Here is a 67,756-nt window from a genome sequence, read left to right as displayed (position 1 = left end):
AGAGCGCTTGCCTTGAGCTAAAGAGCTGAAGGACAGCACCCAGGCCCAGAGTTCAAGCCCCATGACCGACAAAAAAATAAATAAATAATGTTTTAGAAATGAAGCAAAAGTTAATAATTTGCAAACTGTATCATTCCATGACCTGCAACAAAAATTACCAAAGCTCTTATTAAGACTAACTTATTTAGACTCAGTAACTACAAAATAAATGACAGGTATATTAATTCAACTGCAACTTTGTACACTCATATGTTCTAGAAATTTATCTAGTTTCCAAATATAACCAATCAATCCTTGCCTAAGATATATCCACCACAGACCTACCCTATGATTAATACCAGGCCCCTCCTAAATCCTGTAAATGTCTTTTCTTAACTCTTTCCTTTTGAGACTTTAAGACTCAGTGAATGTGATATCAAGAACTTAAAAAAAAAATCTTGACTTTTTTCTTCTTTGGGGGGGGGGGGGGTGGGGAGGCAGTCCTGGGACTTGAACTCAAGGCCTGAGCACTGTCCCTGAGCATCTCTGTGCTCAAGGCTAGCACTTTACCACTTGAGCCTCAGTGCCACTTCTGGCTTTTTCTGTTTATGTGGTACTGAGGAATCAAACCCAGGGCTTCATGCATGCTAGCCAAGCTCTCTACCACTAATTACATTCCAAGCCCTTGACTTTTTTTTTTTCTTTTATGAAACAAGTTCTCTCATTATCTCACTAGGTTGTTCAGGCACTCTTCAAACTGGTAATCCTCCTACGTCTGCCTCACAAGTGCTGGGTTACAGGTGTGAAACACCACACTTGCTGTAACAAATTCAGGTTTTTATGTTCAACAGATTTTTCTCGTCATTCTTTTTTGGGGGGTCCGGGCGTGGGGCCTGAACTCTGGGCCTGGGCGCTGTCCCTCAGCTCTTCAGCTCAAGGCTAGCGTTCTACCACTCAAGCCACAGCACCACTTCTGGCTTTTTTCTTTTTGCTTATGTGGTGCTGAGGAATCGAACCCAGGGCCTCAGGCATGCAAGGCAAGCGCTCTACCACTGAGCCACCTTCCCATCCCCTCTCATCATTTTTTATATGGAGTAGAAAGGCTAAATCATGCCCCCTTCTCTCTCAAAGATAACAGTGTCATCATCCCCAGACTCTGGATTTCTTACCCAATAAGGTTCTTATCCTATAAGGATGTTACAGGTGTGATTAAGCTAAGGCTGAGGCAGTTGTCCTGGGTTATCTGAAAGAATCTAATATACTCAGAGTGTCCTTATAAGAGGACAGGTGGTCAGAGAGAAGATAAGGCAATTGAAGGTAAAAGTTATTGGCTGTAAGCCAAGGTTAGCCAACCACCTGTAGAAGCTGGAAGAAATAAACTAATTCATCTCTAAAGTCTCTGGAGGAACCAGCTCTGTCAGCACCTTGGTTTTAGTCCCATTCTATCTGTTTTAGATTTCAAACCTATAAAGGAAGGTAGGTTCTAGAAACTATAGTTCCAAAACCTGACAGTTGTGCTATGTTAGTTTAATCACTACATTTTGTTACAGAAGAAATAGCAAAGGGTTTGGAAAGGTTTGGCTGATTATTTTTTTTGATACTGGGGTTTGAACTGGGAGATTTCTCTTCCTAAGTAGGCAGTTTTACCACTAAGGCACACTTCCAGCCCTGAGTTTTGGAAGTTATTTTTGAGATTGAATCTTGGTTCCTACCTGGAAGTAGACTCTGGTAGCCAGGAGAATAGACACAAGCCACAATATTTAGCTCTTCCTTGAGAAGAGATCTTGAAAACTTTTCTGGTAGGCTGGTCTCACACTGTAATCCTCCCAATCTCAGCCTCCCAAGTAGCTAGGATTATAGGAGTAAGCCATCAATACCCAACTCTAGGAATTTAGATTTTATTCAGAGTGAGATGAGAATTTACTAAAATTTAACAAAGGAATGGTATGATTTCTTAAAAAATAAAAAATAAAACTTTTGTTTTTCTCAGTATCAGTACTTAGGCTTGAACTCAGGGACTTGCTCTCTCGTTCAGTTATCTTGCTTATTTGTGGGTACTCTACCACTTGAGCCCTGCCTGCACTCCAACATTCAACATTTGGCTGGTAATTGGAGATGAATCTCTAAGATTGTTCTGACCCAGATAGCTTCAAACTGTGATCCTCTAGGACTCAGCCTCCTAAATAGCTACTGTTACAGGCATAAGCCATTACTGGTGCCTGGCCAAAACAAAACAACAACAAAAAACCCCAACAAGTTTTAAAAGTAAGTATTTGTTGCTATGTGGAGAAAGAAATGTGAAGCAAGAGCAGGATGGAAAACAGGAAGAGCAATGATATAACTTAAATTAGAGTGGAAGTCATGGATATTAAAATCCAAAGATTTTTGGACATAGTTTGAGCACATTATCAACCAAATTCACTGGGTGAGTCAGTGACAGTGCAAGGAAGATGCAAATAGTTGCTCAAGTAAAGAGACTGTACAAGAATGACTCCTGTCTAGGGGGCTGGACTGAACAACTGGGTGGATGAAGAAAAGGGGCAGATAAAGTTGGAAAGAAGATGGCATTCAGGCCATGAAGGACCTTGTATTACAGACTATGGATATAGTCTGGAAGGCAATGGAGAGACACTGAAAGGTTCTAAGTACAGAAATGGCATGAAAATCAACCTAATCCTTGTGGTATCTTTCATTTGTTAAAATTATTTTAATTATTAAATAATGATGCTTGAGCCAGGCACTCATGATTCACACTTAAAATCCTAGCTACTCAGGAGACTGAGATCTGAGGACCACAGCTCCAAGCTAGCCCAAGCGGGAAAGTCTGTGAGACTATTATCCCCATTTACAAAAGCCAGAAGTCAAGCTGTGGCTGAAGTAATAGAAAGCCAACCTTGAGTGAAAAAACTAAAGGACCAGCACTCAGGCCCTGGGTTCAAACCCCAAAACACACACAAGCTTCACTGAGCTAGAAACCGTTACTCATCTCTTTCCTAATTTTTCTACCTTTCTACTGCTTTGGTTTCAGTTTAATCAGAGCATTGCTATGAGATAAGGTATCAAGAAAGTTCTACACAGCCTAGATTTATGTTTAATAGTTAACTGTTAGGGTTGATTCACAGTAAATGGATAGAAGATTAGGGAAACTAAATGCCATAAAAGTAGCTCTACCTGTTCATAACAGCCCAAGGGCAAGATCAAAAGAAAAATTAGCTGATAGATAGAGGACATTGTGACAAACGCCACTAGAGATGGAAAAATGTTGATTCCTAGGTTTCTGACTTAGGTCCCTGAATATATGTCATGATTTTCTTTTGCCAAAAGAGCATCCTAAAGAAAGAGGAAGTTGGGAAAATGTATTCCTTTTGGATATATTGGTTTAAAAAAAAAAAATCAAGGCTCAAACTCAGGGCCTTATGGTCTCTCAGCTAAGGCTCTGCCATTTGAGTCACACCTCCAGCCTGACTTTTTGTTGGTTAATTAGAGATAGAATCTCACAGACTTTCCTGCCTGGGCTTGCTTTGAACCGCTATCTTTCAGGTCTCAGCCTCCTAAGTAGCTAGTTATAGGCATCAGCCATATACTGAATTTTTTTTTAAGCAACAGGCTATATTTTTAGAATAATCTTAGCTCACAGCAAAAATGAGAATAAAAATACAAACGCTTCCCATATTCTTGTTTCAACACATGCACAGTCTTCCCTATTGTGGACATCACGGGCTGCAGTTACAATCAGTGACACCCCATTAACATGTTATTGTTACCCAAAGTGTGTATGTTCTGTAAGTTTTGACAAATCTATGAAGACATGTATTTGCTATTAGAATGTATAGAACAGTTTCATTGCTCCCAAATTCTCCTTGTTCTATCTATTCATCCCTTCCTTCCCCTCTTGACAACTACTGATTCCTTTTTTTAAATTTTACCATTTCTATGTTTTTTTCCTTTTCCAGAATATAGTATATGTGAGCTATATAGTAGGTAGCCCTTTTCAAATTGGCTTCTTTCACTTAATATGCATTGAAGACTTCTCCATGTAAGCCAGGTGTGATGCTCCATGTCTATTATCCCTGCACTCAGGAGGCTGCAGCAGGAAAGTTGTGAGTTTGAGATCAGCCTGGGCTACAAGACCTTGTCTCAAAAAAACAAAAACAGGTCTTGGAATGTGGCTTAGTGGTAGAGTGCTTGCCTAGCATGCATGGAGCCCATGATTTGATTCCTCAGTACCACATAAACAGAAAAAGCTGGAAGTGGTGCTGTGATTCAAGTGGTAGAGTGCTAGCCTTAAGCACAGAGAGAGGCTCAGTGCCCAGGCCCTGAGTTCAAGCCCAAGGATTGAAAAAAAATTAAATTAAAAATAAAATCTTCTAAAAGATCATGGGCCGGGCCGGGGAGGGGGTGGGGAAGGGGGATGTAGTTGTGGAGATGGGAGGGAAGGGATGGTAGGGGGAAAACAAAAGAGGAGGCAACAATGCTTGATAAGAAATGTACTCATTACCTTGCTCATGTGATTGTAACCCCTCTGTACAGTATTTTCACAATAAAAAACTTATTTAAAAAAATAAAAAGAAAAAAAAAGATCATTCTGTGCTCCAAGTCTTTTCATGGCTTGATAGCTCTATTTTCTTTAAAGATCAAATAATAGTCTTTTATTTGGACATATCACAGTTTATGTATCCACTCACCTACCGAAAAGTATTTTAATTATGCCTAGTTTTTTTGAGAACTTATGAATAGAACTGCTATAATATTTGAATATATTTTATGTGTTGATATACACTTTTTCAACTCATTTGATAAATACCAAGGAGCACAAATGATAGAGCATGTGTTAACAATGTGTTTACTTTTCTCAGAAACTGCCAAAACTCTTAAAGGAAATGTTCCACTTTGCACTTCTGCCAATAATGAATGGGACTTTTTGTTACTCCCCACCCTTACCAGCCTTTAATGTTGCCGGTATTTTCAATAGTAGGTATATAGTTAAATTTTAGTAGGTGTATAGTTAAATCTCACTGTTGTTTGAGTTTGTAAGGCACACCAAACATAATGCTAAATATATTTTCAAAACGTTACTTACTACCACTATATATTCTTTGGCAAAGCATCTGTTCACATCTTTTTCCTATTTTTCTTAAACCATGGATGTTTACTTTCATATTAAGAACTTTGTGTATATATATATATATATTATTTATTTATTTATGTCAGTCATGAACTCTGGGCCTGGGCACTGTCCCTAAGCTCTTCTGCTCAAGGCTAGTGCTCTACCACTTAGGCACTTCTGGTTTTCTGGTGGTTATTTGGAGATAAGACTATCATGAACTTTCCTGTTCCAGCTAGCTTTGAACCGTGATCCTCAGATCTCAGCGTTCTACATCATCGGCACCTGGCTTCTCTTTAGTTTTAAAGGTGTTCAGATGATTAATCCTTCAGTTTTCCAATTTCCACAAATAAACAGTCATGCCTATTTTATTTTTTAGTACTAGGACCTTTTACACATTAATCCATTTTTAATTCTCAGTTTAATTCTAACATCCTGCCACCCCTGACTCTAGTTCAGCTACATTTTTTTCATTTCTTCAAACTGTTTTTCTCTGTGCAGTATGTTTTATAAACTACGATTGTGTTGAAATTCAGACATGTTGGACTAACAAAAAGAAATCCCAGTAAACAGATAAGGTTTAAGCAATAGTGTAGAATGGTCTAAGGAAATGCAAAACGTTCAGTAGTCTGAAGACTACAGAAAATTAGTTTGCAGTGTTTTGGTGAGCCTGTCCCTGGAGAGTGAGCTTCATTAATGCTTCCTGGTTTTTCCCCCACCTTAGGAGTGTCCGTTTATCTACAGGCAGCTGAACTTGGGTATTTTCTTTTTCCTGAATAGATTACTCTGGTAATACCCTATCAGGTTAGGTTTGTATGGTATAATACCAGAATCGTTTGAATTGGGTTCGTATCTCCTGGCACAGAGCTCCTATAGCCCTTGGAATTTCCTGAATGATAGGAGTGGGTTTAAAAATTTTTATAATGAGCCCCTTGCAATCACACTTGAGTTTATACTAATGAAGTGGCAGAGTGGAGCCCTAAATGGTACAGAGCCTTGGAATGAGCCTGGGCTCAGGACTAAATAATTGAAGAGTAGAACTTTCAGTCCTACCCATCAACCTCTAAGAAGAATATAGGTAACCTGGAGATTAAGCTCAACAATGAAATTCAGAGAATTGCCAAGGTGCTAAATAGATCTAGGTACCAATAGTTCATGCCTATAATCCTAGCTACTCAAGAGGCTGAGGTCTGAAGGACATCAGTTTGAAGCCAATCATGGTAGAAGAGTCAGTGAAACTATCTCCAATTAACCAGGGAAAATGTTGGAGATGTGGCTCAAGTGATAGAGCATCATCTGTGAGTGAAAAAGTTGAGAACAGGAAGCCCTGGGTTCAAGCCTCATACCAGCACACACACACACACACACACACAGCTGTGCTGGAAAAGTGTTACACTTAACTCCATGTGGACAGAAGCTTCTGAGTCAAAATCTTCCAGGCCTTCCTCTTGTACTTCATTAAGTTGATCACTTTCATTATAACTAGCAAGGATATATAAATAAAGTTTATCTCAGAATTGTGTGAGCTGTTCTAGCAAATATTTGAACATGAGGTGGGGGTTATGGGAACATCAGACTTAGAGTCAGTAAGCCGTATGAATGGCTGAGAATGTGCAGCTGTTATGTTAAATGGAGGCAATCTTGTGGGAGTAAACCCTTGAAAGTGTAGAATCTAACATTAACTCCAGGTTGTTAGTGTCAAAATTGAATTGCATTACTGGACACCTAGTTGGTGTTCACAGACTGAGAGAGTAGATTGTCGGTGTCTGAAAGCTCCCTACTCTTATGAAATAGTTTCTCCAAAGGGAAGAGCTGGCTAACAACAGAATTGTCTGACATATTTTTAAAATGCTTCATTTCTCCTTCCCTTGAAAGATGCAAGAAAGCATTTTTCCTCCAATATTCACTTGAAACAACCTGACAGAGCACTCAGAGGTGAGCTGAAATGCTGGGGCACTGATGGCACTAGATTCCCTGGAACTTTGAGCTCCTGGCAATTCATCAACTATAGTATCTTAGGCCATTTTTTTCTATAACAGAATACCAAAGATTGAATGATTACTTACAGGAAAAAAAGTTTTATTTATTTTACAATTCTGATTGGGTAATTCTATCTAGCAAGTTCTTTGTGCCACTTTGCCCTGCTTTAGCACATGACATCAAACAGAAGGGCAGTACATAGGAGAGATGGAGCTGGAGGGAAGTATGGTTGTGCTGAGGGCCCGTGGCAGGTGAATCAATGAGGAAGGTTGGCACAGATGATTTTTATGTGACTAGTGTTGCGCCAGGACGACGAGGAGACATCATGACATGGTTTGTAGGAAGATATTTGGTTTGCCTCAGTTTGCCACAGTTTGAGGATGGTCCACGTGGTTTGACCTGAGGGTCTTGCTGTGTCAGTAATACTTGTCTCAGACCTTCCCAACCTTCCTGCCAACACATCCTGAGTGAAGGGATTTCAAGTGGGTGACCAGAGCCTGCTGGAGGCCCACAGGAGGCAGAAGGTGTTGTAGACCTTATACAGATGACTCATACTGCACCACCACTCTAGGAGGTGCAGATTCTTGTGGAGGCACAAGGTCGTCTTGGCTAGCTGGTAAAGCAGCTGATTCCAGTACCACATCTGCGGACATCATGGACACATCCTCTGCCTGGATCTCAGGAGCAGGTGCTGTGTGAAGCCCCAAATCTAAGCACAGGAATAGATGCATTATTAATGGAGGGAGCAAGGAGACCCTCAAGGACAGTTAAGGTCTTCCTAGAGAGTAGGTACTATCTGTCATAGAAGACCCACTACAGGATGTCTTCCCTGATTGGGTTTTACCAGTAGTTACTGGCCAATCACCAGCCTGGAATTCTCATCCCATAGGAGATCTGTTTCCATCCCTCCTCACATATTCTCAGGCACCTACCTAAGAACTCCTCTCTGTTTTTGTCTGCCTCCTTGGTCTCCTGCTCCTCCAGCTGGGTGAGGAGAAGGTGTACACGGACTGCCAGGTCTGCAGAGGGCATGTTGAGAAGCACATAGGCCATCAGCTTATTCAGGTTGGTCAGGTCATTGGGCTGGCAGAAATCCTCAGGGTACTTGTCCAGCCACATGGAGAGCATGGAACACAGGGTGCTGTGTGCAGTTGGATAGGAAGCAGAGTGACAGCCTGCTCGCTTCTTCCCAAGCCCCTTGCTGGGGGTGGGGTGGGATGTCCCATGCAGACTGCCCACCGCATGCACAGACTTGCATGTTAGGAAGAGGGAAGACTCTCATATGAGGAGAAGGCTGGCACGCTCTCCCTCCCTCCCTCCCTCCCTCCCTCCTTCCCCCTCCCCCCTCCCCCTCTCCCCCCTCTCTCTCTCTCTGTGCCAGTCCTGGGGCTTAAATTCTGGGCATGGGTGCTGTCCCTGAGCTTCTTTTGCTCAAGGCAAGCACTCTACCAGTTGAGCCACAGAGTTTCCTGCCTGGGGTGGCTTTGAACCACGATCCTCAGACCTCAGCCTCCTGAGAATAGCTAGGATTATAGGCATGAGCCACTGGTGCCCAGCCAAGGAGAAGCCTCTCTACAGCACCCATTGGAGGATGTTTCTCAGAAAGCCTTTCTAGGATTGTTTCCCCGTAAGGCTTTTAGCTCACAGCCTCTCCTCTGTTCCCTGACTTCCCCTGACTTTCACCCTCCCCCGCCCCCCCCCCCTCCTGGCACGTTTCCATGCCTTTAGATGAAGCCTCAGGCCCCACCACAAGTGATGTGCTACCCAGAGTTTCCCACCTTCCAAACCAAGCCCTAATACTTAACCCATTCTTCAAGGAGAGCCCTTCCCTTTGTCACAAATTCCACTCACTTCTTTATTTGTTCATCCTCTTCACAGTCAGGTTGGAAATATGCATATCTATGGGAAGAGAGCAGGAAGTCATCTTTTTACTCTCCTGTTTTTCTGACCTGACAAGATAGCTATGTGGGCTGGCTAAATCAAGGATAGGAATGTGAATTTTGGAAGGTTGGGAGATTTATCTGCACAGTTCCCTGAATTTTACACTAAGGGACTTGGAATGTCTCTTCCCAAAGTACATGCTTCATCTGTTTGTGCAGGGAGGCGGTCCATCATGATCCTTCCCTGATGGTTCTCAGGAGACACAGGGCCTCAGTCCATACCTACTCTGTAGCCCTTTCTCCAGCTACAGCTCTTGAGAGGCTTCCTGGATTGGTTTGGGAACCTTGATAACTTATGGCCAATGTAGTATCATGGAGCCACAAATAAAAGAGACCTTAGGCAGATTCCTGTTTATTTTTGTTGTTGTTGTTTTTTGTTGGTTGTGGGGCTTGAACTCTGGGCCTGAGCACTGTCCCTCATCTCTTCAGATCAAGGCTAGTGCTCTACCACTTGAGCTACACCACCACTTCTGGTTTTCTGGTTGTTTATTGGAGATAAGAGTTTCACGGACTTTTCTTGCCTTGGCTGGCTTTGAACCATGATCCTCAGATCTCAGCCTCCTGAGTAGCTAGGATTATAGGCATGGCAGAGTCCTGTTTCTAAGGAAGTAAACTGTCCCCTACAAGAGACTCATGGTCCTGGGCCAGCCTACTTCAAAGAAAGAGGCTTGGGAAAGCACTTCCTGCTCCCATCCCACTTTTAGTTGAGAAGATCCAACTGAAGTGAACAGGGTATTTTCTGGACTTAACCAGGAGGATAACAACATCACTTTGGTTTGAAGATGGGGTGCTCACCTTTTAAACAGAAGATCCAACACTTGCCCTGTTGTGGTAAACCTTCTGTAAGTAACCAGGAAGGCAGGGACAAAGAAGGGATCCTCCTTCTGGTGGAGAGGTACCAGGAGGTTGACCATCTTCTCCAGCATGCCTGGCTCCAGGGTACTCACTCTATGGTGCTCTTCCTGGGTTGGGACTGACTCTTTTTCATTCTGAGGTGGGACAAGAACAGATAGTTCAAAGATGGAGAGGGTAGCACACCTCAAATTCACTTGCTGTGATTCAATGAAGTGGAAACTGCACAGAATTACTCTTAACAGGAAGCCTACAAACTCAAGAGTGGGGCTGGGAATATGGCTTGGTGGTAGAGTGCTTGCCTAGCATGCATAAAGCTCTGGGTTTGATTCCTCTGTACCACATAAACAGAAAAAGCCAAAAGTGGTGCTGTGGCTCAAGTAGTAGAGTGCTAGCCTTGTGCAAAAAGAAGCTGAGCAGGCCCCAGTACTGGCAAACAAACAAACAAACAAAAAACCAACTCAGGAGTGTTCTAGGGTTGGTTGGAGTGGCTGTCAGGTAAGTTACCTAGGCTGAATATACTTGCTACACAAATATACCATTTGTGTAGCGCCTGAGGCGCTCGAGTCAGGGGTGAGCAACGATCCATCAACACCAGGCTTGAATGAAGCGCTCCCACTGGGGTTTCCTGAGACCTGAGTCTCGGACCTTGAGATACAACAGGAGAACATCCTTCTTCAAGATTGCTCTCCAAGTGAACTGGCTGCTGTTGACTTTAGAATGTGTTGCTTGGCTACCAGGATTCCATGTTCAGTTGGCCCCATCCTTAAAGAAGTAGTCACTTCTCCATTTCCTCTTACCTGACCTCTTCCTCACATAAGGCCTCCCCAAAGGACTCAGTGGCTGCTGAGATTTCCCCTCCCACATCACCATGCACACGTATGGTTATTATTAACAGCTCACCTTGTGCAATCCCATCGACCTCTGCCAAACCTGGCTACAGGCAGTTTCTGTAAAAAGGAGACAGACCCTTGTTTCTTACCTTTTCTGTGATCCTTGACAAGTTGTTTTACCTTTCATGGTCCCTTTCACCCCACCCATTCTTCTTTCACCTTTATTCTAATATATGTGTCTTAAGGTATTGTTAGGTTTCTGTATCTTTAAACACCTCATTACCTCTAAAATCCACTGGCTGGTGTCCACATTAGCTAATGTATAAACTCAGGGATACATCAAAGGAAGTGATTGAATAGCACATTACTCTGAGGGTCAGGCTTGTAGATAGATACAAATGTCCCAAAGGAACTTTATTGACTTAAACTTGATTTTTTACCAATATCTATAACCACACGATCAAACTCAATATCACATAAATTAATTTACCAGTTCTCACTTATACAGTGTACATCCCAAATTTGAGAAAAATAACATTGTCAACTGAATTATACTCTGTCTCAATACTATTGGATGAATACCTCACTTTCGTGACATTGACTATAATCTTCATTTAGTTCTAGCACATACTGGCTTCCTGTGCATGACATAAAAGATATTGAGTGTTTTCTAGCAATAGGATATTCTGTCTTATATAACATCATGTAACCTGGATCATCACTTCTCAACCTATTTAGTAACTATGATTACTAGCATGAGCCACCAGAGCCCAGCTTCTATATTATTTTTTTCTTTAAAGGATGAAGGTCTTGCTATGTTACTCAGACAGCCCTGATGGAATAAAGCAATCTAGGGGACTTCACCTAACAATTCAGTGGGACCACAGGTATTTGCCACTGGATTTTATTAATATTATAGCAATATTTAACAATATTATATAAACTTCAAAATGCTTTTAAATAAAATGATAATATATATATGTTGATGTATTTAATTTCTTAAATATATTAATATAATTACTATTTCATTTTAATATGTCTATTATTTTATATAAATGTATATTTATATGTATGTATAATTCAAACAATGGCTTAAAATAAAACATCTCAGAACAATGAAATATAGAATGTGACTGAAGGGGAGATGACTTAGTTATGCAATTACAACTTGAGGTGACTTTCCATTGTTTTATGTTTCTTTAGCTTCAGGGATGTTCCAAGATCCATCCATAAAGGGAAGGTTATATTATAATTGGAAATTGTGCTGTTTTATTGGCATGGAATACCAAATTTGAGAGTCCCAGATATTTAGATGAGCTAGATAGTAAGGGAAGTATAATGTGAAAAAGAAATCATTGTGAAGGTCTTCATTTAGGTCTTCTCAACTCTGCCTTGAAATATGGACAAGGGGTAAGCTCCAAACCATCCCCACTAAGCCTATAACGGAGCCTCAGTTCACACCAGCTGCAGGAGAGATAGAATTTACCATTATTCCTCTGCCTTATTTATACCCCATGTAACATTTTCAGCCAGAAAGAGAGTACCTATATAATGGTGGTCCCTTATGATCATATCACCTAGTAATGTTAGAGACCGCTGTCTTTCTTTAAGTATACACTATGATATCCATATTATAGCACAATTCTAAGAATGTAGCCCCATTGTAACTGACATGACTGTTTATCTATGTGTGTGTATATAGATATGTTTATTTGTACATATGTACTTCCTCCTGATATTTGAGTTGAGCAATAAATGTGATGATAAAAAAAAAAAAGAGGTAAGCAGGTGCATGGGAAAGAAAAGAGAATTCTGCTTCTTAGTAACTAAGCTAGTGCCCTGAGAATAAGAACTCATTCACAAGAGAAAGGTATTAAACCACTCCTGAGGGATCTGTCCCTTTGACCCAAACACCTGTTTCTAGGCCCCGCCTCCCAGCATTGCTGTATAGAGGAAATAAATGTCAACATGAGTTTTGAGAGATACTCAAGCCATAGTATACAATTTATGTTTCCCTACCTGGTAATGATTTCCTCAGAGTTAAAAAAAAGTTATAATAAATATATAGTAATTGTATTTATTTATAGAGTATAGGGTGACATTTTAATACATGAATACAATGAATAATAATCAGATCAGGGTAACAGGAAAATCTTCCACTTTGTGCTGGAAAAAAAAAATCCCAAATCTTCTCCAAAGCCAGACATGATGTCAAACATCTGTAATCCCAGCACTCAGTTTGATGCAGGAGGATGGCTCATAGGAAGCCAGCCTAGACTACATAGTGAAACCGTGTGTCAAAATCAAAATACTCGGGCTGGGAAGGTTGCTCAGTGGTAGAGCACTTGCCTTGCATGCTCAAGGCCCTGGGTTTGATTCCTCAGCACCACATAACCAAAAAGAAAAAAGCCGGAAGTGGTGCTGTGGCTCAAGTGGTAGAGCACTAGCCTTGAGCTGAAGAGCTGAGGGACTGCGCCCAGGCCCAGAGTTCAGGCCCCACGACCAGACCAAAAAAAAAAAAAAAAAAAATCAAAATACTCTCTACAAGCTACTTTGAAATAGTCCATTGATTAATCAACATAAGTATCCTACTGTACTATATAAAACATTAGATCTCGTGTGTGTGTGTGTGTGTGTGTGTGTGTGTGTGTGTGTGTGTGTGTGCGTGCGTGTGTGCCATTATTGGGGCTTGAATTCAGGACATGGGGGCTCCCCTTAGTTTATTTGTTTGAGGCTGGTGCTCTACCACTTGAGCCACAGCTCCACTTTTGGCTTTTGGTTGTTTAATTGAAGATAAGAGTCTCATGAATTTTCCTGCCTGGGTTGGCTTTGAACTTCAATTCTCAGAGCTCACCCTCCTGAGTAGCTTGGATTACAAGCACAGGCTCCCAGCTTAGAACACTGGATCTTATTCTTCTTATCTAACCATACCCTACATCTGTGTCCATCCCCATAGCAGACTGTGTTTTACTGCTCTGGTAAGTATGATTCTCTGTATCTATCACTTTAATTTGGGGGGGGGGCATGATTTGTACTGTGATCTTAGTTTTTTTGATTGATCTAAGACTTGTTGACTCCCCCCACCCTTTTTTAGCTTTTTAGTTCCTGTTTGGATTAAATGGTGACTTTGAAGCTATTTACATGCTAATAAGGAAATTAGAAATCCTAGATATATTAATTTTTAAGTTGTTCATGAGATACTCAAATGGAGCTCTCCATAATAGCAAAGGACACTGATGTGGCTTTCAGTAAGCTGGAGTTCCAGGCAAAAAGAAATATGCGTATATAGAGCTAGGTGTATAGCATGCCTCAAGTGGTAGACAGCTCACGTAGCAAGCATGAAGCTGAGTAACCCTTCTCCGCTCTCCATCTAAAAAACAGGGAGGGAAAACGTGTACAAGTAGTTGACAAAATCATAGAATGTATGAAGGTGTATGGGAATGAGCTAAAGACAGTCCTGGGGAATTTTCAACATTAAAGGGGAACATACAATGTTGAACAATATGTTGTCACCTTCTGATAAAATGAACTTTTTCCTAGTACCCTATGTATGAGAGCAATAAGCTCTCATACATTCGTCAAAGTTCATTACCTTTTACTCTTTTACACCTACACCTCCCACACCCCAATTAACTGAAGCAATTATATTATATAATCTGCTCATCCTGGGGCATTTTTAAAGATGTAGACATGTTAACAGTTGAATAAAATATTTCAGACTATCTTTGAAATAAGGTTCTAGAAGTTGTTCAGTAAATCTTTCACACAAAGATATTTGTATTTAATCGGCAATCCAGAAGGAGTTCTCAGTACCAAATTCTAAATTTCCAAAAATAGAATTAAAAATTGAGATGCTGGAAGATTCCAGGAAACAGTAACATTTCTACATTGGACAGAAAAGGCTGAAGGGACACATCTGCCAAACTTTATATTGTACTGAAGTCACTTTGTACTGACATAGCCTTAGTGCATAGGAGAATGTTTGCAGGGACTTTTAATCAGATAAAAATAGGACTGTTGTTTTCTCTATACCAATTAACATAGTTGACACTTGGCCAAATCTGCTCTGGACACAGTAGGGGATGTACAGTTTGTCCTGATTCTGTGGGAAATGAAAAATGCAAGTCTTGGCACAAGAAAAAAAATATGTGAGCCTAAAAAATGTCGTCAAATATAGAAGTCAAATTAAACAAATTGATTTACTAAAAGGCAATGTATGCTTTCGAGAGAACAAAGCAGGAAGAAAAATGCTCTGGAATAATAAGCATTAGGAACCTTGAGTTTAACTATTAAATGCTACATGTTAATAAATAAACATATTTGATGAGGAAACATTTTGCTAAAATCCAATTTTCCTTATTGTGAGTTTAAGAAAGGAACAGGTAAAGCATGTAAAGCATATAAAAACTAAACTTTTCACCACAGAGAGACTACTTAGATGCCATCTAGGCTAATTCTTTGAGTTATAGGAGGAATGCTATATTGCTATATTTTCCTATGAGAAGTTTGCCATATAGCCTTTGTTTCATGGACATAAAACTATAGAGGTACACCAAAACTACAGTGACAATTCAAATAACCAGAGTGCTTGAAATTAAGTTATTCTAGTTCATTTAAAATTTCTGGTCAGCAAGAGTTATAAAATCAAAATCTTTTTATATTTTAACTTTTTAAAATATTTACCTAAGATGTCTTCACTCATAATCTGACCTTTGTAAGTAGTAGGTTTTGAGAACATGAAAATCCTGAGGTTTGAACTCAAGTGCTGACCCTGAGAGTTTTTGCACAAGACTAGCACTCTACTTCTTGAACCACAGCTTCACTTCCAGCTTTTTGGTGGTTAATTGGAGATAAGAATCCTCATAGTCGGCTGGGAAGGTGGCTCAGTGGTAGAGCGCTTGCCTTGCATGCCTGAGGCCCTGGGTTCGATTCCTCAGCACCACATAAGCAGAATAAAAAAGCCAGAAGTGGCGCTGTGACTCAAGTGGTAGAGTGCTAGCCTAGAGCTGAATAGCTGAGGGACAGCACCCAGGCCCAGATTCAGGCCCCACGACCTGACCCACCCCCTGCCCCCTCCCCCCCCCCCAAAAAAAAGAATCTCATAGACTTCTTGCCCAGGCTGGCTTCAAATCGTGATCCTCAGACCCCAGCCTTCTGAGTAGCTAAGATGACTGACATGAGCCCTGGCACCCAGAAATAGATTATTTTTTGACAACAAAAATAGCACATTTTTCTGGCCGGCAGTGGCTCACGCCTGTAATCCTAGCTACTCAGGAGGTTGAGATCTGAGGATTGCAGTTCAAAGCCAGCCTGGGCAGGAAAGTGTGTGAGACTCTTACCTCCAATTAACCATCAGAAAACAGGAACTGGCACTGTGGCTCAAGTGGTAGAGTGCTTGCCTTGAGCTGAAGAGTTGTGGGACAGTGCCCAGGCCTAGACTTCAAAAAAAAAGAGCACATTTCACATGGTTCAACTGGAATCATGAAAGTAAATAGATTGGGTATTTGAATATCATAGGAGAATGTAAGTTCATCACTGCAAAGAGCATTTTATATTGCTTAATGTTGCAAAAGACTATAAGCAAAGTTTTTGGACTCCAGAAATATCCTGAAATATATTGCTGAGATTAACACTAGCCAGCCTCCTGCGTGGACCTCGGTGATCTTCACCTCATAAAACATAGGCCTTTGTGGCCCCTTTCCACAATGAATGGGAGCGGCCTCTGCAACCAATAGAACCTTGAAGATATAATAGTGGGTGGATGGTTTCTGAGGCTGGAATCATAAGATATATTGCAGCTTCCACTTTCTTCTTTCTTGGCTCTGTCACTCAGGCAGCAAACCATGATGAGAACACTCAAACCATCTTTTGGAAAGGTCCATGTGGCAAAGAGTGTAGGCTTCTGCCAACAGCCTGCACTAACTTGCCAGCAGTGTGAATAAGCCATCTTGGAAGCAGATCCTCCAGCACTATAGTCATGCCTGCAGAAACCCTGACCAATATTTCACTGCAACCCCCTGAGACATTTGCAGACAGAAACTACCCAGCTACACTGTTCCTAAATCTCTGGCCTGCAGCAACTATGTGCTACATTGTTGTTTTAGAAGCACTAAATTTTGTGAGAATATGTAGAACAGAACTTTAAATATGTGTACTTTACATATTTATATCTATACATTATAAATTTAGTTGTATTACATTTATGTAATACATGTATAAGATATTAATATAAATATGTCACATATGTATAATCATATATAACATCTTTATTAATTAAATTTTATGTGAGTGATCTATTTTATATGTACAGTAATACATAGGATGTATATATGTATGTATTCTATGTATATGTATAGATATATATATGTTTACACAACACACACACACACATACACACTAATACATAGGGTATATACAAGTATGTCTTAGTTTCTTAGGGCTTCTGTGACAAATTGCCACAGATGTGGTGACTAAAAACGATGAAAATTTACTCATATTTCTAGAGGCCAGAAGTATAAACTCAAGGTATTAACAGGGCCACACTGACTTCAGAGCCTCTAGCAGAAAATCTTTCTTTGCCTCTTCTATCTTCTACTGTCTCCAGACATCCCCTAGCTGTGGACAGACTTGGTTCTGCCTCCATTTTCATGTGGCCTTATCCAACTTGCTATTCTAGGATGATCTCATGTTCATATGACATGATGTGCTCGAGATCAAAGCCAAGGCCTCACATATGCTTAGCAAGTGCTCTGCCACTAAACTATACTTCCAGCCCTAGGTCTTTAATTACAAATGCAAAGACTCCTTTTTCAAATAAAGTCCCATTTACAGGTTCTGGAATGTGGACATGTCTCTTGAGGGGCATACCATTCAGTCCTCTACAACCTATGTAAGTATGTGTATGTGTGTATGTGGTTCTATAATTTTCTATGTGGCCTCAAAGTGTCTTGAAGGCAAAATAATATTGACTACTAATAAAGATCTGATGAAGAGTGCTCTAGAGAGTTTAATTTGTTCAAGCTGCATTCTCTCTCTCTCTTTCTCTCTCTCTGTTTTTTTGTTTGTTTGCTTGTTTTGAGATAGGGGCATCTTGCCCAAGTGGACCTCAGACTCCTGGATTCAAGTGAACCTCCTGCTTGAGTGGCTGGCAGATAAGCACATTCCACTGGGCTTGGCTGCATCTCTTTCTTTTTTGGTGCCAGTCTTGAAGCTTGAACTCAGGACCTGGGCGTTGTTCCTGAGCTTTCGTGCTCAAGGCTAGCTCTCTACCATTTCCAGATTTGGGGTAGTTAATTGGAGAGAAGAGTCTTACAAACTTTTCTGCCTGAGCTGGCTTTTAACCGTGATCCTCAGATCTCAGTCTCTTGAGTAGCTAGGATTATAGGCATGGGCCACCAACATGTAGCTCCTTAGATCTTTTTTTATATGGCGTTGGTGAGGACCTTCAGTTGTTTGGCCTTTCTCAGTGGGCAGGCCCTTTGCCTTAGTGTGCCTTTCCACAAGCAGAAAAATCCATGAATATAAAGCCCCAGGCCTCTCTTACACTCACACTCACCCTTCCTAGGGGAGGAGGAAGGATTTACCTGATAGATGAGTTCAGAGAAAAGAAACCAGCATGTTTGAAAAGCATAAGATTCGTGTAAAGTTAATGAGCCATATCTTCCAGTTTCATATTTTGCCACTGATAAAGCTACATTTTTTTTCTTTTTTTCCTTTTTGGCAGTTTGAACTCAAGGGCATCATGATTGCTAGGCAGGTTCTGTACTGCTGAGTCATGCTTCCAGCACTTTTTTGCACTGATGATTTTTGTGATAGAGACTCCATTTCTGACCAAGCACATGCTTGGACTGTGATCTGTCTATATAGACTTCCCGTCATAGCTAGGGTAGGAATAGGAATCTACTATTGCACCCACTTCTTGGTAGAAAAGGGTTCTTGCAAACTTTTCTATCTAGGCCGGCCTCAAATCATGATCCTCACAATCACAGTCCTCCAAGAAGCTAGGGTTATAGGTGTGAGCAACTGACTCCAAGCAAAGCTCCTTGATTCTAATGTCTCTCAGCAGATTACAAAGGCAAGTAGAAGCAAAGGCATTGTTTAATAACACACATAATTCCCTTGTCATAATACTTAATAAAATATATTAAATGCATTTTCCTTTCCCTTCCTTAAAAATCATTCTGTCTCAGAAATTATTCTCTATTGTAGAGATTTCCCAGTGACACCCAGTTTTATTGGTTGAGATAGGTTTTGCAAACGTTTTGCCCGAGTTGACCTTACACTGTGATCCAATCTCCATCTACCAAGCAACTAGGTTTACAGGCCTGAACTACATCAACCTTGTTTCATGGTTGTTTAAATTTTGGTGGTACTGGAATTTGAACTCAATTCCTCATGCTTGCTCAGCTTGTTTGTTTGACTGATGCTCTATTGGATTCCACCTCCAGCTCAGCTTTTTGCTGGTTATTTTGGGGTCAGGGTCTCATGAGCTTTTCAGCCCAGGCTGACCATGAGCTGTGATTTTCTAGTTCTCAGTCTACTGAGAAGTTAGGATTACAGGCAAGAACAACAGGAGCCTAGCTGTATGTATGTGTGTATGTATGTAGATATGTATGCATGTAGGTATGTATTTTTTTTGCCAGTCCTGGGGCTTGAACTCAGGGCCTGGACACTGTCCCTGAGCTTCTTTCGCTCAAGGCTAGCACTCTGCCACTTGAGCCACAGTGCCACTTATAGCTTTTTCTGTGTATGTGGTACCGAGGAATCAAACTCTGGGCTTTATGCATGTGATGCAAGCACTCTACCAGTAAGCCACCTTTCCAGCCCATATGTATTTATTTTTAAGATGAGATTTTTTTTATTGTGAAAATACTGTACAGAGGGGTTACAATTACATGTGCAAGATAATGAGTACATTTCTTATCAAGCATTGTAGCCTCCTCCTTTGTTTCCCCTTCCCATCCCTTCCCATCCTCCCTCTTCCCCCCTCTCAATCCTCCTTCCCCCTTAAGATGAGATTTTTTATGTTGCCCAAGCTGGTCTGGACTGCTAGGCTCAAGCTATCTTTCTGCTTCAATTGTCTCAGTAGCTGGCACTACAAGCCCACACCCATACCCAGCAAAATCAAACAATGATAACAATGCACTTTAGTGAAGAGTTATATGAATGTGGTCTCTGCCTTATTCTGGAGCTGTGAATAATTTTAAAAGTGAAACTGTGGATACCATGAGACTATTGTAGTTTGTGACCCTTCTTCATTTGTGAGGCTGCTGATCCAATTACGTTCCTTTTAACAGGCTAAAATATTAATTAGGCCCAAGAGCTTGTTTTGGTAGGTAGCTGTACTAGATTACTTGAAAAGCTCCTTTCTAACATTTGTGATGGTGAGTCAGACATGACATAAAGTCCCACATATTGTGTATCTATTTAAAGGTCATTTATGAAGCCAAATTTTTAGAAAGGTATGTTCTACCCTTCTATCTTGACAAATTTTCTTTTCAGCTTTTGCTTTGTTTTTTTTTTTCAATTTTCCATCTCTGAACCATCTTTAACATATTCTCAATACTGCAGAAGATTTTTTAAAATGTAATGTACTGGAAATGTTCAAATGTAGTTTTTTCCATTAAAAAAGTAAAATGACAAGCCAGGTACTAGTGGCTCAGGCATATAATCCTATCTACTTAGGAGGCCAACATGGAGAGGATGGGATTCTAGCCAGCCTGAGTAGAAAAGTCTGACGTTGCATTTCTATGGAGAAAAACCAGTTGAGGTTGTACAGATTGTCGTCCCAGCCATGAGGGGAAGTCTAAAGTAAGAAGATGACAGTTCAAGTGAATTCCTTGGCAGGAAGGGAGACCCTATTCTAAAAATAGCCATTGAAAAACAGGGCTGGAGGTATGCTTCAGAGGTAAAGTGCCAGAAAATGTAAAGCCCAGAGTTTGAAGTATTGCAAAAATTAATTAATCAAATAAATAAATACTAAAGTATTCAGCACTTGGAAGGCAGAGGCAGAGGAATCCTCAATTGGAAGTTAAGCTAGGTTACTGTGTCTAGTTAGATACAGTTCCCTTTCCATTTAAGGACAAAGGAGAAGTGATATAAAGAAGTGTTTCTCTGGGGTCTGAAAGCACGAGAATGGATGATACAGAACATATAGTCAGTGCTGAAAGCCCCGTAAGAGTCTGTCTTCAAGTTCTAGAGGTATCCATGTGTTATTTAGAAAATTCACTTTTTGTATTTTGATTCATGAGGCCTTCCAAGGCCAGGTGACCTTGCCCCAGGTAGAATGGTTACACCAAAAGATGATCACTGAAAGTCAGAAAAGTTATTTTTATTCTCATGTATGATTCATGGATTAAATAATAACATTCTCTGTGGTGATACAGTATAATAGAGTTATGACTTTGGAGAATAGTACGTCAGTTCACATCTCAGATTTGCCACTTTGTGTACAATCTTTGATGAATTACTCAACCTATTTTTGCCTCAGTTTCTTTATATGTAAAATGGGGGTAATAATAATGATAATTATCTTGAAGGCTGGGTGTGATGCTTTAAAACACCTGTCTGACAGAACAAAGAACCACATTACAGTATGCGGATCAGAGAAGTTCTGTATAAGCTCTTACATGAAGCCACTGAAGCACTGTGTAAACCTAATTCACTCTTGGAAATAGCACAACAATTAACAATAATTATAATAATTTCAACCAGATTTGAATGCCTTCTGTGTGCCAAGCACAGCATTTGCATTATTTCATTTAATTCTCAGCCTTGAAAGGTAGGCATTATTCTCCATTCTCAGAGGATGAAACTGAAATTAAAGGATGCTCAGTAATCTTCTCAAAGGCACAGATACTCATCAACAGAGCTGATAATGATGTTTTCTAAGTCCTAAGCCTGTGCTCCCTTCATGTGATTCTTGGTAGACCAACCATGTCTATTAATAATAAATTCCTGGTTCTTAAATCACAGAGTACAATGGTACTGTTATCTGTGGGGATGAAAAAAATATCAGTAAGTTGTAATCACCAACTTGAACTCCCTAAGGGCGTAGATATTCAACAAGAATTTATCCAACCAGTGATGACTAATCCAACCACATGCTAGAAAAATTTAAAAATTTCTACTCACATGAAATAGTTCACACCTGTAATCTCAGACACTCAGAAGGTAGAAATGGGGAGTATTACAGTTTAAGTCCAGCTTGGGTAAAATGTTAGTGAGACTTTATCTCAATGAATGTTGCCTCTCATCCAAAATTCATCAGCAGAAGGATTGAAATCCATACTGCATATGAAAAATAACTGGAATAAAAGTAACTAGAATAAAAAGGGCTGGGTGCAGAGTTCCAGTAGTAGAGCACATGGCCTGCCTCACAAGTAAGAGGCTCAGGGTTCAATACTCAGTACCATCAAAAAAAATTCACCCATTTTGTGAATTTATGCCCTAAAAAGGATTTGCTGAAGAAAAAAATAAGGGCAAAATAAGTGGAGGCCTGGCTCATTCTGTAGAGAACCTGTCTAATATACACCAAGACCTGAGTTCAAATCCTAGAAAAAAGAAAATAAAAGAATGAATGAATGAATGAATGAAGGGAAGAGAGGGAAAGAGAAAAAGTTTGTGTCTTGACCCTGGACATCATACTTCCATACTCCATTCACAAAAGAGAGAAATGAGTTTGTATCTTAAGGCATAATTTTTTGTGGTTTTGTCTTTCTCATTTGTAGTTTTTCCCAAGAAGCAGAAAGATACACAGAGTCTTCATATAGTGTTGTATTTGGTAAAGTAAAGAGAAGAATCTGAACATTTTCCATGACCTCTTCTTTTTCTTCCTTACCTCAAATATTATCCTAATTCTATTTTGTTTTTGAAGCCAAAGATATCTAGACAGTTACTTTTTTAAAAAAGATAATGTTATTGTTATTATTATTAAGGTATTGTACCTCATGGTTACCAATTCATAAGTCAAGTAATGAGTACATTTGATAGTCATGGGGCTTGAATTCAGGGCCTGGGTGCTGTTCATGAGCTCTTCTGCTCAAGGCTAGTGCTCTACCACTTTGAACCATAGCTCCACTTTCAATTTTTTGGTGGTTAATTGGAGATAAGTTTCATGGACCTTCTTGCCTGGGTTTACTTTGAACTACAATCCTCAGATTTCAGCCTCCTGAATAGCTAGGATTAAGGTATGAGCCTCCAGTGCCTGGCAAGTTTCTTAAATATTTGGAAATATGCCAGCCAACCCCAGTTCATAAATACAACAGTAATTTCTCGAACAATGTAATTCTCTTAAAATGTTCTAATCAGATATTTTGGGTTTGTTCTGTGATTTCTCTGTAGTCCATATAGTGCACAAATTGAATTCCTTTAAGGAGCCTAGGGTGTTTGCTTAGTGTACCAACAAAAGGTCAATTCACCAAATGTGACTTTCAACCCTCAAACTGATTTATTTCTGAACTGGAAAGGATCATACATCTATTCCCTTTCAGAGCTTAATTTTTTAATTTTCATTTTTGCAACCTAATGTCCAAAATTCTAACCAGTTATTTATGGTTGAATCTTATGTTTTCATGTATAAATTAATTTCTTTTAAAGTTTGATTTACATACAAAGTTGATTTAAATACATATTAGGGAATAGATAAAAGTTGAAGATAGAAGGGGAGAATATAATGAGAGAAAAAAGCATTGACTTTAAAATAGGACAAAACTTACCTTTAAGCTTTCTTACACATTAAGCTAAGTAAAATCTTACAAAGAATACCCAAAGGGTTTTCTCTTCTTTTCTTTCTTTCTTTTTTCTTGTACTGGTACTGGGGCTTGAAGCCAGCATCTGAGCACTATCCTTTAGCTTTTTCACTCAAGGTTGGTGCTCTACCACTTGAGTCGCAGCTCCACTTCCAGCTTCTTGGTGGCAAATTGGAGATAAGAAGCTCACAGATTTTCCTGCTCTGGCGGGCTTTGAACTATGATAATCAGAACTTAGCCTTCTGAATAGCTAGGATTACAGGTGTGAGCCAGTGTTACCCACAGATTTTTAAGCAGCAAGAGTAAATCTTGACAAAACCTCATGATCTAACAAGATAATTTTACCTTTGCCATTAGCAAATTGATATTGCTAAAATAGCACATGGAAGAATGATGTGCCCAAATGTTCCCCCAATGGGAACAGTACATGATTCACACTCTGAGCAGTGACAGCATAGGATGTCTCTGAGGAAATGTACACACTTGCCAAATCATGTTGTTGGGGACCAGGATGTGCATCAATCTTCTACCTACTCTCAACTCATAGCTCCAAGAGATGTTGACACATTTATTTGTCATGTCTTTAGTCTGCAGTATGTTGTAACATAAAGAGCACACTGTGCAAGGCCAGAGGCTTGAGTTCTAATCTAGGCTGTGAGAGCTATAGTTTTGCAATTGTCACTTAATGTTAACTAATGTCAATGTCCTCACTATAATTTAGAGTTAATTAAAAAAATTGCACTGGGGCCTGGGAAGGTGGCTCAGTGGTAGAGCACTTGCGTTGCATGCATGAGGTCCTGGGTTCAATTCCTCAGCACCACATAAGCAAAAAGAAAAAAAGCCAGAAGTGGCACTGTGGCTCAAGTGGTAGAGCGTTAGCCTTGAGCTGAAGAACTGAGGGACAGTGCCAAGGCCCAGAGTTCAGGCTGCACGACCGGACACCCCTAAAAAATAAAATAAAAATTAAAAAAAATTACACTGATTGTTTCACAAATCTGTTGAGATAAGGATATAGCAATGGAGTTTTTGTTTTTGGTTTTTTGTTTTTTTTTTTTTTGGTGTAAGTACTAGGGCTTGAATTCAGGACCTGATGCTCTCCTTCAGTTTTTTTGCTCAAAGCTGGCATTCTACCACTTGAGATGTGGCTCCATTTCTAGATATTGGTTGATTAATTGAAGATAAGAGTCCCTTGGATTTGGCTGCCTGGGCTGTCTTCAACTGTGATCCTCAGATCTCAGCTTTCTGAGTAGCTGGACTGATCCGCTTGTGCGTGCTTTGTAAATTTAAAAAGCTAAGTATTCTATTGCTGCAGGTTTTCCTACCTATACCTTCAGCTCTATTTGTGGCATTTTTTTTTTCCTGAATATTTTCTTATTTTGAAAATTAAGAGCCAATCTAAGATATCTTCCAGTGGCTTCTCTCAAAAGCAAATCACTTACTACTCTGGAGGCTGAGATCTGAAGATCCTGACTTGAAAGCCAGCCCAAGCTGGCTCTTATCTCCAATTAACCATCCAAAAGCTAGAAGTAGTGTTGTGGCTCAAGTGGTAGAGGGCCATCCTTGAGCAAAAAAGCTCAGAGACAGTGTCAGTACAAATACACACACACACACACATAACAAATTACTTAACCTCCAGCCTTTTTATAAATGAGGAACTAGAAGAGCTGAGGGACAGAGCCCAGGCCCAGCACTCAAGCCCACGACTGAAGTAAATAAATAAATAAGGAACTAGATTAAATTGTTGAGAAGCACATTTTTGATAAAGTTATACCGAAAAGAGGGTTTGCTTTTAGTTGCTGCTGGAATGAGAAGAACTCAGAGTCTACCTAATTAGATTTCTGACCCTATGTCACAGCCTGCCCATTTTAACCTCCTGCAATTAATGTTGAAATTTCAGCCCTGTTACATTTCCAATATTCTCTAAGCAAGATTCACTCTACCACAAGGAATAAAGAAAAGCCATGGTATGTGTTAGATAGTTGTCCTGACCTCCCCCAGGATTTAAAATGCCAGGTAGCTCATCAATTCACTGTCTGAATCATTCTGAACTATTTGAGATGGAGCCAATTCAGCCCGATCAGGCACCAATTTCCTTAAGACGGAAGCTAATCCTTAAGAAGTCATGTGAAATATCATGTGAAATACCTCAATAGCCCTTATGGAGTAGAGAATTACGCAGGCTCTCGGCCTTAGCGCCATCTTCCTAGAAACAACTGTGGAGGAAGAAGCGAATGCTCAGGCTGAACCACAAAAGAAGAAAGATGAGGCAGAGGTCCAAGTAAACCAGCATGTGCACCCGTCGAGGCTAGAGGTTCAGGGGGAATAAGGAACGCCATAGGCTGGGACGCTGAGTTGTTGGACTGCATGCCGCTGTGATTTCCCAGTGGATCCAGAACTTCCATCGCTAAGACCATCTCTGAAAGACACACCTTGCTCATAACCAAGCATCCCTTGATGGTCCTGTGCTTGGGACCCGTGACATTCCTGACTAGTTCTGTTCATAGCTGTGGCCGAATGTGACGTGAGTACAATAAACCATCTCTTTTGCTGTTGCAGCTGAAGTTTCAAAAAAAAAATTCTTCAGAAAACTATATAGGTAAATACTGAATGGGCAATTCTCCAAATTGTTCTCTGGGCACATTGCAGGATCTTTGATGTGACTTTCAGAAAGAATGACTCAGAGCTGGAAAAGCCACTTTTCATAAAGCATTTCTCAATGGACCAAACAAGAGAGACTGCTAAGGCAAGTCGGCTTCAGGATACACAAATCAGACATCACAGAGGATCAGAGCTGGAAACGATGGCAGAGAATAACCAGTCTATTTTACAAGTAAGAAGTTCAGAAAGATTGAGAGCTGCCCCAAATTAAGGATTCAAGCTGTGTGCTTGTGGCTCAAGCCTGTAATCCTAGCTACTCAGGAGGCTGAGATTTGAGTGTGGCAGTTCAAAGCCAGCCTGGACAGGAAACTCCATGAGATTCTTATCTCCAATTAATCACCAGAAAACTGGAAGTGGTGCCCTGGCTCAAATGGTAGAGCGCTGAAGAGCTCAGGGTCAGTACCCTGGCCCAGAGTTCAAACTCTACAACTGACTAAATAAATAAATAAATAAATAAGGATTCATTAGAATCTCATTAACTAAACATTAGCTGAGCACTAGCTATGTATCAGGAGATAGACATGGGAAGGGAAATTGATCCCTATTCAAGAAGTAGAAGAAAACAAGTCAACAACCGCAGTGAGACTACTACAGAACCAGGACTCCAACTCTGTGACCAACTTCTTAAGCCATTGTCTATGTCTCTATCTCAGTAGGCATCTCAAATTCAAAAGACAGAAATTTGGGCTGGGAAGGTGGCTCAGTGGTAGAGTGTCTGCATGAGGCCCTGGGTTCGATTCCTCAGTACCACATAAACAGAAAAAATAAGTGGCGTTGTGGCTCAAGTGGTAGAGCAGTAGCCTTGAGCTGACGAGCTGAGGGACAGTGTCTAGGCCCAGAGTTCAGGCCCCGTGACCAACAACAACAACAACAAAAAGACAGAAATTCATAGAGGGGATTCATGGTCGATAAACACAAAAATATGTGTTAATGTCAACTAACCTCAGGTCTTTGGTATACATGGGTACTGATCTGTATTTCTTGAGGTCTTAAAGAGGACTCTATTACTTTTTCTTTTAGTGATATCAAGAGTTTGAACTCAGCACCTTGAAGCCCTTGCTAGGCTAGGACCATACCACTGAGTTATACCTCCTCCCCTGTTTTTCACTGGTTATTTTTTTAGGATCAGGTCTTCTTACCCACCTGTGCATTTGTCTTCCTTTAGGCTTCCTGATATTGATGGGATGACACACACATGCCAGTGTGTGCCACATGTCCAGGTTCCCTTCCCTGGGGCCAGTCTTGTAGACTTTTCATCCTTGGCTGGCCTGGCACCACAATCCACCCAATGTCAGCCTCCCCTGTAGCTTGTGATGAAAGATACATATCACTGTGCTTAGTCATAGGTTAAACAGGGATACTCATGAACTTTTCTACCCAAAGTGACCTTGGACCATGATCCTCCTATTCTGGCTCTCAAGTAGATAGGATTATAGGTGTAAGCCACTGACATCTGGCTATTAGACTCTGTTTTTTCTTTTTCTTTTCTTTTTTAAACATTGCTGGAACTGGGCCTTGAACTCAGAACCTAGGAGCTGTCCTTGAGCTTTTGTGCTCATGCTTAGTACTACAGCACTTGAACGACAGCTCTACTTCTTGCTTTTTGTGGTTATTTGGTGATAAGTCTCTCAATCTTTCCTGCCCAGGCTGGCTTCAAACTATGATCCTCAGATCTCAGCTTCCTGAGTAGTTAGGTTTACAGGTGTGAGCCACCAGTGCCCAGCTAGACTCTATTAGTAAGATTTCTTTCCACCAGTATTTAGAAAGACTTACAAAGAGCGCCATAGAAATCATGAATGGAAAAGCTCTACAAAGAACAGTAGCCAAGCATCATCTTTGTTCTAACTTGAAGAAGTCATATCAAAGCCAAAGTCATGAAAAATTCCATTACCTACTGGCATACTTTTCAACCTACTTAAGAACAACAACAAAAAAGATTTTAATTAGCTGTCTGCTTAGGTTTCATTTTATTTTTTAGTATATAAAATACTGAAGAAATAAACAAATATTTCAAAGATCTGTACCATCATCTGGAAAAAACAAAAACAAAAGCCAAACAAAACCGTATGGCTAAACCTACAGAAACCTCATTTCTTCATTACTGGCAAGATTTAACATGATTTTTTTTGGGGGGGTCCGGTCATGGGGCCTGAACTCTGAGCCTGGGTGCTGTCCCTCAGCTCTTCAGCTCAAGGCTAGCACTCTACCACTTGAGCCACAGCACCACTTCCGGCTTTTTTCTTTTTGCTTATGTGGTGCTGAGGAATCAAACCCAGGGCCTTGGGCATGCAAGGCAAGCGCTCTACCACTGAGCCACCTTCCCAGCCCCTAACATGATTTTTTTTTACGTCCTTCCTAAACTTCATTGTGGTTTACAACTATAATGAAGTAAAACCAGCACATAAATCTAACAAAAAAATAGGAAATCATCATCCCCCAAATCAATCCTTATTTGATAAAATTCTGGCATTGCTAGATCTCAGATTAGGCTACTTTACAAGAAATCCAATAGCTATCTGTTCACTCATCAAGTAAACACATTTTGAATACCTTCTGCATGACACAAGGGCCTATGTATAATATGTAGAATACCACGACATAGAATAGGATTTCTCAAGGTATGCTTGAGAACCACCCTGCATCAGAGTCATCTGTGAGTTTCTAGACTCTAGTATAGATACACCACATTGGCTATAGTTCTGGGTTGCAAGCAACAGCAATCAAGTGGAGTCATTCAGGAAACTAAACAATTCACTGGAAGGACATCAGAATGAAGCAAAGTTTGGGCCAAGAAAACTTCAGAAGAACCACAACAAAAATCATACAGTATGATGACTTTTTAAAAAAATGTGGTTTGCATTCTGGCACTGTCACGGTCCTTAGTTATAGCCTTGTCATTGCATCATGACTCAAGATTGAAAGTTCTGAAACAGCTTCCATATAATGGCACCTAAGGCTAGGCCTAGTGACTCTTCCTAGGATTTATGCACAAAGGGAGATTCTCAAAAGGGAAATGAGGATGAAGATGGCAAGTAGAGGTAAATGCTGATTAGTTAAGCATTGCAGCAAATGCCTGATTACCTAGTAAATAAACACCTCTGTGGTATAGGTTGATAATACCCAATGTTGTGTGTCAGGAAAAATGTCAGAAGGGAAGAAAGAAAAGAACGGAATTTAGGCTAATGCATTTCAGCTTTTCAAGAAGATTATTCACTAGACATAGTAGCATAGTATATTTTTAAACAAGCCCAAGAAGCACTGATGTAAAGGGTATTACCTCTACCCTGAAAGAGAGTTCCATCAAAATGGGAAGCAGCACAATCTTATTCATGGAGCTAAAGAATAATTTTAAGGTCCTGACAAGATATTTCCCTCCAGACATTGTTCCAGCTTTACCCCTTGTCCTCATTAGCCATCTCTTCAAAAGAGAGTTTTTTTTTGTTTTTGTTTTGTTGTTATTTAGTTGGTTGTGGGGTTTGAACTCACGGCCTGAGCACTGTCTCTGAGCTCTTTCACTCAAGGCTAGTAAGGTTAGTGCTCTACCACTTAGAGCCACAGTATCACCTCTGGTTTTCTGGTGATTAATTGGAGATAAGAGTCTCACAGACTTCTTGCTAGGACTGGCTTTGAACTGTGATCCTCAGATCTCAGCCTTCTGAATAGCTGGGATTACAGGCATGAAGCATCAGCACCAAGCAAAGATGAGCTTTTTTTTTTTTTAGGTTTTCTAAGTTAAGATTTTACTATATAGCCCAGGCTGGCCTGAAAACTTGCTATATAGCACTGTCAGGCTTTGAATTCACAGTCTGCCTCAACTTCATTAGTACTGGATAGCATGCATGTATTACCATGCCCTGTTCAAAAGTGATCATCTTCAGAAGAAGAGATCTTATGTTTATAGTAACAATCATAATAGACTATAAATGTATGCTCACATTTTTAGGTTAAGAATTTATGGGCTGGGAAGGTGGCTCAGTGGTAGAGCACTTGCCTTGCATGCCTGAGGCCCTGGGTTCGATTCCTCAGCACCACATAAGCAAAAAGAAAAAAGCCAGAAGTGGCGCTGTGGCTCAAGTGGTAGAGTGCTAGCCTTGAGCTGAAGAGCTGAGGGACAGTGCCCAAGCCCAGAGTTCAGGCCCCACGACCGGACCCCCCCCCCCCAAAAAAAGAATTTATGTTTACATAAAAGCAAGTTTGGAAGACTACATACCATGAAAAAGAAAAAGAATTACAGTTGCAAAAAATGCATGGAAGTTATATAGTTTATATATAAAAGAAAAGCCAAACTTTATTCAAACTCTTGTGGATGTTCTATATTTTCTGTTTTTTCCAGAATGAGATAAAGCAAACAAACATAACTCACTGGGAGTAGAAGTGGTCATTATTAGTGGCAGTGTTTCAACTTTCTGTTATTGTCAGACCTTCTGAAACCATATACCAAAATTTTAATATATATATTTTTATTAGTGTCACTGACAGTGACATCCTATAATGTCAAATAAAGAGAAATGGTTACCAGCAAGGTCTTACAGTACACTTAATTAATATATAATTTATTGCAGTTACTCATGGCAACTAACATTTGAATACCCAAATGTTGACTTTATCTTAGGAACTGTGGTATAAAAAAAGATGCAGGGCTAGGAATGTGGCTCAGTGGTAGAGTGCTTGCTTAACATGCATGAAATCCTGGGTTTGATTCCTAAGAATCACATAAACAGAAAAAGCTGGAAGGGGAGCTGTGGCTGAAGTGGTAGAGTACTAGCCTTGAGCAAAAGAAGCTCAGGGACAGTGCCCAGGCCCTGAGTTCCCAAACACCAAGACTAGTTAAAAAAAGAAAAGATGCAGAAGGAAAGGAAAAATATGAAATAATCATATATGATGATATAATCTAGATTCTAGAATATGTCTAACAATTGGCTCAATAGCTCTAACATATACTCATTGCAAATTAACTTCAGTGAGTGTGAACAAGAAAGAAAATCAGGCTGGGTACTAGTAACTTGCATCTGTGTTAGTTGCTACTCTGGAGGCTGAGATGTGAGGATTGTAGTTCAAAGCCAGGCCAGGCAGAAAAGTTTATGAGACCTCATCTCCAATTATTCAGCAAAGTACTGGACCAATGGCATGGCTCAAGTGGTAGAGTACCAGCTGTAAGTAGACTGAGACCTCAAGTTCAAGCTCTAGTAGCAGCACCAAAAAAAACAAACAAACAAACCAACAACAACAACAAAAACAGCAATCAAGTTATGGTGTGCTCTTCAGAAAGCAGTATGAAAGTTCCTGAAAAAACTCCACATAGGCTCAGCTCTTTTCTTCTCAGCTCTTTCCCAGCTCTCCTAGCTCTTTTTCCCAACTCTCTCTCTTTCCCTGCTCTCTTTCCCAACTCTCTTCTCTTTCCCCTCTCTCTCTCTTTCGTAGCTTTCTTTCCCAACTCTTTCCCAGCTCTCTCCCAGCTCTCTTGCTTGCCCAGACGCTCTCTTTCCCAGCTCTTTCTTTCCCAGCTCTCTTTCCCAGTTCTGTTTCCCACCTCTTTCCGACCTCTTTTCCCAGCTCTTTCCCAGTCTTTCTCAGCTCTTTCCCAGCTCTTTCTTCCTCAGCTCTTAAAAATATCAAAATAAAAAATAAGAAAATATAAAAGAAATAAATAAAAAAAAAAGATAAATCTATTTAAAAAAACTCCACATAGAGCTCCCCTATGACCCAGCAATCCACTTTTGGGCATTGACCCAAACAATCACAAACAACACTATTCTAAAGCCACCAGCACAACTATGTTTATTGCAGCATTATTTACCATAGCTAAGATATGGAACCAATCCAGATGCCCCTCAGTAGATGAATGGATCAAGAAAATGCGGTATATATGCCAAAGGAATTCTATGCCTCCATCAGAAAGAATGACATTGCCCCATTTGTTAGGAAATGGAAAGACTTGGAAAAAAATATTAAGTGAAGAAAGTCAGGCCCAAAGAAACATAGGTCCCATGGTTTCCCTTATTTGCAATAACTAGTATATGACTGAGACAAGCAGAAAAGGTCAAAAGCTATGTACATATGACCAGTAAGATGATGCTAAGCAAAAGAACCCCAAGATAGGGACATAATGTATTTTTAATGTACTGTGTGAATTTTTTTTGTTTCTTTTCTTTGTTCTTCCCCCATAGTATAACCCCTGTTTTCACTGTATATGATTCCGGTGCCCTGCATCTTGTGTATACATTTTTCTAATTTGCGGGGGGAAGGGAAATAAGAAAATGTTGAACTAAGGATACAGGTTGACCCATTGTAACAATGAGATGTTCAAGACACTATGTTGAAAATGAACTTTACAACTTCAGGGTTGGAGGCGTTGGGGAGGTAAGGAGGGAAGGCATGGTAGGGGATAAACAAAGGAGGAGGTAACAATGCTCAATAAGAAATGTACTCATTACCTTATTCATGTAACTATAACTCCTCTGTACAGTTTTTTGTTGTTGTTGTTGGTCGTGGGACTTAAAGTCTGGGCTTGGGTGCTGTCCCTGTGCTCTTCAGTTCAAGGCGAGCACTCTATCACTTGAGCCACAGTGTCACTTCTGGTTTTCTAGTGGTTTCTTGCAGATAAGAGTCTCATGGACTTTCTTGCCCAGGCTGGTTTTGAATCATGATCCTCAGATCTCAGCCTCCTGAATAGCTAGGATTACAGGCGTGAGCCACCAGCACCCAGTTCTGTACAGTATTTTTACAATAAAAATATATAAAAAAATTTATGGTGTGCTGACCTTCAATAGACATAAACATAAAAAAAGAAGACATGGGGGAGCTGGGAATGTGGCTTAGGGGTAGAGTGCTTGCCTAGCATGCATGAAGTCTTGGGTCCAATTCTTCAGTACCACATAAAAAGAAAAAGGCAGAAGTGGAACTGTGGCTCAAGTGGTAGAGTGCTAGTCTTGAGCAAAATAAACTTAGGGACAGTGCCTAGGCCCTAAGTTCAAGTCCCACGACTGGCAAAAATAAAAATAGAGGTCTCATAGGGAATTTTGAAACCAGTGCCAACCACTGTGTGGTAGTTTTGGCCAAGACCAATGAATAATTGCTTGGCTGTTTTCAACAAAACAAATATCTACAGGTTATCCATGACTGCCACACTTCCAGCTGACCTCAGGGCTCAGAGGCAAAATTGAAAGCAAGTGAATCAACAGAAGTTAGTAGTGCACAGGCCATTAGGGCAATAGATGGTTCCTAGTAGAAGCTCAGTAAAGTTTCTTGTTAAATACTCATTCATTTGAAGCAGGGTGCCAGTGGCTCATGCCTATAATCCTAGCTGCTCAGGAGGCTGAGATTTGAGGATCTCAGTTCAAAGCCAGCCCGGGCAAGAAACTCCGAGAGAGTCTTATCTCCAACAAACCAGCATAAAACCTGAAGTGGTGCTGTGGCTCAAGCGGTAGAACACTAGCCTTGAGCTGAAGAACTCAGGGACAGCGCCCAGGCCCAGAGTTCAAGCCCCACGACAGACCAAACAAACAAACAAAAAACCTCATTCATTTGAAAAGACTTGCATGTGTTCTTTTTTTTTTTTTTTTTTTTTAGTTGGTCATGGGGGCTGAACTCTGGGTCTAGGTGCTGTCCCTCAGCTCTTCCGCTCAAGGCTAGCACCTACCACTTGAGCCACAGTGGCACTTCTGGCTTTTTTCTGCTTATGTGGGGCTGAGCAATCAAACCCAGAGCCTCATGCATGTGAGGCTAGCCCTCTACCACTGAGCCACCTTCCCAGCCCCTGCATGTGTTCTTTTATCTTACCCTTTCACTTCATTTTCTCACTTCTCTGAGTCCCTGCCATATACAGCACATGGAAATAATTAACAGGTACATTTTGTCTTCGAATGAAACATTAAAATGCCTATCTGGATGCCTTTAAAACACATAAAAATGAAAGAAGGAAGGGAAGGAGAGCCATCAGATTCATGCAAAAAGGAATTTTTGTGCTGCTTTTTAAAAGTAAGAAGCTTAAAGAGGTTTCAATTCCATAAATCAGGTTATGAGCACAGTGCATCTTGATCATTATCATCCCTTCCACAGTTCTACCCCATTTTTTACCCTCCCATCCCTACCTTCAAGTTGTCTAGTGCAATTTTTATATAATGTACATGGAGTATAATGACTGTGTGTGCTTTTGTACATAGTATTTCAAGCTTTGTTTCCATGAAGCTTAGAGAGATTTGCTAAGAGTATTAAAATGAAGCTAGCTGGTTAACTCACAAGCCACATCTTGTAAGTGTAACCATGATTACTATAATTATTGAGTTAATAATTATAATAAACATTTATGTAGCACTATATATTATCAAAGTGCTTTACAATACCCTTGGCTATTTTTCTGCTGATACTAAATCAGTTAAACTTCAAAAAAGTTCTTACTCACTAATGAGAATGACTTTTTTGTGGACTTTACCAAAAAAGAAAAAGAAAATGAAAGGAGAGAAAAGACAAATACATTAAAATTAAAAAGGTATTAATTTTAACTAAAATACCCAACTCGATAATTAAACTAGGAACATAATGAATCTGTGCACATTAAAAAGTAAACTAAATCGGACTGCAACAACAACTGACGGACTGCAACAACAACTGACGACCTACAGGGTGAGTACCCATCAGGGGACAGGGAATCCATCAAGGGAGACCAGAGCTGGAGGGAATCCCCAGACCCTGACCTAGACTCCCTACCCCAACACCCGGACCACAGGACCCACTAAAACTGGGAACTGTTCGAGAGCCCCACCAGCCGGTGGAGCACACTCTGCTGGCCAGGCCAGAGCAAGAGCGCCCCGGGAAGGGAGCTTAAATGCTCAAGCCAGGAACAGTGCCCCTGGGTCAAGACTACCAACAGTAGAAGAAATTTGAACTGTGTCCTTCAGGCTGCATAACCAAGGTGGTATACACATTAGCACAGGCCTAACGAGCGCGCTCCAGGCTGGGGCCGGAACCAGGCCAGGGGACCGGCGCCTGAACAAAGCAAAAAGGGTCAGAAGTGGGGCTGTGGCTCAAATGGTAGGGTGCCAGCCCTGAGCTGAAGAGCTGAGGGACAGCACCCAAACCTAGAGTTCAAGCCCACAACCAGCCCAAAACAAACAAACAAAAACACATCAGGAGCCCATAGCAGACTCCAGTATTTGGGAGAGTGCATCCAGAGCATCTGATCTTCCCAAGAGCACCCGCAGGAGCAAACACAAGCAGTCTAGGCTGCTCAACCCTTCCAAAGGCGGGAATTGCTACAGCAGAGAGCTGAGAATCCTAAGTGAATAGCAGCTGGAAATAGGCTCCCAACAGAATCCAGATCAGACACAGACTCTCTCTACCAATAGAGAATCAGCAACCAAGCAAAGACAGACACACCAAAACAAGATTGAAGAGCAGTCTCCTGAACCCCCATGCGAAAATCACAGAGAAAAATCACAAGGTTTACCACTACCCAGGACAGCAAGCTCACCTCAAAAGCCAGCAGCCACGCAGGGGAGAGCCCCAGTGGGAGCAAAGCAGGAATGGAAGACAAAAACTACATCCAAGGGTTGCTGGAGGCAATGACTCAAGAAATAAAGCGAGAAATGGATCAGAAATTGAAAGAGCACAAGGATGAACTATCAAAAGATATACAGGATATCAAACAAAAATTGGATGCAAAAATAGAAGCTGCACAAACCTCAGTAAGAAGTGAGATAAACGCCAAATTAGAGGTAATGCATACTGATATCACCTCATTGAGAGGTGAGATCAGTACTCTGAGAACCAACATTGAATCCATAAAGGGATCCATTTCCACCATGCAAACCACAATAGAAGCCACGGTCAACAGAGTGAATGAAATGGAAGGTAGAGTGTCAGATACAGAAGACAGAATACACCAACTGGACCAAAAAGTGACAGATATGGAAAAATCACTCAAATTAAACCAAAGGGAAATTCAAGAGCAAGCAGATAATGCTAAAAAATTTAACCTTCGCATAATCGGAGTGGACGAAGGTGAGGAATTCCAGAGCAAGGGAATGCAACACCTATTTAACAAGATAGTCAATGAAAATTTTCCCCACCTCAAAAACGACCATCTTAACTACATCACAAAAGCTTATCGAACACCCAACAAGCAAGATCCCAGGAGAAACACTTCTAGGCACATAATAGTAACAATGATGGATCTGAATAATAAGGAAACAATCCTGCATGCAGCAAAAATGAAGAAGGAGCTATACTACAACGGGAAAAAAATTAGAATCACTGCAGATCTCTCCACACAAACAATGAATGCAAGAAAAGCCTGGGAAAGCACCATACGAGCCCTGAGAGCCAATAACTGCCAACCCAGACTGATATACCCGGCAAAGCTAGCATTCACATTCGATGGAGAACTGAAAACTTTTAATAGCAAAGAAAAACTAAATGAATACATAAACATTAAGCCAGCATTACAAAGAATTCTAAGAGGGGGGACACAACCTGAAGAAAGCAACCAGGAACTGGGACCTGCCCCAAACAGGCATTACTCAAAGTCTAACTGAGCAAGCACAGGAGGAAAGGAAAGAAGAAAAACTTAGGAAAACGGAATGGCAGGGACAACAATGCATCTCTCTATACTTTCTCTTAATATAAATGGGCTGAATTCGCCAATTAAAAGAAAACGAACTGAGGACTGGATCAGAAAACAAGACCCATCCATCTGTTGCCTTCAGGAGACCCACCTCTCAGCCAAACATACAAACAAACTCAGAGTGAAGGGGTGGAAAAGGATCTACCAATCAAATTCCCCCAATAAGAAAGCAGGTGTAGCAATCCTGATATCTGACAAAATAAACTTTTCATTAAAATCAGTACAGAAAGACAAGGACGGACATTACATATTAATAAAGGGAACAATCCAAGAGGAGGATATAACCATCATCAACTTATATGCCCCAAATATCGGTGCACCCAGATATGTTAAACAAATGCTCTCAAACTTACAGAATAAAATAGATCCCAATACGATAATACTAGGAGACTTTAACACGCCACTCTCACCAAAGGACAGGTCTACCAACCAGAGGATTGGCAAAGAAGCTACCGAATTAAGTGAGGCCATACTTCAAGCGGAATTAACTGACATCTACCGAGTATTTCACCCTAAAACAACACAGTACACATTCTTCTCAGCAGCTCATGGAACTTTCTCCAAAATAGACCATATCATAGTTCATTCAAGGAACTTAAGCAAATACAAAGGGATCGACATAATCCCCTGTATCCTATCTGACCACAGTGGAATCAAGCTAGCTCTCAATAACAAAGCATACCGCAGAAATTTCTCTAATACATGGAAATTGAACAGCACACTCCTTAACAAGGCCTGGGTAACAGAAGAGATCAGAGAAGAAATAAAGCATTTCCTAGAACTCAATGAAAATGAAAACACCTCACAAAGAAACTTGTGGGACACAGCAAAAGCAGTCCTGAGGGGCAAATTTATTGCCCTCAGTGCCCACATCAAGAGAATGGAGACAGACCAAGTAAATAATCTCATGTTGCAACTAAAACAGCTAGAAAAACAAGAAAAAATGGGACCTAAAGCTACTAGACGAAGCCAGATAACCAAATTGAGAGCAGAGATTAACCAATTAGAAAATCAGAAAACCATAACCAAAATAAACCAAACAAAAAGCTGGTTCTTTGAAAAAATAAACAAAATTGATGGCCCGTTGGCAAGATTAATTAAAAAAAGAAGAGAGGAAACCCATATTAATAGGATTAGGGATGCCACGGGAAACATCACAACACGTACCCAAGATATCCAAACAATTCTAACAGACTACTTTCAAAAGCTATACTCTCTAAAGGAAGAAAATCTGGCGGAAATGGATGCATTTTTAGAGAAATACAAGTTACCCAAACTGAGCAAAGAAGAAGTTAACCAATTAAATAAGCCAATATCCTATAATGAGATACAGGAAGCTATCAAAAGTCTTCCAACAAAAAAAAGCCCAGGACCAGATGGATTCACAGCAGAATTCTATAAGACCTTTAAAGAAGAACTAATACCCATACTCCTCAAGCTCTTCAGAGAAACAGAGAAGGAGGGAGCTATCCCAAACTCATTCTACGAAGCCAATATCACACTCATCCCCAAACCAGGCAAAGACCCAACCAAAAAGGAGAATTACAGGCCAATCTCCTTGATGAACACAGATGCAAAGATCCTTAACAAGATTCTAGCTAACAGAATCCAGAAACACATAAAAAAAATAATACACTATGATCAGGTAGGCTTCATCCCAGAGACACAGGGATGGTTTAACATACGTAAGTCAATAAATGTAATCCAGCATATCAACAGAGCCAAGGTCAAGAATCACATGATTATCGCCACAGATGCAGAAAAGGCCTTTGATAAAATTCAACATTCATTCATGCTAAAAGCTCTGGAGAAAATAGGAATAGAAGGAACATTTCTAAAAACAATAAAAGCCATTTATGACAGACCAATAGCCAATATTATACTTAATGGGGAAAAGCTACAACCAATCCTCCTAAAAACAGGAACAAGGCAAGGATGTCCACTGTCTCCACTCCTCTTCAACATAGTCCTAGAACCCTTAGCCAGGGCAATAAGGCAAGAAAAAGACATTAAAGGGATCCGCATAGGGAAAGAAGAAGTGAAACTATCCCTTTTTGCAGACGACATGATACTATACCTCCACGATCCCAAAAACTCCATCCCCAAACTTTTAGAAATCATAAGTCACTTCGGCAAAATAGCAGGATACAAAATAAACCCACAAAAATCAGTTGCCTTCCTATACACTGATAACGCACAGGAAGAGAGGGAAATAAAGGGAGCAACCCCATTCACAATAACCTCCCAAAAAATAAAATATTTAGGAATTAACCTAACCAAAGATGTAAAAGAACTATTTAATGAGAACTATAAAAAGTTAAAGAAAGAAATTGCAGAAGACACTAGGAAATGGAAAGACCTCCCATGCTCCTGGATAGGCCGACTTAATATAGTAAAGATGGTGATACTTCCAAAATTAATATACAAATTCAATGCAATTCCTATTAAAATCCCAATGACGTACATCACTGAAATACAGAAAACAGTCCAAAAATTTATATGGAACAACAAAAGACCTAGAATAGCCAAAACAATTCTAGGGGATAAAGACAATATGGGAGGGCTATCCATGCCGAACTTCAAACTCTACTACAGAGCTATAATCACAAAGACAGCATGGTACTGGCACAAAAACAGACCCGAAGACCAATGGAACAGAATAGAAGATCCAGATATAAATCCACAGGCCTACAGCCAGCTGATATTCGACAAAGGAGCCAAAGACATACAATGGAAGAAACACAGCCTCTTCAACCGCTGGTGCTGGGAAAACTGGGCGGCCACATGCAGAAAACTAAAAGTGGACCCCAGCCTATCACCATGCACCAACATCAACTCAAAATGGATTAAAGACCTTAACATTAAACCTGAATCTCTGAAACTACTGCAGGACAGAGTAGGAGAGACACTTGAACTAATAGGCACAGGAAGGAACTTCCTGAACAGAGTCCCAGGGTCACAACAAGTTGGAGAGAGACTCGACAAATGGGACTACCTTAAAATAAAAAGCTTCTGCACAGCTAAATCTATCGCAACTAAGCTAGAAAGACAACCAACTAATTGGGAGAAAATATTTACCAGCAATATATCAGACAAGGGGTTAACATCCTGTATATACAGGGAACTCAAGAAACTAATCCCTCCCAAACCTAACAAACCAATTACTAAATGGGCAAGGGAACTAAAGAGGGACTTCTCAAATGAAGAAATAAAAATGGCAAAGAAACACATGAGGAAATGTTCATCATCCCTGGTGGTGAAGGAAATGCAAATAAAGACAACCCTGAGATACCACCTTACCCCAGTCAGAATGTCCCACATCCACAAATCAGCCAACGACAAATGCTGGAGGGGATGTGGAGAAAGAGGAACCCTATTACACTGCTGGTGGGAATGTACACTTATACAACCACTTTGGAAAGCAGTCTGGAGGGTCCTTAGAAAGCTAAAGATTGACCTCCCTTACGACCCAGTCATACCACTTCTAGGCATCTACCCTGAACAACAGGAACCAATATACAAGGACACGTGCACCTCCATGTTTATTGCAGCACTGTTCGCAATAGCTAGGATATGGAAACAACCTAGGTGCCCCACCACAGATGAATGGATCCAAAAATTGTGGTATCTATACACAATGGAATATTATGCAGCCATTAGAAATGACAAAATAATGGCATTTGCAGGGAAATGGATGGAGCTAGAAGGAATCATGTTGAGCGAGGTAAGCCAAGAACGAAGAGACAAACGGTACATGGTCTCCCTCATAAGTGGATGCTAAATCCAAAAGGTTAGTGATACGACAAAACTAACAGGACTTAAGAAACAAAGAACTCCCGCTCATCTGGTTGAACCACTACTAAATATCCTCATGCTGCTGATCACAAATATGGTATATAACATGTGAACACTGTTATATATTACAGACTGTGGTAGACAATTTGCTCCAGGGAAGTTAGAATGAACTTGTGACTTTGAAATTATGTAATCATTTAATCACAATCAAAAAAAAAAAAAAAAAGAACCTCGGGGAAGGGAGGGAGGGAGGGGATGGTAGGGGGAAAACAATGGAGGGGGTAACAATGTTCAAGAGGAAGTGTACTCATAACCTCACTCATGTAACTGTGACCCTCTGTATAGTAGCTTTACAATAAAAAAATAAAAAAAAAAAAAAAAGTAAACTAAAATATTGTCATTTTAATATAACCATAACTATAATAAACACGATAGTCTCAGTGTTTTCATAACTTTTCTAATGATATTTTGGCATGTTAAAAATATAGTTTCTTCATTCCCAAGCCTTGGAATTTCTTACTCATCAGGTCTGGGATAAGAGCAGGAAAATTGTATTTTTAGCCAATAACATAAGAAATTCTTCTTTTTAAGGAACTTTGGGAAACAGTAGTTTCCAACTCCTGGATAGTAAAAACACAGAAGAACATAAATTTTACTTGTGAAATGTACCTTCCAGCTGCTGGGCTCAAGATTTCTCTTTTGTTCTTTCTAACATTCCATAATATTCCAAGACAGACAATGTTGCTGTTTCTGAGAATCCAAGTCTGAAAAGTTGAATAACTAGACTAAGAGAAAAGTTGAATAATTTCATCAAGACCACAAAGCCACTTCTTCCTGGCATACCAACTAGGCCTAATCAGTGTACTCTGACAAATCTTGCATCTCTGAAAAAAGAAAGGAAAGAAGGAAGCAGAATTTCAGTAAGTGCATCCCAGCTTTACAAGAAGATTGTTCAGTAGGTTAAATCATTAAGTACACCCTAAAATTTTCCAGTTGAAATGTAAAATTGATTTAAAAAAGAATGATGTAGGAGTCCCAGGGGAAGACCAAAGAGAGTTAGTTGATGCCCACAAAGTAGATGAAAGTCAGTTTTTCTGTTCCTTTTGAGGTAGGCATTATTTTGTTAGGGGGAAAAAAGAAAACATTTTGGCTGAGAAAACAAGAGAAATTGTAATTGGTCATAAAAGGATCCAATTTATTATTTTTTTTCAAAGTTGTCAATTCAGACTTTAAACAGATTTTTTTTCTGGTAGGTACAACCCTTAGTTTTGATTGAAGGACACTAAAACAAAAGAAATGCCATCTGTTCAGCCTCTTGTTTTCTGATGTTGAGAACAAAGATCCTTTAAAGTCTCTGGAAAAGCAAGCCTAATGATCAGAATCAAGTTGTCTATACAATGCAAGAAAAATTCTAACTTTTGCAGAGAAGGCAAGAGGAATTGATATAGTATTTATTGAAAACCCAATCTTTAATGAAAGCAAGAAGAAAAAAGACAGAATTCACAATAAGAAAGAGAACTGTCAGGCACTGGGGGCTCATGCCTGTAATCCCAGGTACTCAGGAGGCTGAGATCTGAGGACTGCGTTTTGAAGCCAGTCCAGGCAGGAAAGTCCAAGAGACTCTTCAATATACTACTTAGAAAAGACTAGAAGTGTCTCTGTGGCTCCAGTTGATATAGGGCTAGCCTTGAGCAAAAGAAGCAGAGACAGTGCTCAGATCCTGAGTTTAAGCCCCAGGATCAGAGAAAGAAAGGAAGGAAGGAAGGAAGAGAAAGAAAGAAGATAGGAAGGAAGAGAAAGAAAGAAGACAGGAAGAAGGAAGGAAGGAAAGGAAGGAAGGAAGGAAGGAAGGCAGGAAGGCAGGCAGGCAGGCAGGCTATTGGGATAGAAATGTGGGGGGGGGGGGGGAATGATGATAGAAGGGGTGACATTGATCAAGATATATTGTATCCATAAACTGACATGTTGAATTGAAACAGCTTTGTACAGCTACTTACATATACTTTAAAAGAAAAAGAAGAAAGGGCATTTTGTCAGCAAGCTAATGCTGAAATTAGTGCCCTATCCTTTAAGTACTAGTTTGAATGTAAACAGTGGGGATTATTTTTCAGTTTCATTGGAACAGGATGTGGTTACTTCCTTGGGTTTCAACTACCTCGGTTTCTTTTTATCACTATATCTTTAATATTTTCACTTTATATCCATAAGGAATAGCAGTTCTAGAGGTAGATTAGTGTTTATATGGAATGGGGTGTGATTTATAGTTTAAAAGATACCACAGTTCGTAATAAATTGAGCTCAAGGGAACTTCCTAAGAGGTAAAAACTTAGACCAATAGAAGACAATTATAGGAATGAGCTTGTTAATAAGAATCTGATAGACTGAAAGAGCCTAGCTGTAAACAACATCAAAAGCTATGCTATCCAGTGGGAAATTAATTAGAAAAATTAATCTGAACTATATGCTAGAAATATTTTTTAAATATTCCAAAGGAGTTATTTAAACATTTTGGGAGGAGGTGATTTTTCAATCCCTTTCCCAGCACACTTTGCCTGTAAGAAGCAAAGTATGGTTAAGCATTTTTCTTCATCCTTAAGCACTGAGATGGAGCTCTGCCTCTTAACCCTGACACTGCTGGCTGGGCTCTGGTCTGTGGGATGTCTGGGTACCCAATTACTTCTTTCTGGTTATTGCTACAACCAGTATAGAGAAAGGATTTCTTTTGTCAGTTGATTTGACCCTAGTCAAATAATAACTTTGACCCATATCCATAGGTTCCTTGTCATGAGTTTAACCAGCTGCAAGAAAAGATTTAGAGGGCTGAGAAGGTGCTCAGTGGTAGAGCGCTTGCCTTGCATGCCTGAGGCCCTGGGTTCGATTCCCCAGCACCACATAAGCAAAAAGAAAAAAGCCGGAAGTGGCGCTGTGGCTCAAGTGGTAGAGCGCTAGCATTGAGCTGAAGAGCTGAGGGACAGTGCCCAGGCCCAGAGTTCATGCCCCACGACCGGACCCAAAAAACAACCACAACAAAAAAAGATTTAGAAAAAAAAAATTGTACTGAATTATGTACTGACCTTCTCGTCATTTCTCTCCAGACAAAACTGTAAAGCAACTATTTACATAGTGCTTACATTATAGTAACTATTATAAATAATCAAGGCTAGAGCTCTACCACTTGAGCCACAGCTCCACTTCTGGCATTTTGGTGGTTAATGAAAGGTAAGAGTCTCATGCATGGACTTTACTGTCTAGGCTGGATTCAAATTACTATACTTATATACTGTACTTATAGCTCAGCCTCTTGAGTAGCTAGGATTACACACATGAGCCACTGGCTCCCGGAAAGTTAAATTGCTTTTACTTCTTTTTTTTTTTGGTAGGTCGTGGGGCCTGCGCACTGTCCCTGAGCTCTTCAGCTTAAGGCAATTGCTCTACCACTTGAGCCACAACGTCACTTCCAGTTTTCTGGTGGTGAATTGAAGATAAGAGCCTCACAGACTTTCCTGCCTGGGTTGGCTTTGAACCGTGATCCTCAGATCTCAGCCTCCTGAGTAGCTAGGATTATAGGTGTGAATGGCTTGCTCCTGGCTGCTTATACTTCTGACAGAATTATTTTTCTTGGGGTTGGAGGCCTGGCTCAGTTGGTAGAGCACCAGCCAATGGGCAAAAGCATCAGGTACTGAATTTGAGTCTTGGTCTTGTACCTAAAAGAAAAAAAAAAAAACAATTATTTTTCAGATGCCATTTGGCCCTAATAGACAAAATATTCCCACGACAAAACCTTTGTCAAGCTCCTTTATACCCAGGGCCTTTGTCTACCTGACATGGTCTCTCCAGATATCTCATAGTTGTCTCCTCATAATTCACACCTCAGCTCCCTTTTCAGAGACGCTTTCCTCTCCTCTCCCTAGTCACTAACTAAGCATTTTACATTTGCTTTGCCTCTTTAAAGGCATCCATTGCTTTGATTTTTAAATAAAAATAAGTAGGGAAACAAAAAATACCCTCTCTAGTCATTCTATTATCACTTTATTTTGTTCTCTTTGTTAAAGTCATCATCTTAAATTATTTTCTTTCTTTCTTTTTTTTGGTAGTACTAGGATTTGAACTCAGGGCCTTATACTTGCTAGGCAGGTACTCTACCACCTGAGACACACCTCTAGTTTCAAATTATGTTTTATATGCTTCCTTTATTGCAACTTACATGACAGAAGGATTCTTTCAATGACCCCACTTCTACCATGCTGGCTAGCGTATCCCAGCACCTACAAGGTCTTTTGTACATTGTTGACTCTCAATAAGTATTTGTTAAATGAGTAGAATTAAATCAAGAGACAATTGGTGTCCTTTTGGCTGAGAATAGTTGCATGCATTCACTTGAAATGAGGGATTTAATTAAATATTTTGCTCAATTTGAAGTTTGTTCATGTTTTAAGGCTACTATTGCCAGTACCCATGCATGTCATATAAATATGAAAAATTTCAACATTCATATGGAACTTATCAAAATGCCAAATAAATTCATATCTACCTTATACCAGCATGTCAGTGGTGAGGTTTCACAGCAAAGTGAATATAGAGAAGCAAGGTCGATGTTGATTCCAAACTGAAAGCTGATACCTTGCCTTTTGCTTTCTAGGCAGTGGGAAACTGGGTAGATTTGCTGATACTGCAGGTGCAACCAACCTATGAGAATACAATAGAATGCTCTACCGCAGAGTAACAATGGAGCACTGAGAGAAAAGGACAGTTGCCCAGAGACCCCCCAGTATGATACATTATACACACAGAGTCATGAGAAAGCTGTTAGGCCAAGTGGTTCTGAATTAGAACTTTGAAAAGTAATAATTCTCATGGAGTGCCTTGGATATGCCAGGCCATTGTCTAGAATCCTTACAGAAATTCCTAAGGGGGCTGGGAAGGTGGCTCAGTGGTAGAGCACTTGCCTTGCATGCACGAGGCCCTGGGTTTGATTCCTCAGCACCACATAAGCAGAAAAAGCTGGAAGTGGCGCTGTGGCTCAAGTGGTAGAGCGCTAGCCTTGAGCTGAAGAGCTGAGGGACAGTGCCCAGGCCCAGAGTTCAAGCCCCATGACTGGCAAAAAAAAAAAAGAAAGAAAGAAAGAAATTCCTAAGGTAGGTGAATTTTCTAATCTTCAAAATGAGTAAGATAAAGATCAGGAGATTAAGTAATCTGTCAAAACCATACAGTTATTAAGAAAAAAAAGCAGAGCAATGATTTAACCTAGATTTTTCAAACCTAAAAGCTAACATACTTTACCATCATACACTGTCAGCTTTTTTCGTGGAGTTTGTAACTTGGCCTCATGCTCTTGGCCTCATGCTCTTGGCCTCATGCTTGCTAGACTTTTGCTCTACCACTTGAGACACAATGCCAGCACCACTTTTCAGTGGCTATTTTTTGAGCTAGAATCTTGCTGCTGGGTGCATGTCTGAGCCATGACCCACCCATTCTGTGCCACTGCATCCAGCTTGCCCCTGTAGAAATGTTGCCTCTCAGGTTTTTTCTGCCCAATCTGGCCTCAAATCACAATCTTCCTATTTCAGCCTCCCAAGTAGCAAGGATTATAGCCACAGGCCACTGGTGCTGCCTCACACTGTTTTCTTTCGCACTGGTGTATTCCCTTTACTTCTGTGATGCCTGGCACCAATTTTAGAACTTGGCACAGCATTCTCATGGAATAATGCCTAGCTGGAAAGCAAATACCTCTGCTGTTAGTAGAAGGACAACCTAAGGGAAATGTCCAAGCCAAACTGGGTCCAGGGTTTGCTGACTGAGCAGGCTCAAGCCTCGTGTTCATGCCTTCTCCCCAACATTTTCTTTCTCAGCATCTATCTGCAGCCCACCTTTACTTCTGTTCTCTGTGGAAAGCATCTTCCAGATGCTGCTATGAAAGCTACTGTGGCTGTAGTGTGAGAAGAAGAGACAGCTCAGCAAAAGCATTGCTGAGAGCCTTGGCAGGCTTAGGTAATGTAATCTGAAGAAGTGGGGTGTGCAGCCCACAGAAGAGGGGTGAGGGGAGGAAGAGAGAGAAATAGAGAGAAAAAAACAGGAAAATGCAACATGAATAGGAGGATGCGCACAAGAGGAAAATGTTACTGATAGATGCATTAGTTATAGGACTCATCCTTCACAGGAAAAGGTGGTGTTTCATTACCTGAAACTCCTTGAGTAGGAACCATGCTATAGAGCACAACCGTGCACTGTGGTAGCATGGGTTGGAGGAGCATCAGTGACTAATCTGTGCTTTCCTCTTCTGAGTTTTATGATAGTTAATGAAGAATTCTTTTTTTTTTTTTTTTTTTTTTGGGTCCGGTCGTGGGGCCTGAACTCTGGGCCTGGGTGCTGTCCCTCAGCTCTTCAGCTCAAGGCTAGTGCTCTACCACTTGAGCCACAGCACCACTTCCAGCTTTCTTTTTTCTGCTTATGTGGTGCTGAGGAATCGAACCCAGGGCCTCATGCATGCAAGGCAAGTGCTCTACCACTGAACCACCTTCTCAGCCCCGAAGCATTCTTTTTTAAAAGAATTTGAACTTTAATTAGTTATTTTTTATTAACTAGTTGCACCAAAACGTTACAATTCCATGAGTGGGTTATGAATACAATGCTCATTGAAGCATTCTTGAACCGGAAGGACATAAAGTAATCAAAATGGAGAAATGAGGCTGACCAAAATGCTACAAAGATAAAGAGGTATGAAGTAACTGTCTGCTGCTGGCTCATACCTGTGATCCTAGCTACTCAAAAGGGATTGGGGTTCCAAGTCTGTGAGACTCTTAAGTGTTTAATAGTAAAACAATGGAAGTGGATGTGTGGCTCAAGTGATAGAGTGCCAGCCTTGAGGGGAAAGGGGAAGCTAAGGGAGAGCACAAGGCCCTCAGTTCAAGCCTCAGTACCAACATGAAAGGGGAGACAAATGGGGGGCAGGGGAAGAAATGAGGCCTTCATACTTAGTGAAAGTAACTTAGAGGAAAATAACTTCTTCCACCTGAGAGATGCAGACTAATGAGAACAGTTTTAAATTTTGGATCCAGGTTCTTTGATTTACCAATTGCATGTACCTTAGCAAACTGGCTATCCTCTCCAAGCTACAAAATAGGACTAATAACTGTATTTTTAGGTTATTTCTCACTCTAAAAGAGTTAACATCATTGAAGATGGTTCTTATGAGTTTAAATGAAAAAGTTCATGTAAAATGAATATCTAGCATTTAGAAAGCAATCAATAACAGTAATTATTATTGGGGCTTAACCCTGTGCAGGTGGGAACCATAGCTGTATATTTATTATTAAGGTCATGTTATAGGTATAATTCTCCCATTTATTTGCACAAATTATAGAAGAGGGGTTTTCTTTTTTCTTTTTTTTTGGGGGGGGGGGTGGGTCTGGTCATAGACTTTAACTCTGGGCCTGGGTGCTTTCCCTCAGCTCTTCAGCTCAAGGCTAACGCTCTACCACTTGAGCCACAGCGCCATTTCTGGCTTTTTTCTTTTTGCTTATGTGGTGCTGAGGAATTGAACCCAGAGCCTCAGGCATGCAAGGCAAGCGCTCTACCACTGAGCCACCTTCCCAGCCCCAAGAGGGGTTTTCTTATTCCACATATATTAATAGTTATATCCCAATCAACTTTAATTCTTCCATTTAAACTAAACCATGATGCTTCCTTGGTTTAATTTATGTGCTCAGTTAATAACCCACATCCTCTGTACAGACTTGGCTTTCAAGTCATAGAAAAGGTGAAGCCCAAATGTGATAGATTATACTTCTCCTCATAGGCAAGCTGCCAAGGAGTGGCCAACCCTTTATTATTACTCTGAGTCATTCTGACAATAAGGCTATGGAGAAGGGTGGAATGGAAGACACTGCTAATAACCAAATACATTGGTTTAGTCTTCTGCAGTTTAAAGAACACTCTTACTAGAGAAAGCTTATTAATTTTATTTTTCTCATCACTATATTAATGAGTTTTGGATCAAATTCAGGACGAGTTTTAAAATTATCTGTAAGTAATTGTGCAAAGACATTATTAAACAAATGAGTTTATGGATATCATGCATCTTGATCTACGTCACCCCTTTCATCATTCTCTTTTCCTTTTCTTTGTTTTCTTTGTGTGTGTGTGTTGGCAATGTGGCTTGAACTCAGGACCTAAGAGCTGTCCTTTAGCTTTTTTACTCAAAGCTAGGGCTCCACTTGGGGCTTTTTGGTGGTTAGAGTCTCATGGACTTTCCTGCCAACTCCATCCTCCGATCTTAGCCTCCTGAGCAGCTAGGATTACAGTAATTAGCAACTGGTGCCCAGACATTTTTTTTTTTTCTCCTGGTACTGGAGCTTGAACTCAGGGCCTAGCACTGTCACTTGATCTTTTCCAAGAACTCTTGCTTAACGTCTCCAATGATGAATGGCGTTTGCTCTACCACCTGAGCTTTGTCTGCAGATAACAGTCTCAAGGTTTTGTCTCTCTAGGCTGGCTCCAAACCTTGTTTTTCAGATCTCAGCCTCCTGAGCAGCTAGGATTATAGGCATGCGCTACCAGCACCCAGCGATATTTTTATTTTTTTATGGAAACAGAGAAGTGAAAGAGACTTTAGAGAGATGAAGTAACCCAATTAAAGAGATAGGTAATTGGTTGTCAGAGCAGTGTTCTACCACCAGTTCCTCTCACTCCAAGTAAAACCTCTTCCCCATGAATTTGGGAATCATATTCAGGGACTTGCTCATGCTAAGTACTCTTAACAACCAGTCAGTTCACTATAGGGCAATTCTATACACAGGATTCTACAGGGGACCTAAACTGGTGGGATACTAGTTGCAGCCACTCACAAAAACAGTGAATTTAAGACCAGGAAGAATCCTTTGGATTACCAGTATTTTGGGTTTTAGGATGTGACCCAGGATATCAGTAAAAGGAGGAGGGAGGCAAGCAAGATGGAGTATAGATAGCTCAGATTTCATCAGTTCAATTTATAATCTTAAGCTATTTGAACAAGTATTTATTTGTTTTGTTTTGTTTTGTTTTTTGGTCTGGTCGTGGGGCCTGAACTCTGGGCCTGGGCACTGTCCCTCAGCTCTTCAGCTCAAGGCGAGCACTCTACCACTCGAGCCACAGCACCACTTCCGGCTTTTTTTTTCTTTTTGCTTATGTGGTGCTGAGGAATCGAACCCAGGGCCTCAGGCATGCAAAGCAAGCGCTCTACCACTGAGCCACCTTCCCAGCCCCTTGAACAACTATTTAAAACATGAGTTCATTCAAAATGAAAAGGAAAGTTTGAAAGGCTTAATTTAGTTCAATTGTCTCATTTCTCAAGAAAAGGTACTGAGATCCAGGAAGGTTAGATAAACTTCTCCAAATCTCTGTACAAGCTATGAGCAAAGTCTTCAATGTTTGTATATTTGATAGGCATGTCATAAATGTCCTCATTCTCTAAATTTTTTTCCTTTCATTACTTCAAATAAGTCAGTTGTTTGTGACAGTCAAATCATAGGGGAGAAATGAACCTTTGCATTAGTTGCTTCTGATGACTCACAAAGTAGCCTTGAGTTGGCCAGTCTATCTCCGAATTCTCAGCTTGTCCACAGGTAAAATGGGGCTGGTGTGGGGTGTGTGTGTGTGTGTGTGTGTGTGTGTGTGTGTGTGTGTGTGTGTGTGTGTGTGTGTGTGTGTGTGTGTGTGAATTCATGCCTAGGCAGCTCTCAGTGGAGCTGTGGTCAAAAATGTAAAAGAAATTTATGAGTGTTATCTAACAATGTCATGTCTTTTTATTTACAATTTCATGTCTTTATTTACAAATGCCTTTATTTACAAATGTCAGAGTGTCATTGCTGGGGCTAGGTGCCAGTAGCTCACTCCTGTAATCCTTCCTACGCAGGAAGCTAAGATCTGAGGATCACAGTTTGAAGCCAGCCCGCACAGAAAATCCTGTGACACTTATCTCCAACTAACCAGCAAAAAGCTGAAAGTAGAGTTGTTGCTCAAGTGGTAGAGTACCAGTCTTGAAAGAAAAAGCTAAGGGATAGCACCCAGGCCCTGAGTTCAAGATCTAGTACCAGCAGAGAGAGAGAGAGAGAGAGAGAGAATCACTGTTTCCAAGCTGATTTCTGTATTTTACCCTCTCATTTATTTGTAATTCCTTATTAGGAGGGTAATGAGGTTTGTAATAAAGCTCCATGAAATCATGCCTTATGATGATTTGTAATAATGTTACATGACATCATGCTTTTTTTTTCTTTTTTGTCAGTTGTGAACTCTGCGCCTGAACGCTGTCCCTGAGCTCTTCAGCTCAAAGCTAGCACTCTACCACTTGAGCTACAGCGCCACTTCTGGTTTTCTGGAGGTTTATTGGAGATAGGAGTCTCACGGACTTTCCTGCCTGGGCTGGATTTGAACCACGATCGTCAGATCTCAGCCTCTTAAGTAGCTAGGATTACAAATGGGAGCCACATCATGCCTTTAAGGAAAAAAAATTTCAAAACTCTTAGCACACTGGCTAAGACTGAATTTCAAACTTTTATCTGGCAGTACTCAGGCTTGAACTCAGGCCTAGCATTTTCTAAGTAGATGCTCTAACACTTGAGCCACACCTCCCGACTTTTTTGATTTTTTGTTCAGATGGGGTCAGCTAATTTTTGCCTGGTGACCAGCCTTACTAGCACAGAAAGGCTTACAGGAATGAGCCACTATACCCAGCTGACTTTGTGATTTTTTTTGTGTGTGTGCCGGTCATGGGGCTTGAACTCTGGGCCTGAACGCTGGCCCTCAGCTCTTCAGGTCAAGGCTAGCATTTGAGCCACTGCACCACTTCCAGTTTTCTGAGTGGTTTATTGCAGATAAGAGTCTCACAGACTTTCCTGCCCAGGCTGGCTTTGAACCCCGATCCTCAGATCTCAGCCTCCTGAGTAGCTAGGATTACAGGCGTGAGCCACCAGCACCCAGCTTTGTGATCTTTTTTTTTTTTAAACCTCTTCATTAGGAAAATAATCTGTTTTTTTTTAGGTTAAATACCTTTTATTCTAGAAAAGTTATAGAGACAGCTATCACAAAGAGAGTTCTAGCCAACCTAGAGCCAAATGACATTTCAGGACTTTTGTACAGGTTAAAAGAGTCTGGAACTCCTCCACTGAACTGGCTATTTCTTTCCTCTTTCAAAAAGGAATGTAAGAAAATAATATCACAGCTCCACTTCTGGCTTTTTGGTTGATATTTGGAGATAAGTGTCTCACAGCTTTCCTGTCCAGGCTGGCTTTGAACTTTGATACTCAGATCTCAGCCTCCGGAGTGGCCAGGATTATAGGTATGAACCACTGGCACTCAGGTTTTAGGGATTGCCGTTTTAAATGTGTCAGGCACTACAATTATTCACAATGTGTGTTTCAACTGGAGCCTTTCCATGAATTACCAATATCACTTGGAAAGATAAAATATTCAGGTAAAAGAGAGATGCTATTTTAATGTATGCTGATCTCCATGAAGAAAATAAATTGTGATACTGAGCAAGGCAGAATTAGAACTAGTGAGTAAGGTATCAATACTTGGTATTGATACAGAACAAAGAAAGAAAACACTTTTTAAAATTTTTAATGAGGTATATTTTTAAATGCTTAAGTAAGAAATTAGAAAGGCCTTTACCAAACTCACACTCTGGGTTTCCCAAATCTTCAACTGTTTCCTTTGGAGACTAGCATTTCTAGGCTTACCCTTGATCTTATTTTTCAAAATGTAGGCCTAGCTTCCATTATGCAGACAACCCAGTCACAGAAGCCAACTAGTATTTTAAGATGTCCATGTTTACTAATGGATATCTGGCTAGAAACACTGTTGGCAGAATCCTGGCAGAGGGATTGACACCCAGTAATGATGTGCAACAGGGCTGCATAATTATGTCCACTTGTATTAAGTCTACCCAAGACTGTCATGTTTTGCAATGGAACCAGAAACAAGAAACTGTCCAAGGTTTACGATTTTCCTACAGGATGCATTACTCCATAACTGGTTCAGCCATCTTTCAAAGCTTTGCCTCAGCTATAGTTTTTTTCCTAAAAAAAAAAAAAATCACTTCTCAAAGTACAATGGACATCACTGTTTTGCAGAATATTTGGGGACATAAAAATAGTATATGCTACATGCGGACTATCTCAGGCCATGAGAGAAAAAAAAAACAACTATCAAACATTTCCTTGGAAACAACACCTACTTTCTTTGCACATATATTAACATATCCTTAAAGTACAAGGATATTCAAGGTAAGCTGCACCCTCTGCCCTAGAAAAGCAATTGGCAGTTATGCATTTTCGTTTTCTTTTCTACTTGTACCTGAGACTAAAAGCATTAGCAATGATCATCAATAAAGAAGGAAAACGACATTCATTTTTGGCTGCCTGGATGTTGTTACTGTATCACTCTTCTGGGACAGAGTATTTCTGTCTATTAAAAGATTCAGATTCCAAACTTAGATATGTGGAAAATCATTTGGTTTTTAATAGAATTCTAGTCAGGCACATAGCGTTAGAAAATGATAATTAATAAGGTGCTAGGCAAGGAAACTGAATAACAGCGAGCCTTTAAAATGGAAATCCTTAGAAGAAAGGAATAGCTATTATTATTATATTAGTATTACTCAGTATTAAAGACGTCAAGATAGTGTCATCAGATTTCTTTCCTTCTGCCTAGTTCTAGAAGTCTGAAGAGTCTTTATTCTATTTTCTGAACTGGGATGCTGTGTCAGAGTTTAGAAGTGAACCATGAAATGAGGACACTAAAGGAGAAGGAGTATTAATTTTTGGCAAATGCTATTAAATAACCTCTTTATTCCACATTAATCATTTAACCATAATGCTTGTCCAATTTTCTAAAGATTTGATTATCTTCACAATATTTAGCATTATCTGAAACCAAATATTATAGTTATTTCCAATGGATTTGAACTTGGATCTGAGGGCTATTTCTTTCAAGCAGGAATCTCTCTACCTACCTTCTGTATCCTTGTAATCCTTCCTTTTGCCACCCTCATGGCCTTTCTTTCTTTTTGGTCAGTCGTGGGGCTTGAACTCTGGGCCTGGGCTCTGTCCCTCAGCTCTTCAGCTCAAGGTGAGTGCTCTACCACTTGAGCCACAGTGCCACTTCCGGTTTTCTGGTGGTTTATTGGAGATAAGAGTCTCACGGACTTTCCTGCCTGGGCTGGCTTTGAACCATGATCCTCAGATCTCAGCCTCTTGAGTAGCTAAGATGACAGGTGTGAGCCACCGGCGCCTGGCTTCTCGTGGCCTTTTGATCCTCCAGATCTCTATGGTAACATCTCAGTGGAAAGGTTTCAGAAAGCAGCGTGCTACTATGCTTAGATAGTGGTGTTCAAAGAGATGTATTTATGAGGCAAGAGGCTATGCTCCTCTATTCTCCTCTGCTATTATATATGCTCTACCAAGATGGAGGTGCCTCAACTATTGATGCAGATATAGTCCAAGATTATCTCTCCTGGGACTGGTGACTCACATCTGCAATTCCAGTACTAAGAGGATCAAGAGTTTGAGGAAAAGCTGGGCGCCAGGGGCTCATGCCTGTAATCCTAGCTACTCAGAAGGCTGAGATCTGAGCATCATGGTTCCAAGCCATCCTGGGCAGGAAACTCCATGAAACTCTTATCTCCAATAAACCACTAGAAAACCAGAAGTGGTGCTGTGGCTCAAGCAGTAGAGCGCTCACCTTGAGCTGAAGAGCTGAGGGACAGCTCCCAGGCCCAGAGTTCAGGCCCCACGACCGACAGAAAAAAAAAAAAGGAGAGTTTGAGGACAGCCTAGCCTGGGTTTTGTAGTGAGACCATGCCAAAAGAAAAAAGACCATGCCTTTAATCTTTAACATTTTCAAAGTTAATATGCACCCTTTACTTTTTAACACTGTCAATGTTAATATAACCTTTTTAATATTTAACATTGTCAAAGTTAATATAAACCCCATTAATGCTTGTCAGCTGATCAAACACGGGAACGATCACTATGAACTATTTGAATCAGTAGTTTTTCCAGTCAGTAGCCAGTACATTTTATTTTGATATGATATAATGATAACTACACTTAGAGCATTTTGGGTATATGAAGTAATAGCACCTTTCATACTGCAATGGAGACTCTTTGGACCACATTACTCAGTAGCTGATACTTCTTCCCTAGCTGCCTCTGCCCACTCAGGCCTCTTCCTTGCTGCTACTGCTTGCTTCTTGCTTACTTGCCTCCTTCCTTCCTTCCTCCAGGCCTGGTGAATACAAGCTGCCATGTGCAATAGACTTTGCTACATGCAATAGTTTCCTAGAGCTGTCATAGCAAAGTACCACACACCAGATAACTTCCACAACCAAAATTTATTGCTTCACAGTTCTGGAGCCTATAACCCTTAAATCAAGGTGTAAACAGTATTGCTCTTCTTGAAAACTGTGAAGGAAGAATCAGTGTCAGACCTTTCTTCTCTGTTCAAGTTTCTGTCACATTGTGAGACACCAGGTTAGAACTCTACTCTGGTAAACCTTTTTATAGTTTAACTCATCACAGCCTTGAAGATAACACATGGGAGACAGCACATTAAAAAAGAAGAACGTAAAAGAAACGGTGTCATTACCCTGTAGTTCTTTGATTTGATTATTTGATTTTATTTGTTGTTTTTTTTCTTTTCAGCAGCTCATTTATCTCCATGAAAGGAAATCGGGCCTTGTACCTCCCTTTCTCTCTGATAATTCATTTGATGTGTCAGCTTGAGTGGACCATGGAGTTCCCACATGTTTGGTCAAGTATTATTATTATTATGGGTATCTCTGAGAGGATGTTTTTGGATTAGATTGACATTTAGATCCGTAGATTAAATACAGTATATCTTTTTCCACCATACATTGAACTGAAATCTAAGTAGAATAAAAGGCTCACTCATTCCAGAGTTTGAGACTCTTCTGCCTGAGGGGCTTTGAACTGGTTCTTCCTGGTTCTACAGTCGTTTCCAGCTCTAGCACTCAAACAGGCATTCCAACTATGCAGATTTTGGACTTGTCAAATTTCATGATCTGCCCTGTCTTCCTCCCCTTACCTGACTCCTCAGGACTAGGTCCCAGCTAGCAGAGAAAAATCACAAATGCCATGCAATCACAATCTATCAGCCTCATAGCCAGCCTAATGATTCTACCAAACACAGTGCTCAATTCTCTATGTGAAACCCCTACATCTTAGTTATTCCTTTGGATTTTAGTCATCTTTATGACTTAGATACCACCCCTATTTATCCTTGTGAGAATAAAACAATAGAATTGTCCCAAAGATAATTCCAACTACTAATGCATTCACCGGTTGAAAATTTCTGAGGTCCAAATTCAAAGCACTCTGCTACATGCCACGAACTTCTCTTAAACTCTTTGCATACATTTCAAATCAATGAGACCTATCTCAAATTCTCCTCACCTAATCTTATTTATTGTTTTTCCTGCAGCTAGACAATTCCTTTACCAACTGTATTTTGTAGTGCAATGTTGTATATATGTGTGATTTTGTAAACAATGAGTCTGAGATTCTACATCAACTCCCACTCCCCTAAATTTTAAACAGACCAAAGAAGAGCCAAATCAGTCTCGAAAGGGTATCTCTAAGTTAGATGAGACTAACTCGGTCCTTAACTGTACCTTGAGCTTGACTTTCATTTTTATTTTGGGTATTTTTCCAGATTCTGTCACAACATCACCTATTCACCCCTCCCCCACCCAAAGCCATGTAGTTCTCCTTTAAAAATTTCATTGTGGACAAAAATATTTTCCTTTGGCAAATCTGGCATAAGTGAGACAGGCTGGTATTTTCAAGAACAGCTTTACTAAACAGGAGGGAAAACAGAGAAGAAATAATTACAGAAAACATGCGTAGTATAAAAATAGACAAGTTTCCAACTGCAGGTTTCTGCTTCTAAATTTTTTTTTTTTTTATTTAAAGCAGAAAAGCTTTACTGGGCACTGAGTTCTTTCATCCTCAGGCAACCACATCCCTTAATTTTGCTCCATCCTGTCTAGTCTCCTCTTCCTTCCAATACCTCATCTGTCTTTGAGCTCTGCCCTCTCAAGCCACACGTCTGAATTTTTCAAACTCATATCACAAAGAAAAAATGCTGAGAACTTTTAAAACAAGCACTTTCCTAATAAAAGAACCCCAGGGCCACAAATATTGATTAATGAAGTATTTTTTAGGTTTTGATGTTTAAAGATTTCAAACATGAATCCTTCTGAAGACTGATGGTCAATAGTACAACCCATGGGTATTCTAGAAAACTATCACTGGGAGAACAAAGGTTCTTTACAAAGGCAGGTAGGATTTTGAGGTTGAGTAAACTTGAAGAATTTTGATGTAAAGTAAGTTTTATAGTTTGTTCATTTCTCTTTGTGTGTGTGTGTGTGTGTGTGTGTGTGTGCTGGTACTAACACTTGAACTCGAGTCTTCATTTTATCACTTGCCTTTCTCGCTCAAAGCTGGCATTCTACCATTTGAACCACACCTCTACTTCTGGCCTTTTAACTTTTGTGCCCCGGTTGGCTTTAAATTGCAATTCTTAGAACTCAGCCTCCTGACTACCTAGGATTACATGAGCTCCGAGTGTCCAGCTTGTCCACTTTATTTCTAAAGTCCTTTCATTCATTCAACAAACATTTATTGGGCATTCATCATGTGGTTGGCCCTGCTCTAGGAACCGAGGAAGAGGTGGTTTTCTAGGTGGGGTTCCTCTGAAATGGTGAGCAAGCAATCACGATCTTTTCACGTAGTGATCTGGAGTGCGAAGTCTCTGAGAGCGATGCTGAGAGGAATGACGGAAATGGGGAAGCCCAGCAGGCAGGGGAACAGTGAGCCCAAGCCTGGCAGTTCAGATGGGGAATGGTGGAGGAAAAGAAAGGAATCCCTGAGGCCAGAGCTGAGAAACCAAGAGGCAAAGTCCATGTGAGGAGCTTTGATCCTGGGGGCTGTAGTAAGTAGTACAATGTTATGGTTACTGAAGCAACAGAAAGCATTTTGAAGGATTTTAAGACTTGGCCAAATCTGATTTGCTATTTGAAAAAGAAAAATTTCCTTGATTATTGTGTGGAGAAGGGAATTTAGAGGTCAGTATGGTAACTGGAAGTTCTAAGGCTTTTTACAACAGTTTATCTGAGGGATGATGTTAGGTATGTCTTTGCAGATAGAGAGAAATGGATGGCTTTAGCACATTCTTCCGGAATAGAGACAACAGCATTTCCTGATGGATTAATGTGGAAAACAGAGACCAGAAAGAAAACAGTGATGAAGTCTACCTTTGGATATTGAGCAACTAAACATATAGTGATAGTCTACACTGAGCTGGGACAGGCTAGGGAGGCAAAGGCTTAAAGGGGTAAAGGGGTGAAGGAAATCTAAAAGTTGTCTGGTTCATGTTAAGTTCAAGATACCTACACATGCTGGGTACCTGTAGCTCATGCCTGCTATTCTAGCCACTCAGGAGGCTAAGATCTGAGGATCACAGTTCGAAGCCAGTCTGGGCAGGCAGGTTCATGATACTCTTGTCTCCAATTAACCACCAAAAAGCTGTTAGTGGAGCTGTGGCTCAACTTGTAGAGAACCGGCCTTGAGCACAAAGGGTCAGGGACAGTACCCAAGCCCTGAGTTCAAGTCCCAGTACTGGCATGAAATAGAGAGGGAGAGGCAGAGGCAGAAGGGGAGAGAGAAAGGAAAAGGAGGAAGGGGGGGGGAGGAAAAAGAGGGAGGGGGGAAAAGAAATAGAGAAAGAAAGGGAGGATGGCAGGAAAGAAGGTAGAAAGAACCTGGAACCTGGATGGGGGGGGAGAGAAGGAGAGGGAGATAAAGAGGGACAGGAAGAGGGAGAGGGAGAGGAAGAGGGAGGGATGATGGGAGGAAAGAGATAAAGGGGAAGAATCTAGAACCTGAGTGTAGGGGGAAAGAGAGAGGAAGGGAGAGAGGGAGAGAGAGGAAAGGAGAGGGGGAGGGAGGGAGGGAAAGAGATAGAATCTGGAACCTGGTCCAGGGGAACAGTCTGAGATATAAAGTCGGGGGGGGGGGGGGAGGTGGGGATAGCATACAGATGGTATTTAAAGTCAGGGAAGTGGATGAGATTACCTAAGGCAAGTGGAGAAAGGAGCTATGGCTAAAGCCAAACTCTGAGCTGCTTCACACTTTGAAATCTGTTACAGACTAGGTGCCAGCACAGGAGACTTTCAACATGTGCTATGTGCTTTATGACTCCGTGAGATATAGAAACAGGAGCAACATTTCCCAATTGATTTGATGTTGGAGACATCAGTTACACAGTATCTCACAGAGCTGGGTTTCCAAGGAAAACACTTTGGGAAATACTTCTCATAAAGCTTCTAGCTAAACTCCACTGTGGCAGAATGTGGAGTTCTAATGTGGCCTTGGCAAGTCTTTCTCTCTGGACAGAGTTGTTTCTATAAAAGCCCATCCATTGCTAAGAAAATGCTGCCTTGATTATCCAGTCTAAAGAATACATCTGCAGGAAGCCAACATATGCCAACGGCTGAGCACATGCAGCTTGGCTGAGCACAGCCTCACGTGTTGGCAAATCTCTGGCTTTTTCCACATTTATGGTAGCTATTTTGGTGGAGGAGTAAAACTGAAGATCTAGAGAGAGGCTCCAGAAGTTAATGTTGTGTGCTTCTTGTTGTTTTTGGTTTTCTTGCGTTTTTTCCCCCCAGTACTTGGGTTTGAACTCAGGATGTTACACTTGTCAGGCAGGGTCTGTACTTTTTTTTTTTTTTTTTTTTTTGGTGGGTTCTAGGGCTTGAACTCAGGGCCTGGGTGCTGCCTCTGAGCTCCTTTGCTCAAGGCTAGTGCTCTACTACTTTGAGCCACAGCACCACTTCCGGTCTTTGAGTGGTTATTGGAGATAAGAGTCTCATGGGGACTTTTCTGCTTGGGCTGACTTTGAACGGTGATCCTCTAATCTCAGCCTCTGAATAGTTAGGATTACAGGTGGAGCCCCTAGTGTCTAGCCTACTTTTTTTTTTTTTGTCAGTCTTGGGGCTTGAACTCTAAGCCTGGGCACTGTCCCTCAGCTATTCAGCTCAAGGCTAGTGCTCTATCACTTGGGCCACAGTGCCACTTCTTTTCAGGTGGTTAATTGGAGATAAGAGTCTCATAGACTTTCTTGCCCAGGCTGGCTTTGCACCATGATCCTCAGATCTCAGCCTCCTGAGTAGCTAGGATTACAGGCATGAGCCACTGACACTCAGCTTACTTTTTTTTTTTTTGGTTAGTCTTGGGGCTTGAACTCTGGGCCTGGGCGCTGTCCCTGCGCTCTTCAGCTCAAGGCGAGCACTCTACCGCTTAAGTCATAGCGCCACTTCCAGTTTTCTAGTGGTTTATTGGAGATAAGAGTCTCACGGGTGTTCCTGCCCTGGCTGGCTTTGAACCTCGATCCTCAGATCTCAGCCTCCTGTGTAGCTAGGATTACAAGTATGAGCCACCGGCGCCCGGCTCTTTTTTTTTTTAAATAAAGTATGTAACTTTGTTCAGAAAAGGAACATATAGATATATCTACTTTTGTATGCTGTATCAGAACATCATTTGATATTCTAGCAGGATAAACATTTTTACATATCTGTTATCATTACTATTTTTAGACATTGATTTTATAGTTAGTTGAGTTTTTTAAAATTTGGATTATAAAGGACAGAAACTCATGAAGAAATCCATGTTATCAGGGATACTGAAAAGGAACTCATCTAGTGCTAAGAAGGTACTGGGTCTTAAACAGCCCATACTTTACAGTTATGCACTAAGAAATCTTCTCTATTCGCATAACACAGTCAAGGTAGACCATGCCAGTTGTGGAAACCTGCTTTGTCCAAGAGAAGACCAAACCTAGGGAGGAGCCTAATTCAGCCTGATTCAGGTTTAGTAAACCTGAATCCTGCTCCTATATGACTCTAAGCAGGCATCTCTCTCTGGGTCTCAAATTCTTCTATAAGAGCAAGAGACTGGATTGGGCTAGGAGATCTTTAAGATGCAACTCAAAATGTGACTTGGTCATATAGCTGGATGGATGTGGACAGAGTATGAACCCTGTCTTCTGTCTAAGTCTAATGTTTTGTTTCATTACACCACATGGCACATCTATCAATTTTTTTATTTTAACCAATTTATTTCAAATATTTCAATTACAGTAAGAACTTTGTGAGAAGGCAGCAAGGTACAGTGAACAAAACAAACAAACATAAACTCTAAAGCCAAGAAGACTTGGGTTTGTATATAAGTCATCTTTCAGTGAGCTTGCAACAGTTACTTAACTGCCCCTCAGTGACAGCTTTGTCATGTGTAAGACAGGAGAATATAGCATGGAGTAGGGTGGCTGGTCAGATTGAGATTGTGTCTATAGCATGTGGACATAAGTGGGAACAGACATTCCATTTCCTGCTTCACATCTTCCTCTCTTTTAATTACTCACAGACTGAAGGAATTACAGCAAAGCATTCCAAAGTTAGAATGAGAATGAGGTATGTGGTGGCTTGGTTTTCTGTAAATATTATTTATTCAGGAAACTATTTTAGTTCAATCCTTGTTGAAAACCCTTTCAAAATATTAGTTCATGTTTCCACTTTGGAAATCACAGGCTCTGAATCTTTCTTAATGATTGAAGACCTTACCATGCCCCAGGCTTATTATTTTGAACTTGAATTCAAATTATTCAACTGCTTGGAGAAAAACATGCAGAAGATGCATAACTTAGTTGAATTCAGGAAATCTTCTAAAAGTTTGTTTGTTTTGAATTGGAATCCTTGTTAACAATTTCTTTGTGGTTCAGACTTCTAAATAGTGGGAACATTCCATTTATAGGATCTTGAGTAGTGTGTTCTGGTTAAACAAATGATGAACAGACTGATTTTTTTCTCAATTCCTACTTTCTGGAAGGACTAGAGATGTAAGGAAATAAATTAGCTGACAGCCTTAAAAAATGAATACTGACATTAATGAGCAAAACATAAACTCAAAAAAGAAAAAGTAACTACAAGAGCCAAACTAAAGAGAACTTTTTATAAAGAAGTCAGATCCTTGGACTTAAACTAGAACTATTGTAGCATTTGGACCAGCCATCTACTTATTGAATAAATGCATGGGAATGGAAAAGTTTGGTGTATATTCAAGGTATTATATGTTGTTTATTTCAGAGATAATAAGGGGGCTAACACAAAATACTTAGAGAACATTTTTAGTTTTTGATAATATGTACTGAATATCTAGATGTCTCAAAAAGTTTTCCTTAGGCCTTTGTAGTTATGGAAAATGGATTTGTGACTTGGTGTGCAGTTTACTTTATCTCAGTAGGCTAATAATATGTAGATTACAAGAGAAACATTTGTCTGCTGTTGGGGAATTAGACCCACCTGTTGGACATAAGAGACATCTGATAAAACCTACCAAGATCCTTTTTCCTATGTGGAAAACTTTAGAGGTATGGGATATATCCTGGTTTTGGATAACTACTGTTGTTCCTTATAACTCTCTAGCCAGGGGTCTGGGGGAGGGAAAGAAACAGGTTTCTTTCATTTCCTCTCTGCTTGCATTACCTGCCCATGTTTCCAAACCAAGCCTTGTGTCCATTCCCATTGTACTGTGCCCTTTAAAACAAGATCTTGACTGAGTGCCAGTAGCTCACAACTGTAATCCTAGCTACTAAGGAGGCTGAGATCTGAGGATTGCAGTTTGAAGCCACCTGGGCAAGAAAAAGTCCATGAGACTTTTTTTTTTAATTGGTCATGGGGCCTGAATTCTGGGTCTGGGCGCTTTCCCTCAGCTCTTCAGCTCAAGGCTCTAACTCTACTACTTGAGCCACAGCACTATTTCCGGCTTTTTCGGTGGATGTGGTGCTGAGGAATTGAACCCAGGGCCTCATACATGCAAGGCAAGCACTCTACCACTGAGCCACTTTCTTCACCCCCTCCATGAGACTCATATTATAATTATTCACTAAAAAGCTAGAAGGAGAGCTGTGGCTCACATGATAGTACTCACCTTGAGCACAAATGCTCCAGGACAGCACGTAGGCCCTGAGTTTAAATCTTAGAACTAGAACAAGATAAAGATCCCTTTCCTTGTAAAGGGGATAGAATTTTACCTAATAGTCAATGGATTTATATACTCGTTCTTTATGAAAATGAGAAATAAGTGACAGAGGGAAAAAAATATGTGCAGGTCCTGTGTATTATGGGGCATGACTGTTCACTTTGCAGAAGCCAACTTGCCCAGCAGAGGTTAAAAAAAAAGGCAGTAAGACCAGATATTTCAATATCTATCAAAAAATGGTTCGTCTCTCCAACATTTCTCATCATTGATTCTGATAAGGAAGGTTGATGAAAACGTGTGGGGAAATGCTTTCATCCTTTCTCAAAACCAAATTTCTACATGTAAAGGAAAGGTAAGTTATGCCAAGAAATATAACTATTTTTTTTCCAACCCAGGGCCTTGTTCAGGCTAAGCAATTGCTCAACTACTGAACTAAATCACCATCCTTAATTTTTGCTTGCTTGTGTTGCTGTAACAGGGTTTGAACACAGAGCCTTTTGTTTGTTTGGCTTGCTCACTCAGCTTTCATGCTTAGCTAGTGCTCTACCATTTGAGCTGTAACTCAGCCTGGATTTTTGCTAGTTATTTTGGTGATAGAGCCTCTAGAACGTTTCTACCCAGACATCAAACCAAGATCTTTCAGGTCTCAGCCTCCTGAGTAACTAAGATTACAGGTGTGAGCCACTCATCCCTGGATCCTAGCTTATCTTTGAGATAAGCTTTCCCGGGCTGGGAAGGTGGCTCAGTGGTAGAGTGCTTGCCTTGCATGCCTGAGGCCCTGGGTTCCATTCCTCAGCACCACATAAACAGAAAAAGCTGGAAGTGGCACTGTGGCTCAAGCGGTAGAGCACTCTCCTTGAGCTGAAGAGCTGAGGGACAGCGCCTAGGCCCAGAGTTCGGGTCCACGACCGGCAAAAAAAAAAAAAAAGCTTTCCCTTCTGCCTCTGCTTCTAAATGCTGGGATTACAGGCATCCACAACCACATCTGAGTAGCATTTTTGGCTTTTAAAGAAGTAGATATTTCATCCAGGGCATGTATTGAGAAAGACATTTGGTATTCCTCCCTGTACAAAGCCAAAGTTCCCTTTCAGTTGTTTATTTTTGTTGTTATTTTTCCATACCTGGCTTTTTGGTTCCTGCCCTTACTTTCAACCACAATGCCAAATTGCTCCAGAGTCAATGAAACTCCATTTCCTGATATGGCCCAGGGACCGAATGGTAGAGCTGGAAAGAAATTTTGAGGTCACCTTCCTGGACTTTGAGATAAGGAAAATGAGCTCAGAGAGATAAAATAGCCTTGCTGACTATAGGGATGATAGACGTGGCAATGAATGTTGTAAAATTTGGGGACCATACATATAGAATTTGGTGAGTTACATTGCTATCATCTACATGATCGTAGATACCCTTGTGATGTAGGTAATATTATTATATCCATTTTACAAGTGAGTAAACTTAACCTCTGGAATTCTTGTATAAAAGTTATGGTTGTCTTGTTTTTGTTTTGTTTTTGCCAGTTTGAACTCAGGGCATGGGTACTGCCCGTGAACTTCTTTTGCTCAAGGCTAGCACTCTACCATTAACCACATGCCCAGCCCCTCGTGTTGTTTTTGGTTTTGTTTTTTAAACCAAGAAATTGCCCTTAGTGAAGCCTAATGACTCTGAAGATCCAATCCCTCTTCTGAAAAGATTAACAAGACAGCCAGATGCAGGTTGCTTACATTGAGATCTGAAGTCATAGTTCAAATCCAGATAAGGCAGAAAAGTCCTTGAGTATCTGATCTCCAATTAACAACCAAAACTGGAAGAGGAGTTGTGGCTCAAGCAGTAGAGTAACAGCTTGGGAAAAAATGGTAAGAGACAGTGTCCAGGCCCTGAGTTGAAGCTCCAGTATGTATGCACACACACACACACACACACACACACACACACACACACACACACACACACACACATCCCAAGTCATTATCTGATAAAATGGACACTATGAGAACTGATCTTGGAACCGTAAAAGATTCAGTTTCCACAATGCAAACCACAGTGGAATCCATAGGTAACAAAATAAGTGAGCTGGAAAATAGAACTTTAGAGGTCAAAGATAAAACAGAGGAGCTAGAGCAAAAAGTCAAAAGTATGGAAGAAACACTTAAAACCTACCAAAGAGAAGTCCAGAAATTGGCAGACTTGGCTAAGAAATCAAATCTATGTAGAATTGGAAACAATGAGTGGGAAGAATTTAATAGTAAAGGGATTGAAAACCTGTTAAGTAAAATAATAACTGAGAACTTACCCACTCTTTTTTTTTTTTTTGGTCAGTCATGGGGCTTGAACTCTGGGCCTGGGTGTTGTCCCTGAGCTCTTCAGCTCAAGGTGAGCCACAGTGCCACTTCTGGTTTTCTGGTAGTTAATTGGAGATAAGAGTATCACGGACTTTTCTGCCGGGGCTGGCTTTAAACTGCAAGATCCTCAGATCTCAGCCTCCTGAGTAGCTAGTTACAGGTGTAAGGCTCCGGTGCCCAGCTAACTTCCCCAGTCTTAGGAGAGAAAATCTCACTTGCTTAACAGAAGCATATAGAACCACCAGTAGACTGGAACCAAGAAGAAACATTTCTGGACACATAGTAAAAACATCAGACATAAAGAGCAAGGAACTGATTTTTAAATGCCACAAAATTAAAGAAGGAGTTATGTTACTATATATAGTAATATATGGAAAGAAAATCAGAATCACTGCAGACCTCTCCATACAAACCCTCAATGGAATGGTATAACCCAAGCACTGAAGATCAACCACTGCCAAGCCAAACTGATTTACCCAGTGAATTATCATTTATATTAGATGGTAAGTAAAACCAAAACTTTCTATGACAAACAAAAATTAAAGGAATTCATGATAACTAAATCAGGATTACAAAGAATTCTAAAGGGAGGAATACAATCTGAATAAAACAATCAAAATCAAAGAAGCACATTGAGCCAGGCGCTGGTGACTTACTCATGCCTGTAATCCTAGCTACTCAGGAGGCTGAGATCTGAGAATAGCAATTCCTAGCCAGCCCGGGCAGGAAAATCCATGAGACTCTTATCTCCAATAAACCACTCAGAAAACTGGAAATGGCACTGTAGCTCAAGTGGTAGAGTGCTTGCCTTGAGCTGAAGAGCTGAGGGATAGCCTCCAGGCCTAGAGCTCAAGCCCCAGGACCAACAACAACAACAAAAGAAACACATCGAAAATCACTAAAACATCAATTTAGTAAACATAACAAGAGGAAAAAAACAAAATACAGGAAATCAAGAAAATGGCAGGAAACATGATACAACTCTCCATAATAACCCTAAGTATTAATGGACTCAATTATCCAGTCAAAAGAAGAATAATAGCAGATTGGATCAAAAATAAGATCTATCCATTGTTTGCATTCTGTTTTGGGTTATTTTTGAACTGATTAAAGCTTCCACTAATTATGATAGGTCTTTTAGTATATATTACCTGCATGTCACATTTATTGAATAAATAAAAGATATTAACCTCTCATCCTAAGATCAGATAAAAGATTTCAGATACAGACATTTGCACAAAACTACATAGGGGAATCATCAAGAACAACATAAAGGCCGTCAAGCTAACTTATAATAGAAAATAGCCCTATTGCAAAAAAAGAATTAAAAAACATTGTCTGTGAACTCACATTTATTAGGAGACAGCTGTCATTCTTCCACATGCAATGTACCCTAATGTTGTGAAAATACTATGTACTCTAGAAGGACTCTGTCCCAGACAACCATCTGACTTCCTGTAGACATGGCTATATACTCTTCTGCAGAGGAAACAACATTTTAAACTGTATAAAACTGAGTCTCTATAATGTGAAAAGTGAACGAATTAGAGTTGGCTAAAGCTTAGAGGCAGGTAAGTTTGCATTGGAAATGGAGGTAAATGGGATGAACTAGAGGCTTTCAGACCTCTTCTAGTTCTCTTTTCTCCACCTCTGTGCCCCTACTTTTTCAGAAGCACACTGAAAAATATATGCTGTCTGTTTTCCCATTTTATTGTTGGCAACAGGAACCTGATAAATATCTACACCATACTTTCACAGATGGTGAAAAATCATCTAGAAGTTTATTACCTTAGACCAGGGTTGGCAAACTACTATCTGTGGGCCAAATCTGACCTAGTATCTGTTTTTCTAGGCACATGAGAGTTAAGATTTTTTTTTAATTTAATGGCTGAAAAAATCAAAGGGAGAACAATATTTCATGGTGTGAATATGTTACATTTAATTTTTCATGGCAATGAATAAAGTTTTATTGGAATGTAGCCATTTTTATCATTTGTATCTTGTTTATGCTTTTATGCTTCAACAATGGAAGTGAATAGATGCAACAGACCATAATGGCCCTCAGCATCTAAAACATACCTACAATCCTGCCCTTGACAGAAAATGTATGCCAATTACATTACAGCACTTTATGAGAATTGGTTGAATTTATATCCATCTCAACAGCTACACTTTTGAGCTTATGGAGTTCATTCTCCTTTGTTTAGAATGAGGTGAGGTTTAGTTCTCACTCTTGAAATGTTTATGGAATGAATCATACAGGAAATGAATGATGTGGCCTTGAGAAAGTGAATTCCTCTTTCTGTAAATTGACTCAGTTTCCCTTTTATGAAAAAACAGAGTTAGCTAAAGTGATCTTGGTTCTATTCAATACCGACATTCTATATTTTGTATTAAAATCATTCTAGACATAAATAAATATTTCATTCAGTTCTTTGAGCCATTTTGGTTTCCCTTTTTGTGGCTTTCTTGCCTGTAAGTTGGTTGTCCAGATCTTTCAGCAGCACGAAGGGGAAATCCTTACTAGTTAACTCTTGGAGGAATATGGTGTTAGTGTATACAGTGTGCCCATAGCAGGTGTATGTAAATTCATTACAAATTAATAATCTCCTTTGCTCTTGTCTGCTTGTCTTATGTGACTCCAGTAGTAGTATTTGCTTAAAGCCTAGTCACTTTTAAGAGTCTGTACATGTGGAATAATCCAGACATTACTTTCTTATCTCCCTTTACCCACATGGTAGAAAACAGCCTTCTACCCTTTATTAGGAAATCTAACTTCTTCAAAAAATATACTACTTGTGTGGAAAGTGAA

At 40.4% G+C, this 67,756-nt stretch overlaps 1 protein-coding gene and 1 long non-coding RNA gene across 2 annotated transcripts; one reads left to right on the top strand and one right to left on the bottom strand.

The window, feature by feature from the left end:
• Positions 1-7,192: 7,192 nt before the first annotated feature.
• On the bottom strand, positions 7,193-16,054 carry LOC122116085 (ral guanine nucleotide dissociation stimulator-like). The gene is made up of 6 exons (XM_042689707.1): positions 16,028-16,054; positions 10,759-10,805; positions 9,799-9,992; positions 8,915-8,962; positions 7,996-8,204; positions 7,193-7,772 (listed from the first exon to the last, which is right to left on the bottom strand). Exons 2-6 carry the CDS (start codon positions 10,771-10,773, stop codon positions 7,600-7,602), a joined length of 639 nt encoding a protein of 212 aa, XP_042545641.1. The 5' UTR covers positions 10,774-10,805; positions 16,028-16,054; the 3' UTR covers positions 7,193-7,599.
• Positions 16,055-25,653: 9,599 nt separating this feature from the next.
• LOC122116089 lies at positions 25,654-41,421 on the top strand. Its single transcript, XR_006148892.1, has 3 exons — positions 25,654-25,748; positions 26,916-26,920; positions 41,410-41,421. It is a non-coding gene; the product is annotated as an uncharacterized LOC122116089 (long non-coding RNA).
• Positions 41,422-67,756: the final 26,335 nt, after the last annotated feature.

The sequence above is a fragment of the Dipodomys spectabilis genome, unplaced genomic scaffold (genome assembly GCF_019054845.1).
Source record: "Dipodomys spectabilis isolate Male_0828 unplaced genomic scaffold, ASM1905484v1 ptg000003l, whole genome shotgun sequence".
NCBI lineage: Eukaryota > Metazoa > Chordata > Mammalia > Rodentia > Heteromyidae > Dipodomys > Dipodomys spectabilis.
This window is presented reverse-complemented; position numbering and strand designations above follow the sequence as displayed.

Coding starts and splice junctions, on each gene's coding strand:
- LOC122116085 (XM_042689707.1), bottom strand. Junction 8,205..8,914: donor GAGGATGAACAAATAAAGAA/GTGAGTGGAATT, acceptor AACTGCACACAG/CACCCTGTGTTCCATGCTCT. Junction 7,773..7,995: donor AAACAGAGAGGAGTTCTTAG/GTAGGTGCCTGA, acceptor TCCTGTGCTTAG/ATTTGGGGCTTCACACAGCA.